A 66,463-nucleotide genomic window follows, 5' to 3' on the forward strand; every position below is an offset into this window, starting at 1 on the left:
GGTTTGTCAAAAATTTGGGTTTTTTTTTTTTTTTTGTGACTTTTCTTTAATTATATGTTGATGACTATTGAATGCATGTAGAGAAGATGTTTGTTGAAAGGTTGCTTAGAGGATAAATGGGTTGTTTTGGGGTCTGGGTTTATCTATTTGTTATGGGTTCTTGAGTTCTTGTGTTGGATTTTTGTTTCTGAGTTTGTATGGATATTGGGTTCATGATCTGCACCTTCTGTTAGATGGGATTTTTTCGTGTATTGGGTTTTTGGGGGTATGCCTTCACTAATTCTGACTTGGCTGAGAAGATGTTTGTTGACAGGTTTCTTAGAGGATCAATGGGTTGTTTTGGGGTCTGGGTTTAGAGTTCTTGTGTTGGATTTTTGTTTCTGAGTTTGTATGGATATTGGGTTCATGATCTGTTATATGTTAGATGGGATTTTTTAGTGTATTGGGTTTTTGGGGGCATGCTTTCAGTAATTCAATGGCTGAATGATGTACTTCAGACAACAGTCACATCCCTACCCATCACAATTTCAGATCACTCACCACTTTTGTGTGATACTAAGACTATCATACTTGTTTTTTTATTTAAATTTTAAAAAGGCCGTTTCATTTTGAAGCAATGTGGTTGCTAAATTAACCCTATGTAAAAATGTAGTGCAAGATGCTTGAAAAATAAAAGTAAATGATTCCCCTACATTAACTTAATACTGTGTCCATAAAAATAAAAGTTACAAAGGCTGCACTCAAAGAATGAAACAATAATGTCATAGAGAATTATAAGGATAACTCAGAGACTGTTGTCAAATAATCAAAAACTCAATCTGACCATGGGCTAAATAAATGAGTGTGCCCTTGGCATAGATGTGTGTCACTCCCAAGTCCAAACTAATTAATAGTATCATGTTAGAATTAAAAACAGAAATCTGATCTTTTAAAACTTTACAGAAATTAGTGAAGTAACCTCAATATATAAATTTAAATCGAAATAGAGTTTCTTATCATTAAACAAGCATCTTGCTTATCATATAACCTAGAGGGCAGTAGTATACTTACATTAATAAGAATCAAGATTTATTGGATAGAGATTTTGAGCAAATGTACAAGAAAACTATATACAAAACAGAATTTTTTGGAGTTGAAATTATATTCTTCAGTTTGTGAAAGAGTTTTATAAGGTCAAGATAAAGATATTTAACAAAGACAAACAAATAGCCTAAGTTTTGTTTCCTAGTGGGAGGAGTGTGAGAATTGCAAGAAAACTCTCAAAGATCCTTCCAAAACCACATTTTGTTCTCTTCTCAAACCCTATGACCATACAATTGGTATGATCTTCTCATATTAAGACAAAGGGACAAGGAGGTTAAGGAAAAAGCCAAAAGTAGATAGCACATTTATCTCTACTTGTGGAGTCTTAGGTGGAAGGCTAGGAAACACAGTTTCATTCTAATTTAATGTTTTTTGCACTGTGTAATATTATGAAAATGATTTATTTTGGCATTTCTTTTCTTTTTCTTTTTTGCACAGTTGCACATGTAATGTATGTGTGTAAATAAAACCACAAATAGCCAGGTCAATAATGAATTTATTGTTGATATATCATATATCCAAGTTATAATAATTTATAATCTTGAAAACCTTAGAAATCAATGTACTTTTTTCCTGAATAAAAAAAATTAATAAAATAAAATAAAAAATAAAAAAGGAAAAAGGAAGAAGATATTTACAACAAAATAGCCCAAAGGGGCCAGCCCATCTCATCAACACTGGATGAATGAGCACTGAAGCTGGGATTGATGAGATGGGTGAGCCTTGGAAGAACATGAAGTAGGTTAAGCTGCCAAGGCAGCCACATCCTTTCACATCGTTTAGCGAAAATTAAATTCTTCAAAAATGTTAAGATTTTAATTATAATTAATTAATTAAATTCATGACCTCTCTCCCTTTGGAATATGAATATTTGGAACTTGTCCAACAGAGAGAGAGTCAGTATTTTATGTAATTTTTCCGTGTAATGACATTGTGGCCTACAACTATGAGTGTGGTTACACATATAATCATTATAGCTAAGATCAGCTCTTGGACTAGATAATATTTACAAGTTATAACCAAGACACTTTTTGTTTCTCAAGTTAAAAAGTTTTCTTTTTATTTATGTTTGCATCAACACTTTTTTTTTTCTTTCTTTAATAATTAAAATTATTTCACTAAATACTGTTATTTGAAACTTATTTGAAGAAATAGTATTTTTTAGATCTTGTCTCTTCAAGAGACAAGTCCCAACATGGACCTTGTCTCTTGAAGAGACAATATATTTTACCTTGAAGCTAAAATAGCTATCTGTTGTGGTTACACATATATTCAACTATAATAATAATATGCTCTTATGCCTTCATAAATATACAATGCCACTACAAGTTGACCTAAAACTTATGTGTATGAATGTGTATCTTTGTATTTTTCCTTTATATGGGGTGAATTTTCTCTTATATGCCTGCTGCTTGGGTCTAGTAGTAAGTTAAAGAATTTAATTCCATATCATAGAAGACCGTTTTACGAGTCTATGTAAGTATACCAACATGTATTTAGATGGATGATGCCGAGGATAAGAAGTGGCCTGAAGCAGTTGAGAGACATTTTATTGACATCTTGTTAGAAGAGGATGCTAAAGGGAATATGCCCCAAGGCCAGTTCAAGACTGGAACTTGGACAGTAGTTGTGAATGAGTTTAACAAGCGTGCGTCTAAGACTTACACCAAGGCACAACTTACACAAAAATATCAACGACTGAAACAGAGACACCGCACTTTCTTCCAGCTCATCGCACGTACAGGAATGGGATGGGACCCCATTTCAAATACGGTGACGGCCACTGACGATGCTTGGGCTGCTGCATTTGCGGTAAGTCCTTAAATATGACTTCAATATCAAAAATATCAAACATATTAGGTTTATTGGCTTATAAGTGTATTAATAATAGTGGCTTTAAATAGTTGTTTTGTAGCATTTTCCCATGATGATACTTTTAGGAATGGAATAAAATCTGACTTATATATGGGGTTTACTGTGGGTTTAATGGGGTTTAATGTGACTTATAAATTTTGACTTATATCTTTGACTTATATTATTTTATACTCAATGTCTACAATTTCCTAAAAAACCTTTTTGGCTATCATCAATTTGGAATAAAGAGTGCTGTTATACGGTTATTATAAATTAGCCATCTACTTTGTATTGGGTTTTACAAATATAAAACATCTAACCCAATATATATGGTTGGTAATAGGTCAATCATAAATTCAAGGACTTCAGGAAAAAGGGGATGAGACACTAAGAGCTGTTGGGCACTCTTTTCAATTCAAACACAGCCACGGGTTTCCTGCAAATGTCATCTGCCCAACCAGCTCCCAATAGTGATGAAGAGAGAGAACTTGATGCAGCCTTTCTATCTGAGAGGGTACATGTCAATGTTAGCACCGATGGTTTCAATGACGTGGAGGAGCTGCCCACACCGAGTGAAGCCCAAAGCCGGAGGCAAGCTGAAAAGCGGCCAGCAGAAGCATCTCATTCAAGTGGAAAAAGGAAGAAAGGGCACTCCCTTGAATCCATGACTGAGGCAATATGGGGTTTTACTGACATGAGGAACCGTCGGGGGAAAAAGTCCATCGACACTGGAGACTCTGCTGTGGGGGCTGCCAGTGAGTCAGTTACAGCAGCTGTAACTCTTCTGAACCAGCACACCGATGTCGATCATGTCACGTATTGCAAGGTCGTACAAGAGCTTCATCATGCCAAGAGTAGAGCCGCTTTTTTTGCCATGACGGTTGATAGAAGAAGGGCCTGGATTGACTTTATTGGGGGTGGATTGTAGTAGTGGTGGTTGTGGTTGACAGTGTAGGAAGTTAACTAATGATGTGCGCCGTGTAGACAGCCTAGGAAGTTATTTAGTAGTCTTAGTTTGGTTTAATGTGAATACGCAAAGTTTGTATTATGTTAATACTATGAACAATGTTTGCATTATGTCTTCCTTTATTATGTTAACCTCCTTGGGACATGTATGGTATTTATGTAAGAAATATGTTTTGTGGTTGTCGTGCCTCCTATGAATTTCTAACTTTGGTGACATATATATATATATATATATATTTGATACATAAGCTGCTGCATTCCATTTTGGGAATTTCTTTTTTGTGTCACATATTTGCTTCAAACGTTGTTAGCTATTTTAACAATGTAGTATTTTATTGAGCATACAAGTGACATTGGCTGGAATGAGTATTTGGCTTATCCTTTCTCTTTTGTTAGTTATTTGTAGTTTTGGTGGAATTAGTTTGAAAGCAGCACTTGAATTTACTGCAAATTTTGTATACAACTTTGGCTAATAAAAGGATTGTACTTTGTATGAAATCTGCAGGTATGAGAGAGCCACGTCTGTTATAATTGATCCAGGTCTATATAGCTTTCAGGTATTCCTTTTTATAAATCTTTGTTTCATTCTTTGTTAATTATGATTTGATTTTGCTGGAAGTATCAGTTTCTTCGTTCAAAAATTTTAGATTAAGTCTCCCTTTTTCTGCTTTATGTAAGCTTTATTAATTTTGTTTCTTGCTGCTGGTTTTTTGTTTGTGTTGCAAAAATATCAACTTCTTAATTAGAGGTTAGAGTGTGTTCTTTCTCTTCGCTGTCAGACCACTGTTCACAGATGTTCACTAATTTCTTATTCTTTTCCTTTCTTCTGCTTTGCATGCATTTCTGGGTGAATAAAGTATATCAACCTGACTGTCATACGTTCTACGAATCTGTTTTGTTAATGAGTTTGCTGTCAGGATTGGGATACTCACTACTGTACTTATATCTATTCTCATTTTTTTAGATACAACTTGAGCAGCCTTTGACAAATAATCCGGAGAACAGTCAAGTGCCCAGAAGCCAATTGTTGCCTCTACAAAGAAAAAAAGTAAATAAACTTTCAGCACTTTACATTACAAAACTGAAATTAGCTTATTTATATCTTGAAGTCAAAAGTTTATAGTTTAAACAATGTAAGGACCTTCTTACTTTTGATAGACGATTATATTAATGATTTTTAAGTGAAATAGAGAGAGAGAAAAAAAGTATATGGATTTCTTCTTTGTTTATTTATTATAACTAGACATGGACACTTTCCCAAAAAGGAAAAAAATGGGTATATGATATGTTTTTAGTTTAGATTACTATACAAGCATAGCATTGTGTTATAAGACCAAAATTATGGGGACTTAGTTTAGGGGGGGAGGGGGGGTTCATGCCATAGGCAGTTGCCTAAATTGCCAAGGAAAAGAGTCAATTCTAAATTATCCTTTTAAAATTATTCTCTTATTTTTGTAATTATAAAAAAGTGCAAATAAACTATAAACAAATTTAAAAGATAAATGTATTGATAAAAAAATGTTAAAATATATTTTTGTCTTAATAATTGGTTCAAGTTTGATTTCCATCCATAAAAATTTCAAATGATTAAAAAGTGCTAATTTTAGTTCACTTCTGTTAAATTTACACTAGATTATCTCAAATATTTAACGTAATACATCAATTAGGTGTGATTACAAGGCATGACAAGTTTGGATATAGATATCCCTATCTTTACTCTTGTTTGAAGTTGGGAAAACTTGTACGGACTAAGAGTGGGACAAGTTGGAATTGAGCAAGGTGTATAGAGTTTTTCATCCTTAATAAGATGACTCCAAAATTAGCAAGAGAGTATAAGAAATTGCAACGGAGAGTGTCGAGAGAGACAAATATATTTAAAGGTGGTAATAGAATAGGTATAAAAATTATATTATAAGTATAGTGTATAAATAAAGATTAAATTTTATATACAATTAATTTAAGACTACGTATACAAACACATTTGGGGATGCAGAATGAAATACTATAAAATGAACAAAACTTGTCCTAATCTCGTCCTATTTGTAGGAAAGGAAAAACCTGCATATAGCAAAATAGGGGCATGGTGGGTCTGAGTGGATTGTCATTTTTGTCATTGTCAACATTAATCATTTGCCTACAAAATGGGTAATTATTTATAATGATTTTCAGAAACAAAACTTTAACCTTAAAAATGCTGGGAATGAAAATCAATTTATTTCTGATTAAATTCAAAGTAGATGTCACTGTGTCAGCTAAATTTTGACATCAAAAGTAATGTGATACAACTACAACGCCAAGAAATTATAACTACTCTACTAGCAATTAATATTTTCTCCTTGGATCATTATTATTATTATTATTATTTAATTATAAAGTCAGAATTTTGCAATTGGCATTGCAATTAAAGAAGGAAATACATGAGCATTAATGATATGTTATATTACCCCACTAAACGTTAATTTTAAATTTAATAAGTCTTTATCTCAAAAAATAGAAAATACTTAATAAGTCTTTGAAGTTTCTTTAGTTTTAATTAACTTTAAAGTCTAGGAAAACAGAGAAAATTAAATGGTGTTTTGATGTGCATTAAAGTCAAAAAAAAAATACTTGTACCATTTGCATGTTCCCTTTACAGGTGTAACTCCAATTCAGTTTCCCCAAACACATAAATTTCCTGAAATGTAGAGAAATGACATATAACTCATGCATTTCATTAACGTGGGGGACCTTAGCTAAGATTGCGTGCAGATTTTAAGATTAGAGAATACTTTGATTCTTGGTGGAAATTAAGATTATGTGGTTCTCTGTATCTTTCTTGAAATTTATGCATAGTTTTTTTTTTAAGTATTTTTAAAACATTATATTATTTGATAGAGTATTAACCATACCATGTTCTCAATATATATACACCTCAATTATCAATAGAATTCAATAAGAGAAAATATTGGTCTTGGCTGATCCCACTTGAATTTTCCTTTTAAATTTTAACTTCTACATGAAAAATTATGACAGTGTAATGTAAACTGTAAATGCCACCAAACCTTATCTACAACCAATAGTTTCTTCTCACATCACCAAATTGGGTCCTATATATTCTCTGCCACGCAATCTATCTGAGCAACTTCATTTATTTATTTATTTTTTTCACATACGTTCTTTGAGTTGTAGTTGGATTTGTCGTCTCTGTTTTTTTTTTATCTTCGATCTTCGAATGGGTCTTAAATAAGAACCACCAACCACGCTGTGTTCTCTGATTGCACTACTCCTTTGTCGGTGTTTGATTAGCTTTAGCTCATTTTGTTTTTCTTTTAAGTTTTCACCACTTTACATTGGGCAACCTCTCAAGATTTAAAGAATGGATATATTATCATAGATTCACCTTCTCTTCTTTGATTGGCTGAATTGAGTATTATTAACAACTATGTGCGTAGGTGAGGCTTGAATGTAAACATGCATGAATATAATCATGATTGTATCATTTTATATGTGTGTATAACACACGCTTATGATAGGAAATAAGTTATCTTTGATGCCAATAATATGGGAAACAGGTGAAAATAAGTTGATATTGAATTATTGATACCAATAATAAGGTAGAAATTTAATTTTGTTTTGTATTATGAAAGATATTGCAAAATGCAGACTTTGTTTTTATTTTTATTAATCTATGGATAGAAATTTACTTAATCTACCCCACTGGCCTGGCTAGTGGCTAGCACTCAGGACAAGCCCCATCATACGAAAACCGTATGGCTTCATAGTACACCATCCCACGTAGCTAACAGGAGGATGTGTTTTATTTCTAATTTTTTTTACCGTTTACTATAGAATAACTTTTTTTTTTTTCTTAAGAACTGATTTTGCTCAATTTTGCTTTTTAACTTGTCCTCATACTAATATTTTGGCTCCAACACTATTAGCAACATTTTGAAGGTTGACTCTTGAATAGTGACCATTTGCATTTTTAACAGTTCGGACTCAGTTTGTTCTCTACTCTTTCGTGTCTTATATGAATGAAAAGTATAATGTTAGTGCATTGGCAGTTCCAAGATTATTATTTAGGGGATTAATAAGAAACAAAAATTATACGAAATTTAAAATAAAAGAGAACTTGAATATATTGACATCAAAAAAAATAATTAGTAAAAAATAAAAGACATCACCACAAATCAAACATAAAGTTCTACAATTGCTCTCTATGATGTTTTATATACGAAAATTCTTAAATGATTTCTTTATTATCAATCCTCCAAAGCTATATATTTTTCAATTTATACAGTTACGCAATCATTCATCTATTGATCTCCAATTAAGTGTTATGACTTATTAATTTTTTTCCCAAATTTTAAATCAAATCGGTTTGTAATTTCTTTTTTCATTTTTTTTGTTTAAAAATGCTAGGATATTGTTAATAGAATCATATTCAAACTTATTTTAGTTGGGTTTAAAAAAAATCCATTAGTTGAGTTTAAAAAAAAAATCCATGATCAAGGTCTTCAAAATTTTGAAAAAGGGACGTCAACAAATATATACCAATATATATACATTGGCCAGCAGGAGGTTCATTTGAACCCCTGAGCTCCAAGTGGAGCCGTCCATGTGCTACATGGGGAAGACTACAATAATGTAAGGTGAAGGATTGTTTGGTGTGATGTGTGACTATCCGAGCAAGTGAAATGAATATAAATAATTTATTCAAAAAAAAAAAACTGTAACTACTTAATTATGATTTCTGGCTGCAAAAAATTTGAAACGGATATTAATTAAAAGTGAAAAGAATTTATTGAATAAACAAAGAACAAAAACAGCGAGAGAGAGAGAGAGAGGACATGCATGAACGCTCCTAAAAGAGACAGAAGTGCTATTATTGCATGCTTTGCATCGGTGTGGCTGCTACTTATAAAAAACATGGAAATGGACACTAGTGGTTACTGTTTGTAACTTTGTATGGACTGAAAGGTTCGTTTTGGTTAGATGGGAGAAATATGTTATGTTAACGATATTGTTATAACCTTTTTATAATAAATATATCTTCTATGATAAATATATATTAAATAGTAAATTGTTATTAATAAACAAAAAATAATTAAAATGTTATGAACGTAACACTTCTTTAAATTAATTTAATGATTAAATTTTATCATTTTCAAATGCTTGAGTTTAGGGACAATTGATTAGTGATAAATTAAATTATTAAATCAAGTTTTGGTGACAATCAATAATAATGTATCAATTTAAGAATATAAATTAAATAAAAGTGTAGTCATAGTATTAAAAAATAAATAAAATTTTATCAAAAATTAAAATAAAATAAAAATGAAATGTCCCGCCTTACTCTCAAAATCCTCGTTTGTACTTGACTTAAAAATAAAGATTTTAAAATGATAGCCATAGTTCTTTTCCCTCCCCAAGATACATGGCCTATTAAATGCTACCCAATGCCGAACACATAAAAAATCATCATATACACATTCCTTCTTTTGCGTCATTCTGTTATTAAACAATGTTCAGGAAAAAAAAAATTTATTAGAAAAAATCATTACATCTTATGCTTTTTACTAGGTTAAGGAGGAAGTCAGGTGAAGTCATACTTAATCTTGTCTATAGTAACTTGTCAATTGTATCCATAGAGTATTCCATGTATAGTAGTCAATTACTGCGGAGGCTCCTTCAACTAATTAAGCCATAACAAACTAATGAAATCCATTTACTTTTTTGAAAAGGTAATACTATTTTGTTCATATGTTGTATTTGAGTATAAGCCAATAATAATAATAATAATAATAATAATAATAATAATATCATTGAATTGAAAATATATTAAACCACAATCATTTTAAATTTTCGAAAATTTAAAAAAAACAAAACCAAAGATAATATGTAAAATTATCAATGTCATAATAATCTCTTACAAATATTTCTTTGCTATTCCTTAAATTAGGTCTTCTTGTGTTTGACAAACCATATTTGTCTTCAAGTCGTAAAGGTTTAATATTGTTTGGATTATATGGTGGGATGAATTTTTCCGCTGCAAGGTTCATGTGATTCTAGGATCTATCATAAAAAATCCCTTGAGAAGCAGGTTTCTATACATAGAGCAATATAGATATATATACATAAAGCGATATATATATATATATATGTACTTCTTTATAGTGGCTGATGTGAACTTAATGGCTGCCCACAGGTGTGCTTCAGTTATGGCCGACCCCGATTCAGATCGTGATTCAGGCATGACTGAGTCCGATTCAGATTGTGATTCAGGCATGACTGAGTCCGATTCAGATCGTGATTCAGGCATGGATGAGTCCGATTCAGATCGTGATTTAGGCATGGCTGAGTCTGATTCAGATGAGTACGATAGTGAGGTGGAGCTCGAGATTGCCACAGCCTACGTTCAACTGTGTATAGAGTACGTGCAAAAGTACTACATGAAGCGACCTAGGTGCACTAGTATCCTAAGTGGGAGGTCATATGTGATTGAAGTACTAGAAGGAAATCCGCAAGTGTGTTATGACATATTCCGCATGGACAAGGCCATTTTTAGACACTTGTGTAATGAGTTGAAGCGGCTGCACCTATTAGAGGAGGACACTGGTTGGGTTTCAGTTGAGGAGTCCGTTGGGACAGTGCTATATATCGTCGGACACAACGCTGACTACCGGGTAACTGCCAACCGCTTCCAACATTCTCTCGAGACCATTCAAAGGCGGTTCCGGCGTACCTTGCGTGCTATCCATGCTTTGGAATGTATCATCATCCGGCCCGACGTTGATGCAGCTGAGCTCCCTCAATCACTTCGAGGGAATGGGAAATATTATCCATGGTTTGAGGTATGCTTCGATTTTTCCTTTTTTAGTTCTTAGCTAAATTATCCTTGTGATGAAATTCAATTGTGAAAGATCTATAATAGGGAATAGAAACAAAATAAGATGACCTATGAAAGAGTTTTGAAATATTTCTAGTATTTTCAATTTGAGGTTGATTGACAAATATTAAATGAAGTAGACAAGTTAACATATCAAAGTTGATGTAAACAACCGTGAGTACGCAAACCATTGGAAAAATTCCAATGTCAAATGCAAGTACTACGTCCAACCGTGACTATTGGTTATATGAATTTTTAAAAATGTTCCAATATCTCTAGCTACGTACGTAGGTAGTTGGACAGTACTGTTCAGCCTGTAATAAGTGGATACATACATTTTTGTACTAGCTAACTTCACTTTGGTGAACTTCATATTGTTTACACTATATTGCACATAAGTTTAATTTTTTAATTACAGCTACCTATTTTTTTAACAGAAATGTGTGGGGGCTATCGATGGGACGCATATAAGTGCCTCTGCCCCATCCGCTAGGACTACCGTATTTAGAGATAGACGGAGTGATATCACCCAAAACGTGATGTGTGCATGCAACTTTGACATGCGGTTTACATATGTGCATTCGGGATGGGAAGGGAGTGCAAATGATTCACGAGTCATGCAGGATGCACTTGGACATGCCGAGTATGAGTTCCCTTGGCCGCCTAGAGGTAAACAAAAAAAAAAAAATGAGAAAAAAATTCCGCATTTGATTTTTGATTTGATCATTGTTGCATCTGACTTTGCATTTCCAAAGTATTTTGTAGCATAGTATAGATGTGAAAAACTATTCAAAATGGGATTGTGGAGTTGTAGGAATGCACTGTCTATGATAATTCTCAAAAAAGGTGTGAATCTTTGTGGGTTGTGGTTTTGTCATATTTTTTTAAATCTCATGACACATATTTTATTCATGAATGTCTTTTCATAGGTTTGGGTAAATTTAGATAGTTATGTTAGTTTACTTAGAAATCCAAACTGAGGACAATGAGTTTGTAACTACTTCATATTTTGTCCTTTGTGTAAAAAAAAAGAATACCTTGTATACACTGCACTTAATTAGTAGCTACGTAATTTTATTATATCGAAACTAATTCACTCAATACATGAATTGTGTGATTCACATTCAGCGCTCTATATCATGGATAAAAGGTCGTGTCAAAGTTTGTAATGTCACTCATAACATTTGCTTTCATGGAATAGTAAGTTATAGTCAATCACTGCATGGTCATTCATTATTTAAGCTGATATCAAAAAACTTTAGTGCATGGTTCGTATACATACATGTATAGATACACTTCCGTAGTAAGGAATTAGCAAGAATAGTTGTGTTAAGTGACTAATTGGCAATGGTTATCACTCGTATTGCAGGATCGTACTACCTCGTTGACTCGGGATATGCTATAGGTAGTGCATTCCTCCCCCCACACAAGTCCACACGCGACCATGCCCAAGAGTTTCGGGGTGCGAACCGGCAGCCTACTACCCCACAAGAGTTGTTCAATTATAGGCATTCCTCATTACGCATGGTGATTGAACGATGCTTTGGCATCTTGAAGGTGAGGTTCCCTGTTTTGACTTGAATGCACTCCTTCTCTATCTCTAGACAACGGCTGATTGTGACTGCTTGTTGTGCATTGCACAACTTTATTCGCATGTATAATCGGGCAGATGAACTGTTCTATGTGTGGGAAGGATCATTTGTGCGTAATGGAGACGCAAACATAGCAGGAGTTGCATGCGTAGGTAGTGGTGGCACTGAGGAAGCTTTTAATTCTCGGGCACAACGAGCAATGTCAGAGTATCGTGATGTGATAACTGCTGCTATGTGGGCAGATTACATTGTTCAATGATTGAGGTAGATGGGCATTATTTTATTAAAATGTGGATGACATGGAACTTTGTATAAGTTTAGATGAAGATTACTGTGTTTTGTTGTTGTTATAGGTTTGTATAACGGAGTAGTGAGCCTCTTTAATTTGGACTGCAGCGGCTCTTACTGTTGTTTTTGGTGAACTTAATGGCTACCCATGAAGCTGGATTGTCAACATATATTAGTCACTTTTTGAATGGCTTTCACACAATTACACTACTCTCCGTCTTTTTGAAAAGCTAGATTCTATTTTGTCCCAAATACATATATCCTTTATAGGATTTTAGTTTCCATACTTGTTACATTTGTTTATGTTGGAAGAAAATTTACAAAAAAAAAATATAACAAAAATCCTACTTAATTATGATCAATATTGTTGTCACAAAAACATTGAGTACATTATTATCAATTCAAAAGTATTTTTTGCAAAAAATTAATAAGTTATTTTGCATCATCACCAAAAGTAAGAAGAATGATTTTCAAATGAAAAGATAAAATATCAAATAATAGAAACTTAAAAACAAATATGCATTAATTCAGGGCAGTGACTCTAAGGTGTTTGGCACCGCAAGTGATGCCAATCCAGTTGCAAACAGAAGTAGAGGTAGACCAGTTGGTTGCCAAGAATTCGTGAAGGTCATCAGTGATATGGGCTTTGAGAGCAAGAAGAGCTGATTGGTCTATGGTGATGTTGGTTCTTACTGCCATAGTTAAGCTAGCCATAAAATAGTGCAACAACAAAAAGGCGAAAAAGTGAAAAAAGGCCGAATCCTCCATGAGTTTCTATCTGTACGTAGGTTGAGATGTGAGGCTATTGTAGCGAACAAGTAAGGCTGGATGATGTTTATATAAATGTGGACAACTATATTTCTTCTAGTACTACATGGAAAAGGAAGGGAATTGCTAAGAATCAACAGTCAATTTTTGTTGATTACTAGTCTTCATCGAAAAGATTTATATAAAAAATTGTTATATTATTTGTTATATAAACCCTTTTATACAGTGAATATAGATATCAATTTTTTACTATACATAATATTGTATTTTTATATGCAAACTTTATATATATATATATATAGAGAGAGAGAGAGAGAGAGAGAGAGTTTACATTCAATTGTATAAATTTTAAGAATTTATAATTTATTAATATTACTAATAATCAATTTGTAGTAACAATTCATAGATTTGTTATATGTTAAGATGTTTTAGTCATGATTTTACTTTATATAGGAAAAAAGTTAATCAAATTGCATTTAAAGAACATTGAATTTGTTTGTGAAGAAAAGAAATCAAGTTTTAACATATAATTTTATTTATAATGAGCGAGTGTTCTGCTCATATTCAAAATAAAATTTAATGAACAAATTTTGAATTTTAATATTTGATTTATGGTTCAACACATCATGCTTTTTTCTTCTTTATTTTTATTTATTTATAATCAAACATCTAGAATACGATAGAAACATACTTGGAATTATATATATTACTCCAAAAAAAAAAAAAACAAAAAACTTGTAATCTATATATACTATAAACTACATTGTAGTCTCCTGTAGATTAAATTATTCAAAATATTGCAAACTAAGTGTAGCCCCTGATGTTGTGAAATGGACTATAAATTCCAATTTAAAAGAAATAATTGAGGATCATGACATGGCCGATGAGGCACCTTCAATCAACTTTAGCTAAAGACACAAAAATACTTTTAACTAAAGTTGCTAACTTCCATGCTTTTCTACTCTCGACTTCTTCTGCATGCCAACTTTCAGTCAATAAAGCAAGTTCCAGTCCTTATTTGCAACACCTTGCTCCAAAATAAATATTACTATCATCCATATAAGAGAATTGTAACTTACAATTGTCCTATGTTCCAATAAATTATCAGTACTAGGCATACATTACATTAAGCCAATAACTTTATATTTGTAAGAATCAAGAGTTAGCCCGATACATATTCTATACACTACCAAAATGGATGACTCAAGATTGTCTAAAAATATTACACAGTGCATCAAGTTCAAAAGGAGTTAGTAGTACATAATAAGATAATATGATTACATAGTAGGAATTAACACATCATTATAACAATTTGGTTTACAACATCGTCATAGTTAGCAGTACTGCAAGCACGCTGAAAAACAAACACCAAGCAATGAACCTAAGCTTCACCATTTTCTTCGGTTGGTCTGAGGGGTGGACCTTGTCATGTATGACCCTCAATTCCTCTCGCAATACACATAGCTCTTCTTGTAGTTGCTGAAGATCATCCGCATATGACACTGGCGTCTTCAAGGGAATACACCATTGAAAAAACCGACATGTGTCCTTTGGGCAACATTGGAAAAGCCTGTACTGGTTCTCATTTCGTTTATCTGAAATCTTCACACTTGCTTTCAAGCCACAGAAACAATTGCAATTTCGGAACCGAAGGCCATCGTCAAGATCGTCATGCATTGTGTCTGCCATCTGCAAGAAGAAGCCACAAGCCTACTCACTTACACATTACAAAATGTAATCAACACTATGAAACAACCATTTGAACATGGTATCCATTCGTGCAACAAACAGTAGATGCTGAACATTAGTCTATATGCAGCAAACATTTCAAAGCAGGAGTCCTAACTATAAAAAGCTACAACTAACATGAAGATTTCATTTTGAAGCATATGACATAAACAATCAAAACAATTAACACAGAGAGAGCTATAAAGGAAAACCAACCAAACGGGCTGTAACAAACTGGCAAAGCATTCAAATGGAAAAGAATATTCTTTGCCAAAAAGGATGTGAGTGGATTCCTCCACCATCTTATGCCTAAGATGCAGATTCGAAACTATCAAAAGAGCTTTGTGAATGCTGTGGTAATCTGCTCACTTGGCTATAAGACTAAATAAAACAAGTCACTGAAGTTATCTACATGAGAACCATATATCTAACTACTTGAGAACTGAAAGGTTCTTCCTGCTATCCTTGGTTTAAATTTGAAAATTGAGATGCAAAAGTTTCATCTTGCACTGCCAGGTCACTGCCCACTGCCACTTTGGACATCTTAAGGGCTACCCATGAATGAGCACAAAGAAGATCCAAACTCACAGACTATTCCTCAAGCAAGCTTGAAACATCTAACCACTAAACTACCCTAAAGTCATTGTATTTTGCATGCATATATCAGCTTGCATAATGATACAATTGTCAGAAGGAGAGAGTTAAATTAAGACCCAATCATTTTTATCAAAGGAGTATAGTAGAGACAACACCCATGATCTCAAGAAGGAAATAAAAAAGTGATGCTCACTGGTATTTATAAGGATTGAAGATAATATCACATAATGCTATCGGCATTTCATATCAATATTAATACGCAATCACATATACATTTCCAAGCTCAATCACTTGATGAATGCACACAACTCAAAAACAAATACTGCTATATATATATATATATGCATCTCTAGACATAGCTAGAAGCTTTTACAAGATATAGCAAAAAATTGTACAAAGGAAATGCCAAGTAAATATACACAATAAGTGAGCCTACTGATTCCCACATGTTAGTCCATGGGTGACCATCCCCGTCCAAGTTGTTCCCCACACACAAGTCACACTATTTTATGAAATTGTGATAATTACAAAATTTAAAGGATTAGACAACCCCACCTCAAACAGTTTTTACCTCACAAGACCTTTGTTTTGCTCACTATAATTGAGGAACACAATATATCCATCATATCCAAATTCAATTCAACATAATTCAGTAAAATCTGTCACAAATTCATGAGTAATTAAACTACACCCAATCAACTAAAACTAACAGTACAAATTCACGAATGAAACTAATAATAAGCTACGGAGAATTTGGTATTAGCTTAAAAATCACACTCAAAATACCCTCAAATTTCAAACAGCAAGCAAGATAAGATTCAATTTGGTTGCTGTGAAGCCCTACGGAAAACCACAACAAATTATTAATATATAGAGTTGGCAGATTTGTTAGATTTTTTTAACCCTCCTGTTTAATCTTCCGACGCTTTCTCGGCAACCAAACGGAGTGTTAAGAAAAATGGAAATCGACTGGGTTGTGAATCAAAACAAATTTACAACAGCAACAGATTTTGAGGAAACCCTTCTACATTTCGATGCAGTATGGCATGTATATTTGGATTGTAAATCAACTATTCTCTCAACAGCAAACAAAGAACTAGAAAAATAGGTTTTCCCGATTGGTGAGGAAAAACAAGGGAGAAATCCCAAAAACAAAAAACACAAACAAGTGGACACATCTGAGTGAAGAAGGGAATATTCAATCTTTACACAAAAACCCATTGAGAAGCAAGGTGAAAGAGATTCGAACTTGGATCTTCGAGTGATGGGTCGGCGGCGACAAAAGCTCGATCTCGGGCTCGATCTTCGAATGTTGACGGTGGAGATGAGATACGACGACCGTGAAGCCCAGCCGTGGATCTTCTTTGGCGTCAATGGAGATGAGAGGGCGTGGGTTTGCTATTTGGGAACCCCTGAGCTCTGAGGAAAGACTGAAGAGAAAGGGGTAAAGAGGGAAAGGTATTGGATAAAGCAGGGATAAAAATGGGATTTCCAGCTCCTTTAATACGGGTCAGCTTTTTTTTATCAAACAAAACATACATACCAAACACATATTTTACATTTTTTGAACACTGAAAAACATTGTTTAAACTATGATACCAAACACATTTTTTTGTTTTATTCACACTAAAAACACGTTGTTCAACAACACTTTTTAAACCATAATTTTCACATCTTTTTAAACAACAATTTTTGAAAACTATAACCAAACGGGCCCTAAACCATCTTAACAAAGATTTAAAAATAAGAGGATGAAGGTGTTTTTTTTTTTTTTAATAAGCGGATGAAGAAACGTGATTGAAAAAGGAATTAAGTTTAGACAAAAGGCCTGGACTGACACAGAAAAGAGACAAATTGGCTAGCAAATATTTTTTATTATTATTTTTTTGCTCAAAAATATTTATTATTTAATGGAATGACGGGGAAATAAAAAAAAATATGAGGTAGCTCAATGCATTTTAAAAATTATGGGGAGAATATTTACGTGCACATGGTACACGTTATATATGTGTAACACATTTTCCCATGTTATATTTAATTAATGACAAGATGCAAGAGTAGGCCACCATTCTTCTACGAATTTTCTACCCAAGCGACCTCAAAAGTTGTACTAAGCCTCTGTTTGGATACTGCAAAGCGTTTCACCTCCTTCTCTTTCTTCTTCTTCTTCTTCTTCTTTTTTTTTTTTTTTTTGGCCGATTGTTGATTGGAAAGGTGTAAACAGTACACATCTCAGCAACTTTTCAGTCATGAGACCTACAAATGAATCCCACAGTATTATTTTCATATTTAAAAATTATTTTATTACAATATTTTTCAATTTTTTCATATTTAAAAATTATTTTATTACAATATTTTTCAATTTTTAATTTTCAACTGTATTCAAATGGACTTATAGAAAAAAAAATCAAAATACTCCAAAGAAAACTTATAAGGGGAAAAGTTGTGCCACTTCTGTTCAGCATAATTTAAAATACTCCAAAGGAAAATTTTAGTACAGATACTTTTGTGTTGTGAGTGGCAAAAAAATAAATAAATAAAGAAATTCAAATGATTATCAATAAAGCAAAATATGGTTAGCAGATTCCCCCCTATTCTTAGGCTTATCTTTGACCATGATGTCTCTTCATCTTACGGGGGCATCCAGCTTGTGACAAATAAAAAAAACTAAAAAACTTGCACGTTTTTATTTCCCTTTATAATATAATATGGGGGCAGGTCGGTGTGTCATTGTTAGGTACAAGTTAGTAGAAAAAATGGTTTTGGAGCAGTACTATGTTTGTGTGTTCGGTGTAGAGAATGCTATATTATCCCTAGCCCTAGGCCTTTTCTTTTAGGATCTTGTTCCACAAATATACGTACATTCACGCGCACACAAACAATTCAGAAAAAGAAGAAGAAGGTCGAAGAAGAAGAATGGTGGAGATAGAGAAAGTCCTTCACATGAATGGTGGAGACGGAAACACAAGCTATGCAATCAACTCGCTACATCCAGTCAGTCCTCTTTCTCTCTCTCTCTCTCAACATCGTTTTCTCATATATATCAACCTCATTTCTTCTTTTTTTAGAGAACGGTGGCATCTATGGTCAAGCCTATACTCGAAGAGTGCATTGAGCGGCTTTACATAACCCTCCTCCCTGAGTGTTTGAAGATGGCAGATTTGGGATGCTCAACTGGATCCAACACCCTTTTAGTTGTATCAGATGTCCTCGAGATCATCGGAACCAAGTCCAAAATGTTGAACCTCCCACCACCATCGTTGCAAGCATTCCTAAACGATCTTCCTGGGAACGACTTCAACACTATTTTTAGGTCATTGCCGAGCTTCTATACGAAGTTGGAGAATGAGAAGGGAAGCTCGTTTGGGCATTGTTTCATAACCACAGTGGCCGGGTCTTTCTATGGCAGGCTCTTCCCTAGCAATTCCTTGCACTTTGTTCATTCTTCTTATGCTCTTATGTGGATCTCCATGGTTAGTTATATTGGCTATAACTCCCTCTTTTTCTCTTTAGCTACTTATAACTTCTCCACTATTAGTGATACTTATTTATAAATTTCAGCTGCTTCAATTTTTATGATTCAGTTTAGTTACTAAACTACTTAACCAACGTTGTCTTTTAACATAATAGTATGACAGGACTTCTTATGAGAGATTCATAGGGTAGCATTTTTGGCTTTCAAGATTTGAGTCGTTTTTTGGTGCGTATAAAACCACGTAAAATAACTAATGTGTGTAATAAATACACTCTTTTATATGTATAACAATGAGAAATATATATAGGTACCAAAACAGTTGGTTTGCGAGACCCAGGAAGCCTTGAACAAGGGGAATATATGCATTGCAAAGACAAGCCCTCCTGCCGTGTTTGATGCATACTTAAAACACTTTGAAAAGGACTTCACAATGTTTCTCAAGTGTCGAGCAGAGGAGTTAGTCCCAGGTGGTCGTATGGTCCTCACAACTATGGGCAGCATTAAAAGCGATGATCCTCTGAGCATATGGGAAGTTGTTGGACTGAAACTCAATGACATGGTCTTGGAGGTAAGGAAGTGTCTAAACTCTAAATTCTTGCGAGAGATATGAGGTAAAAAAAATTATAATTAATGAGGAAAACACTAAAAGATATTACTGTAAAATGTTTATAAATTATTATGACAAACCACACCATATAAATAATATTCTAGTACTTTTTTTTTTCTCCTAATAAGAATTAGGGCAGATTAGCTTTTTTAAGTTTAAAGTGGGTGAGTTTATTTAAACCTTAAACTTTTAAAATATTACAATTGCGCGTGCACTTTTGGCGCTAATGATGTCGGAAATCGTTAGTAAGTCACACAGTCTTCACATGCTGAAGACAACACCTACACAACACAGAACAAGAAGACTTTAAGAGAGTACTGGTGCGGTACTGACCAAAGACCCTCCTAAAGTTAAATTAGAAATCTTCTCACAACCTTAGAGTGCCAGAATTAGGGTCAATTATGCGTACCTGAGTGCTTCTAGGGGTTTTATAATAGTGTAGAACCGACTTTTCCCTTTCTTGGGGAAGAAGAATTTTTCCTTATAAAGAAGATCCTTATTAGAGCACACATTTTATGGGATTATTTCCATATAAAGATTTCATTGACTAGGTTTGATCGTGAAGTGCAAGATATTTCCTTCCGAAGTTTCTTGAGGACTACTTAAACCATGGGCATGCCACGTGGCCTTGCTACCGTCCACTCTGTATCCGTTGACTTTCTGATCCGTTCGTCATGTTGGGTCCGTCCTCTTGTGTACAAGCCCCCCGTCTTCTTCCCTTGTCTTTATCATGAGCCAAAAGTATTGTCACTCATGACTGGTTTAGTAGAATGAGTCAGTCTATATCTATTTTACCCTCTTCAAGTGCGATGGTCACTCTACAAATATAAGTATTTATGGGATATAGGAGATAAACGCTGGAGTTCAAATCTTTAAGAGAGAGCTTCATATACATATATACTTAGATTATTCTAGAGTAGAATTTCTATCTTATATATAAAAATCAAAATTAAAAAAAAAAAAACTTTATTATTTCTAAATGAAATAAACTTTATTGTTTCGTACAATTTTCTTTAAATTTTAAAGCTTTGGGTAAGTTTCCTTTAAGACTCAAAGTTTGAAATAAATTTCATTTAAATAATTTGATTTAATGTTTGATGTTTAATGCAATTAACTGAAAAAAAATGAGGTAGAAGATTTGAATAAAATGTTTTTAGAAATTTTGAAGTTTAAATGAAGCATTTTGAAAGTTTATGTTTTAAGTAAAATACAGTAATACACCCAAAACTTTAAGTTTTGAAAAATAATTTATCCTAAAAATTAAGTAATGTTAAAAATATTATATAATTTGGCGCATAAATATGTTACAAATACAAATCGTCCTGCTAAAATGCTAATTTTAAAATATATAAAGACTAATGTAATATTGTAGAGCACTTAAAATTCATCAATAAACATAAAGACGGAAGATAGAGACAATTATGAGCCAATTGTAAGTTACGTCTATGAGCGACACTTGTTGACTTGTCTTTGACCTCCATTCGCTTATGCTGATCCAAGATGGGGTTGTTTTACTCCATTTGCGTAACATAAGTTTAGAGACAACTATTTATAAATAAAAAATTGGTGATGATGGTGAGCAGAAAAAAAAATTATTCTATATGCAACGTTACGTTACTCATTTTACTTATGCGTGAGTTATCTGATAGAGCAGAATTTTATTATACACTAATTATTTTACAGAGTTTTACTCAAATGCAAAAAAATAATGATTTTAGTTTTTTTTTTTTTTTAGTAAAACAACAAGTTTAACCTTGTCTATAGTATCTGTTGTCGTGAGATCCTGCTCTCCAGTACCATTTTATTTTATTTTTTTACAAGGAATTAGATGTAAGGCTCAGTTTCAAATAAATAAATAAATGTAAAGCTCAAGTCTGTCTTAAATGACTCACCCAACTCTAGGTTTTCGTTTGAGAGTTCATAAAAAAAATTGAATGAAATAAAATAAAATGTTTGTAAAGGAATAGAAAGAAGTGAAATAAAAAGTAGTTTGGTAAAACTAACATGTAAATCTCACCTCAGCAACATAGGACAAGCCTACATACAAGAAATGGTTTTCGTTTTCTCTATACTAAGTATAATAATTCAAAGTTTTCAACATCTATTGGCATTTTTAATTATATAATAAGAAAATGATACCCAATTACGTTTTAATTAATTTCAGGGTCTAATAGAATCAGAGAAATTGGACAACTTCAATTTGCCGTACTATGCACCTACTTCGGAGGAAGTAAAGAAGGTGATTGAGGTTGAAGGATCTTTCACTTTACATAAATTTGAAGTTTTCAAAATGGATTGGGACTCTTACATAAAGAAAGCAAACATTGGCCTCGATAGGCAAGGAAGGGCGGCGATGATAGCCACCGACATTAGGGCCGTGGGGGAACCAATTTTGTCAAGCCAGTTTGGTGAAGAGGCCATGGACGACTTGTTTCAAAGGTTCAAAGCTGTTGTACTTGATCATATGGAGGCAGAGAAATGTGAGTACATCAACTTGGTTATCTCCTTGACAAAAAAGGGTTGAATTATTATAAGGTTAGCGTGAAAGTGGAGCACAAAATAATGTCAATTTATGTGGCAGTCATATGGACATTTCTGTCATTCAGTTTGTGTGAGTGTCTTATTACTGATATTAATTTCCAGTGAAACTCAATTATTTAGACTTTTCTGTGTGACATTTAGCCATATAAACTATTGTTGGTAATTTAGGCTGCGTTTGATTTGGCGTAAAACCATTTCAGGAAATGATTTTACGCCTCACCGTGTGTTTGGTTTCGCATGGAAAATAGAATTTTTCAGAAAACAATTTCATTTGACCGTAAATATTATGCCTTTGACCCGGAAATTGGTTTACATTTCTATTTTCATTTCAAACCATTTCCAGAGACGTGCAAAGAGAGAGAGAGAGAGTGAGCTAGATCGCGCCCCACCCCAGACACGTCGATGCTGCCACCAAGATCGCACCCCAGCACCGGCGCTGCCATCTAGATCGTCACTATCCAAAACCGATCTCATCGGCATTGGCGTTACCGATCTCGTTCTCGTTCTCGACCCAAAGCTCATCGGCGCCGCTGATCTCGTCATCTCAATCTCATTGCACCAGTGACCTCATCATCTCGATCTCGTCGCCTATGACCAATCTCATCGCCCATGACCCATGACCGATCTCTCCCTTTCCCTCAATTTTTGCTCACTCTCTCTTCCTCCCTCTCTCAGTTTGACCGAATTGTGGACTTCAACGTATGGTGTTGTTTTGATTTTTGTTTTTTTAAGTTTATATATTGAAATTTTCTATTATAAAATTTGTTTGGTAGCTGAGAAAATGGGTAAGAAAATGTGAGAAACTAATAGGAAAATAACATTTTCAAAATGCAACCAAACACATGAAAATATTTTCTAGAACAATTTTCATAATGCAGCCAAACACTTGAAAATATTTTCCTTTCCCGAAAATATTTTATACCTGAAAATATTTTACACTCGGAAAATATTTTACATTTAACCAAACTTAGCCTTAGTCATATCCCCTCCTCCTTCCACTTTAGCTTCTGTTAATTGTCTATGATCTGATGGCCACTATCCATGAGTTTTGTAGAGTTGATATTTCTCATGTATGTAGACAGGGTAATAAACCAGCTTATTTGCTAGCAAAATATGCTTTAGATGTTACTGCTTGGGTTAAAGATTGATGTTAAAAATATTAACACTAATAAGATAGCTTATCATGAGTGCCCCAAATAATAACAGAGAGCCCAGTATGTCTGAAGGCCAAGAATTAATCTTACATTATAACATTACCGCCAAAGTATAGCGGCCAAATGTCACAATCATCAGTCAAATAACTCAAATTTTGTCTAATTGTCAAAACGTGCTCATTTCAATTACACTAAGCCAGAGTTTTATTTACATAACCGTATACTCAGCAGGGAATCGCAGTCCCATATCTGACCAACTCAGTAATGCATATGGCCAGTGGAAATTTTGTAAATCTCAGACTAGTGTGTCGATTAAATATACAAGTAGCCAAGGCCAGGACAACTATTTAGAGAGTCTCTTTAGTGAGGCGATATGGGATCTTAAGGCCTGTTTGGTAATGTTGTTCTAGTAACATTATTTAAGTGTTGCGAAAATATATGTGAGTGAAAAAGTGTTGTAAAAATACGTATTGTGTTATTTAAACAATAAAAACTATTGTTAAAAAAAAAAATTGCTTTTTTAAATCCCAAAATGTCATTTCACGACAGCAACTTCCTGTAGCTTCCCATTTTAAATCCCAAAATGCGCTTAAACAAATTTGGGGAAGCAGACTTACAATACAGTGCAAGTAAATTAACTCTTAAATATACAGGTTCATAAGGCATTCAAAAACTTAAGAAAAAAGTGGTAATAAATTAGATGGGAAAGATGGGGTACCTTGGCTTTTGGGAACAGGGGCAGTGATGGGGTTTCCATCAGGAATGGCTTTCTGGGGTAGAGAGGCTTTGTCTTTCCTGCAAACAAGAAGAGTGGACTCTGCACAATACATACACAAAATTTAGTGGTAGGAGGAATTTGTAACCCAATACTTAAATGTACTAGTCGTATACAAAAACCAACACACACAGACCAAATGGTGAGGTGGAGGAATTCTTGTGCTCGATCCAAGTGCAGAAGGTCTTTGCTTGTGTGGCCCATCTCACTCTAGACTAGAGCTGGTCAAGTAAGAAAGAGGGTTCTTCTCAGTTTCTCTCGGAGTATTTTTGTTTCGACATTATAATTACAGGTTCGTTTAAATACCGTTTATTTTGTTGAAAACTGAAAATAAAAAAAATAATAATAAAAAAGTTACTGTTCATTGATCTAAATATACTGTTCATGTCCCATGAATAGTGCAAGAGGCACTGGATTAAAAAAAAAAAAAATACTGAAACACCAGACACATGAGTTTTCACCCGGATCCAAACGCAACCTACATATTGTGGTGACTGACTTTTATCGCAAGTTTCAAAATGGTCTCAAAAACCTACGGGTATATACAGTGCTGGGTTGGGCTTTATTGGGCTAGTTTGGGCCTAAATAGTTTTTTAATTGTTTTAATTTTGTTTTTTTTTTTTTGGGTTCCAATTTAAGGCCAACATTAAAATTACTTATTTTTACCCATTAATAATAATGGGTAACAACCTACAATTTAAAATTTGTTGTAAAAATATTATAAATATAATATTTACTAAAGAGTTAAGAATTTAGAAGTTCGGAGGAAAAAAAATCTTATTTTTCATGAGTATAAACTTTATTTATATATAGACATATGCATAGGGGATAAGAATTTTTTAATTTTATTTATGAGTGAAATGGAGCATTTTATATTACATATATTAAATTTAAAATAAAAATTAGATATAATACACATCATACCTACACTTGTAGGTGCAATTTCTACACCTCCACCGCAACTGGGGAGAAGTTATACCCTGCATTGGGAATATGTTTCTCCTCTCTTACAATTGGTGGGTCTCATCCCTTAGTAGGACCCACCAGCTATGAGAGAGAGAGAGAACATATATCTAGTGTAGGGTATATTTTTCCGTAGTTGGGAGTGCACTAACCACATTGTGGTTGGTTCTAGAACTATTCTAGTTAGTTAAGGTGTGATGGTGTGGTTCGAGTGGCTTTACTAATTTAGTCCTTAAATGCATATCAAAAATGTCATTTGGGCTTTGTAAAAATTTTTAAGTTCAAGTCACCACATTATTAGCCTGGCCATAGGCTGGGACACTACTATCTTTTATATATACATATATACATACATATATATATATATATATATATATATGTATATATATAATCAGCTATAAATGAGCTAGGGATTTCAAAATGTGAAATCTCCTAAATTTGTTTGTTATGCATGTAGCATATCATCCTTTACCGAAGCTGATGTCTTTTTCTAAAATAAAATGCCATCAAGGCTTCAAGTTAGCATTATTTCTATAGTGCTTGATTTTAGTGTTTTTATTTGACAAATCATACTTTTTCATCTATTACTTGTTGGCAAATTTTTTTAAAGGTTAAGAACTAAATTAAAACATTTAAAAGATTAGGCACCATTTTTAAAAATGAGATACACATTAAGGCCAAAATATCTAATAAAATTAAAAGTAACCCTAATATATTGTTCTATTTTTTTTTTTTTCTAAAAATAACTTGTTTGTTTATTTAGACCCCTTAAAACAGATTGTTTAACCTAATATATTAGCCAAGTGATTACTTAGGTTAATTATGAGATCTAGGTTAAACAAGAATAGATCATATCATGCACAACAACGGAAAATAAAAAACACAACGATATGATGACCTAAAAAAACTAATAAAACCAATAGTTTCAAGGTAAAAATAACCTGGAGATATTTGACCTAACTATTCTCAAAGTAAAACAAATCCAATATAGAGAATTGAAGTTTTTACAATCAGATTGAACCCTAAAATCTATTGCTACCTCCAGTAGTAACTTATTAACACGACCACGTGTAAGCTTCGAATCCACGGACTCCTTCTATCTTGGATTTGTGCCACATAAGCACCCACGCTTATGACTTTGAGATCCCACTCAAAGGTTTCAGATCACGGTTTGTTGATCTTTGCGGCAACTAAATTCCACCAGTAGTTGATTGTAGATCTTGTTTCAGTAGATGCTTGTAGAGTTAGAAGGTACAAAACCCTTCATATCTCACAAGAGTAACTCATAAGTCTTCTAAGTGTCTTCAAAACATAGCTAAGGTTTTCCTTTTATACATAGGACTATTTAAAATTCTGCAAAAATTCTTTTTTTGCAATTTTCGATCGACCAATCTTCACCATTCGATTGGTCGAGCTTCACAGAAAGTTAATCATTTTTCCTACAGCTTGTACATTCTTGAGTCTTGACCTGTACTTTGAGTAATGTCTAACACCTATCCTAGACAAATTTTTGTTCTCAGTTTGCCAACACATACAAATTGAAATTCTAAACATTTAATTCTAAATCTTTAGAACCTAACAATTTCTCCCTTTGACAACCAGTGACAAAACACACATATAAATTAATTGTTCAACTCAAGAATTAGCCCAACTTACACATTGTTGCCCAAATACAATTCCATCACAATCCACTAACTATTAGTTGCTAGAATAGACAACAAATGAGAAAGAATTAACTTGTAAATTCCTAAAACTCTCAAAACAAACCATAAATGCATGTGTGGAAATTACAGTATAAATCCAAAATTTAAAAACTGAACTTGAATTCACAAAAACATAAGGGATAGACAGAATATCAAATGAATAAACATCAAATAAATTTTCATAGTCAATAAACCAACAATATTTATGAAACAAGAACAATAAAAGAGAACATACATCAAAAAGGAGGAAAAGGTTTTGTATTAGGATTTTGGAAGGACCATGGAGCATTCACGTCCAAAAAATGCAAAAATGCAACCCAAAAAAAAAAAAAAAAATCAATTTTAGACCACCAAAATGTTACTTTATCTACTTTACAAGTTTGCATACGCACTTCTAAAAATATCCTACATCGATCTCATTACACTATGAAACATTTACTTACCTACAACAATCAAGTTACGAATTAATTAATATCTTGAAACATTTACACACAATAATGTTTCCAAAGGCCTGGGCTGAAATGGGAAGAGACGAATTGGAAAGCAAATATTGATGGAATGATGAAAAAAAAAACAAACAAACAAATAAACAAAGGCAAGACAGGAAAATTATAAGGTACTCCCGTAGTACCATAAATTGTACTCCCCCCTCTCACATAAATGGTGGGTCCCACCATTAATTTAATTAGTAGGATCCACCATTCATGTGAGAGGAGGGAGTGCGCATTTATGATATTCCAGTAGTACACAATAATTTTTCGGTAAGACATGGGCTCAATGCAATATTTTGAATTAGGGCCGGGAGGGTTGTTTACAAAGTGTTTTGATTATGTTTCTAGGAAGAGAATTTAGTGTTTAGGAAGAAAATTTAGTGTTTTGGTTCTTTAATTTAATTCAGTTTCATTGCAATTTTCTTGTTACATTACTTTCATTATTACACGTAACATCTATTTATAGCGATTTAGATCCTCTAAATTTCCTAGGATACTCCATCAGTAGATTTCTTTAAATCTTAACCATTCTTTTATAATATAACGGTCTAGATTCTGCCATGTCAGTATTCCACTAACAATACTCTTAATTATTTTGTTTGCAACATTATTTTATTATTTTAAGAGTATTGTTAGTGGAATACTTATATGACAAAATCTATATTTTTAAATCATAAAAGAGTGGTTAGAATTTAAAGAAATCTACTAGTGGAGTACCCTAGGAAATCTAAAGGGTCTGAACATATTGAGTTGGCTAGAGTACTACACAACTTTGATGGAAATTGCTCCTGGAATGACAACCGACCGTGAGGTGTCTACATGCATGTTAACTTCAACTTCATTTGCTGCTATCTCTTTGACAGCTAGTTTTCTATTGCTTCTTTCTTTGACACCTAGATAGGAAGCCACTTGTGAATTACAGATTCTATTTATTTCAACAAATTGTGTGTGACAGATTTTGCCGCTGTTATATTATCCCTAGGATATTGTTCCACAAATATAGGCACTTACACAATATAGGCACTTCCACATTATTAGTGATGCTTATTTATAAATTTCATTGGCTTCAATTTTTATGATTCAGTTTAGTTACTAAACTACTTAATCAATGTTGTCTTTGAACATAATAGTATGATAGGACTTCTTATGAGAGATTCATAGAGTAACATGTATATGTATACGACAATGAGAAACATATAGGTACCAAAACAATTGGTTAATGAGACTGGGGAAGCCCTGAACAAAGGGAACATATGCATTGCAAAGACAAGCCCTCCTGCCGTGTTTGATGCATACTAAAAACAGTTTGAAAAAGACTTCACAATGTTTCTCAAGTGTCGAGCAGAGGAGTTGGTCCCAGGTGGTCGTATGGTCCTCACAACTTTGGGAAGCATTAAAAGCGATGATCCTCTGAGCATTGGGAAGTTGTTGGACTAAAACTCAATGACATGGTATTGGAGGTGAGGAAGTGTCTAAATTCATAAGAGAGATATGAGCTAAAAATATTTATAATTAGCTAGAAAAACACTGAAAGATATTACTATAAAAATTTTACAAACTAATATAACAAATAACTGTGATTGTAATTTGTACCACACCATATAGATAAATAATCTACTCTTTTCATAATAAAAATTAGGGTATTAACTTAAATTTTAAAGCTTAAAGTTTTGAGCATGTTTCATTTAAACCTTAAAGTTTTAAAGTGAAATATTTAAACAATTTAAAGTTTCTAAAAATATTTCATTTAAACCTTACAATTTCAGATAGTTTTATATAAATTTTAGACTTTTTGGGTAAAGTTTCTCTAAAATTTAAAGTTTGAAATAAATTTCATTTAAATAAGTAATCTAATTTTGTAATATGTAACGGGTTTAAAAAATGTGATTGAATATTTAAATCTAACTTTTTTAGAAATTTTGAGTTTTAAATAAAATATTTTAAAAGTTTAAGGTTTAAATGAAACACACCTAAATGTGCTAAAACTTTAAGTTTTTTAGTAGAAATTAATTTATCCTAAAAATTAAGTGATGTTAGAAATATTACACAAATTGCTATATAATATTACAAATTGTCCTGCTAATTTTAAAATATATAGAGATTGATGTAAAAATTGTAGCACACTTGAAATCCAATAAATAAATAAATAAATATATATATATATACACACACACGCAAACACCAATGTGATATACAGAAAATAGAGATAAATATGAGCCAATTATAAGCTATGTCTATGAGGTGAAAAAGTATTTTGTATCAAATAACATCACATCATCTATATCAAAATTCAATAAACGAGAGACATATATTCAAAAATAATTACCCACTAACACGTCTTTCATTTGTTAGTGTGGTAATTATTTTTTTGTTAGCATGTTTTACACTTATTAGATTTTGATACCGCTAAAGTGTTAACATGATATCATTTGATATCAAATACCTTCTCCTATGAGACCCACTTGTCTATCTGTCTTTGACCTCCATTTGCTTATGTTGAACCAAGATGGTGTTTGTTTACTCCATTTTCTTAACTTAAGTTGAAGAGTTACAACAAAATTTCACAACCGACAAGTTATTATTTATAAATAAATAATTGATAAAAGTGATAAGTTGAGATAAATACTTATAAAAATTTGTCAACTCGTATGTTGTAAAACTTATTCTATCTAATGTTATATTACTCATTTGTTTATGAGCTAGTTATCTGGTAGAGTAGTATTTATTACACACAAGTTATTTTAATTACATAGTTTTACACATGCAAAAAAATAACAATTTTAGTTGTTTTTTTATGTATGTAAAATTATGTAAAATAACATATATGCAACAAATTTAATCCTATTGGGTATGTATTTCTTGAGATCCTACTCTCCCATACCATTTTATTTTACTTTATTTTTCAGTTAAAAAAAAATATAAGGCTTAATGTCTGTCTTAAAAGGCTCACACACCTTATTAGCAAAGTAGGACAAGCCTACTGCCTACATACAAGAGATCCTTTAAATGGTTTTCTTTTTCTCTATACCAAGTATAAGTGAGATATTCTTGCTAATAATTCAAGTTATCAACATCTATTGGTACTTGGAATTATATATATAAGACAATCATACGCTAATTTTTAATTAATTTTAGGGTTTAATAGAAATAGAAAAATTAGACAACTTCAATTTACCGTGCTATGCACCTACGTTGGAGGAAGTAAAGAAGGTAATCGAGATTGAAGGTGATGGGAATATGTACGAAATTCCCAGACCTGTGAGTAACGAGTTCTTAGATCCACTAATCTTCTCAAGTATTACCAGTTTATCTTCAACAAGGTAACGGATGAAGTGGTATCTCATTTGTATATGCTTCAACTTTGAATGAAAAGTCGAATTTTTAGTACGAAAAATTACACTCTGACTATCAATGTGTAGAATGCCCAACTCCTGCTTCTTATCTAATTCATCCAAGAAACTATGTAACCAAATCATCTCCTTTCCAGCTTCAGTTGTTACAATATACTCAGTTTTTGTAGTAGACAAAGTGACAGTCTTTCGTAGATTTGAAGCCCAAGATATAGCTATACCACTTAGAGTGAATACAAACCCAGTAGTACTCTTTCTACTATCAATATCACTTACTAAATCAGCATCTACATAACTTTACAATTTCAAACTTGCACTTGTGAAGCAAAGACATGTATCTGTTGAGCCTCTCAAATACCTCAGAATCCACTTGACTACCTCCCAATGTTGCTTTCCTGGCCTACTCATGTATCTTCTAACAACTCCCACTGCATGTGCAATGTCTGTCCTTGTACACATCATAGCATATATCAAGCTGCCAATAGCTGAGGCATAGGGCACCTTACTCATATGGTCCATTTCTTCTTTTGTCTTTGATGACTGTTCTTTACTTAGTCTGAAATGACTACCCAAGGGTGTGCTCACTGGTTTAGTTTCATTCATGTTGCACTTGCTGAGAATCTTCTTCAAATATTCTACTTGTGAAAGCTTCAATATACCATTAGCCTTGTATTTAATGATTCTCATACCAAGGATTTGTTTTGCAGCTCCAAAACCTTCATTACAAACTGTTTTGACAATTGCTCATTTAGATTATTAATCTCCTCAATGCTAGACCCTGCAATGAGCATATCATCCACATACAACAGTAAAATGACATAAGAATTATCAAAGAACTTAACATAGAAACAGTGATCAACTTCACATTTCTTGAACCCAGTTCTATTCATAAAACTATCAAATTTCTTGTACCATTGTCTTGGAGCTTGTTTTAGGCCATACAAGCTCTTTCTTAGTTTGCAGACCAGACTCTCTTGTCCCTGAACAATAAACCCTTCTGGCCGACTCATGTAAATGTCTTCTTCCAAGTCACCATGAAGGAATGCTGTCTTCACATTTAACTGCTCAAGATGTAGATCTTCTATAACCACCATTCCCAGTTGCAATCTAATTGTTGACATCTTCCCAATTGGAGAAAATATTTCTGAGTAGTCAATGCCTTCTTCTGCTGGAACCCTTTGACAACTAATTTGACCTTGTAGCGTTTGCTACTATCATGCTAATTCTTTATTCTTTATACCCACTTGTTGTTCAAAGCCTTCTTTCCTTTTGGCAATTCAGTCAATTCCCATGTCTGATTCCCCAACAAAGAATCCATCTCATCCTTCATGGCTAACTCTTACTTGTTTGAATTTTTATCTCACAAGGCTTTATCATAACACTTTGGCTCACCACCATCAATCAATAAGAGATAATTTAAAGCGGGTGAATAACACTATGAAGGTCTAATGATCCTGGAAGATTTACGAACTTCAGCTACAGGTGTACTTTGATCTACCTGTGAATTTACATTCTCCTTATCTTCTTCACCCCTTTTCTAGATAGTATTTTTAGTCAATTCATCTAAGTTGACAAACTCATATTTCTTTTGATCTATCTCTATAACATCCGGCACTACAGTTGATCTGTCCTTATACATAACCTATTCATTAAATATCACATTTCTACTTCTGATGATTTTTCTGTTTTGTTCATCCCAAAACCAATAGCCAAATTTCTCAACACCATAGCCAATAAAAAAAACATCTTTTAGACTTTGCATCAAGTTTACTTTGAGCATCAGAATCAATATGAACATAAGAAATACGACCAAAAACTTTTAAATGGGAAAAATTTACCACTCCAAATCTCTTCAGGAATTCTAAACTCCATGGGAATTGATGGTCCTCGATTTATTAGGTAAGCTGCAATATTAACAGCATCAGCCAAAAAAGTTTTTGGTAATCCAGAATGCAACCTTATACTCCTAGCACACTCATTGAGAGTTCTATTCATGCGCTTAGCCACTCCATTCTGCTATGATATCCCAAGAATGGTCTTCTTCATCCTAATTTCATGTGTAACACAATATTCATTGAACCCTCCATCTATGTACTTGCTTCCATTATCTGACCTCAGATATTTTACTTTCAGATTTATTTCTGTCTCAACTATGGCCTACCATTTCTTAAAAGTATCAAATACATAAGATTTATTTTTCAAAAAATAAACTCATACCTTTCTGCTTGAGTCATCAATGAAAGTAATGTAGTACCTTTGCTAGATTCTAAAGTTTAGTACAATTGGCAAATCATGAACACAAACTTGTCTAGATATAAATCTTAGAGTCTATAGATAATATTAGACAATGCTCAAGATGATACAAGTCAAGATCCAAGAACAAGCAAACTGCAGAAAAGAGAATTCAAAATTTTCCTAGTTCAATCGATCGAAGAATAGGCTCAATCGATCAAAATACGAATCTGCAGAGTTTTTAGATCTACTTCTCCTAGTATATAAACGAAACCCTACGCACGTTTTTATAAGAGTTTTTTAGAGAAATTAGGGTGCATCTTGTGTCTCTTTTGTATCTAGGGTTTTATACCCAAAAAGCTCTCTCATGTCTTCTATCGATGTTATTCCTTGAAGAATCTCAATATCCGGTGTTGTAAAAGATGTTGCCTTCTCTAATCAATAAAGGTTTTGATGATCTAAATCTTCAAGGGTGGTCTTGGAGTCATAAACAGGAGAGTTTGTATTTTTTTTATCATAAGTGTGGGTACTTGTGTTGCAAATGCCTAATAGAGAAGGAGTCCGTAGATTCAGAGCTTGCACGTGGTCGTGTCAATAAGTTCTACGTACGGTAGCAATAGGATGTTAGTGGTCTAAGTCTTATTGTAAACTTCGATTCTCTATAGTGGATTTGCTTTTTACCTTGAGAATAGTTAGGTTAAATTTCCATCAGGTTTTTTACCGGTTTGGTTTTCCTAGGTCATCATATCATTGTGTGATTTACTTTTCCGCTATGATATGATTGTTTTGTTTTAACCTAGATCTAAATAATAAACCTAAGTATTCACTTGGTTAATTAATTAGATTAAACAATCTAGTTTACAGAAGTCTAAAACCTAACAACCTTGAACCTCCAAGGGATGCAACTGGAGATGGCCCCCATAAATTAGTGTGTACTAACTCCAATTTTCCAACCTTCGGTGTCTTGCCAGTTTTCAAGAACCTCACCATTTTTTGATTTCCTAAGATGCAGCTTTCACATATGTTAAAATTAATAGACTTCAATTCTGGTAGTTTCCCTTTTGACAGTAGTATCTTCATTCCTTTCTCACTCATGTGACCGAGTCTGCGGTGCCATAAACTTGTATCAGTACTTGCTTCAGCAATTGCAATTGTATCCCTTAGACTTAAGGTCATATACAGAGTATCAATTTTCCTTCCATGAGCCAATACCATGGCTCCCTTTGTAAGCTTCCAGGTACCACCAATAAATAGTATTACATGTCCTTCATCATCAAGTTGGCCTATAGAAATTAGATTCCTCCTTAGGTTAGGAATATGTCAAACCTTCTGCAATAACCAGACAGACCCATTGGGAAATATAATCTGGACGTCTCCCATACCCACAACATCCAAGGCTTCTCCATCAACCAAATACACCTTACCAAAATCACCTTCAACATAGTTCTATATGATTTCTTGGTACGGAGTGGTATGAAACAAAGCTCCTGAGTCCAAAACCCAATAATCAAGTGGACTACCTACAACAAGAAGCAACGCATCTTGTACCTCATTTGTTACAGCATTGGCAGAATCATCATCATTCTTCTTCTTAGGGCTTTTGCAGTGCCTCTTAAAGTGGCTAGCTTTGCCACAGTTCCAACACTACACCTGTTGGCTAGATCTAGATTTATTTCTATTCTGATTGGAATGGATTTTGATCTACCTTGATTTGAATTTTTGTCATTACCTCTACCTCTTGTCTCAAGGTTTAGGGCAGAATTAGACCTTGAGATTTCACCTACATCTCTTTTACAAATCTCCTCAGCCAGAACTAGATCCTATATGTCATTGTACTTCAGCTTTTCTTTTCCAGTAGAATTGCTCACTGCCATTCTCATAGCCTCCCAACTGTTCGGCAACAAAGCCAAAACGATCAGTGCACGGATCTCATCATCAAAATCAATTTCTACATGAGATAGTTGATTTGTGATGGTATTAAATTCATTCAAATGTTGTGCTACTGATGCATTCTCTGCCATCTTCAAATTGAATAGTTTCTTCATCAGATGCATCTTGTTGTTTACTGATGGCATTTCATACATAGCAGACAAAGCCTTCATCAGATTTGTCGTGGTCTTCTCCTTCATGACATTGTGTGCAACAGACCTTGACAGAGTTAATCTAATAACTCCCAGTACCTGTCTGTCAAGAAGAGTCCATTCATCATCTTTCATAGTTGCAGGGTTTCTCCCCTAAAAGCGGCAAGTGCAACTTCTTCACATAGAGATAGTTCTTGATTTGCATCCTCCAGAATCCAAAGTCTGTGCCATCAAATTTTGTTATTCCAGATGTCTTTCCTATTTCCTTTGCCATTGCTCCCACTCAAACTTAACCTTAGGCTCCAATACCAATTGATGGGAATATATACGAAATTCCCAGACCTGTGAGATGTAAAAATAGAGTAAAAATATACGCCAAAGAATAATAATCACACACAAGACAATATTTACGTGGTTTAGCAATTTGCCTATGTCCATAAAGTTGCAAGTATTTCATTATTCTCATAATCCAAATCAAACACAATTAGGCTCTACAAAGCCCAAAAGAAGAATCTTTCACTTTGCATAAATTTGAAGTTTTGGAAATGGATTGGGACTCTAATATAAAGAAAGTAAACATTGGTCTCGATAAGCAAGGAAGGGCCACGATGATAGCCACCAGCATTAGGGTCGTGATGGAACCAATTTTGTCAAGCCAGTTTGGTGAAGAAGCCATGGACGACTTGTTTTAAAGGTTCAAAGCTGTTGTACTTGATCACATGGAGGCAGAGAAATGTGAGTACATCAACTTGGTCATCTCCACAACAAAAAAGGGCTGAGTTATAAGGTTAACATGAAAGTGGAGCACATAATTAATATTGTCAATTTATGTGTCAATCATAGACGTAAGTATAATTTAGTTCAAAAAAAAAAAAAAAAAAAAAAAAAAAAAAAAAATAATTTAGTTTGTGTGTGTGAGTGTCTTATTACTTATATTAATTTCCTATGAAACTTATTTAGACTTTCGTGCAAGGTAGTCGATATCGTACCGGTATGTATATTGGTATCGAAACACCAACGTTTCGTACTGGTTTAAATACTAGCTGTATCAACCATACCGACCAATTTCGGTCAATACCGGCCGATACAAAAAAAAAAAAAAAAAACCTTTTTTTTTTTTTTTTTTTTAAGTTTTGTAAGAGCAGAATAATAACTTATTTGCATTAACTTATTAGTATTATTTGTTTTCTTAGTATGCAATAAACAATAAGCTTTCTATTATATATATATATATATATATATATATATATATTTATATATTTTTTTCTCTTTTAATTGATACTAAAGTCTAAAACCATCAATAATTTGTTTTAAATTGAGGTAATGTTTTATGGTAAACATTTATATTTATTATAATACACACACACACACACACACACACACATATAAATATATATTGTAAGGACACAATTTGTAACGACCCCAAAATGATATTGGGTTCGCATGTGAAAAGGCTCAAACAATATCATTTGTAGAGTGTGGGTTTGAAAGGTTAGGCCCTGGTCACCGGACGGCGGTTTGTTGTGGTATTCATATAGAATTAAATCGTGTTCGCTCGAGGAGTCTTTCTCGTGGAGGTGAGCTGGGAGGCTTTTGTTCTTGGCCATTTTTCCTAGCCCCTTCCTTGGTGCATCAATCTTCACATTATATAGCCCTTCTTAGTTGATCTTAACCCTCCACTTGTTGATCAAGCAGGTGCCTACTTCAGTACCCATCCCATCAGCTGTCCCTCATTGCTTTTTGTTAGTTGCGATGATCGAAGCCACCCTGTCCAGGCGTCTTGTCTCATTAACATGGTTAGGATGTTGGCGGGTGTATTTAATGCGGAGGGGACGTATTTACCCTGAACCAGTTTCGCACCGTACCCCCACGTGGGCCCCGTTCTAATTGTACCTCCTTCAGGGGGCTTTTTGGGGGCAGCCCTCAACGAGATGTTGCTCTTCCCTTTGAAGTCTTGGAGTGCCGAGGACAGGGTCATCCTCGGCTGTGCACCCGGCATTTCGGCCTTTCTTCATTCGTCCTTGGCAAATACCCTCCTCGGCACGGGCCTTGGGCCCTAGTAGAGCATGGGCCAAATCATAAGTTCCCTGGCCCCACATATATATATATATATATATATATATATATATATATATATATTTATAAATATAAAAAATAATGGTAAACCCGAAACAGTATACCGGTATTGACCGATATCAAAATATATCATTCCACTGGTCAAACCGGTATAACCTCCGGTACAAGATTGACTCCCTTGCTTTTGTGTGACATTTAGCCATATAAACTTTTGTTGGTAATTAATAGTTACAACCTAGTTATCTATATTTTAGGAGTTGAGTTTTGATCGTAGGTTTTTTATTGGAAATTTTTAAATATTTAATGCAAGTATTGATTGGCCATGCTTTGTGTTTGTCAATAAATATCAACAGGTTTGTAACCCATGCAAGACTAACAAATTTGTTTTTTCCTTTAACAATTGAAGAAGAAAATCTTGAAATTGATATATTAAAATTCATTAGTGCGATGATTAGTGGTTGCACCTCCTAATTATAGGTAATTATTGAGTACTCCCGGAGTACCATAAATGCGTACTCCCCCCTCTCACATAATTGTGTTTCACTAATTAAATTCATGGTGAGACCTACAATTCATGTGAAAGGAGGAAATATGCATTTATAATACTCTCGGAGTATTTAATAATTTTCCCCTAATTATTATTGCAAAATTTGATAATGCCTTCAATTAATTACAAAAGTGATCTTAAATTTAATTTTTTACCATATATAGTTGTATAGTATGGTTGAATTTAAATTAGTGGGTGCACCTTCTACTTATTATTGTAAAATTTGATAATGCCTTCAATTATAAAAGTGATCTTGAATTTATTTTTTTAACATATATAGTTGTGTAGTATGGTTGAATTTAATTTAAACAAATTTTTTTGGTTGCTTGTAGTGATTTTGCTATATAATTTAGTATGTAAGGACCCGATTTGAGTTCCTAGCCCAACACGTGAATAAACTTAGACCCAAGAAGCCCAAAACAATAAATTTGTAGAAGAATGAGTTGGAAAACTAGGCTTTAGTTGGGTCAAACAACAAGCTAGATAAGCTTGATAACAAAAAGATAAAAATGGACAACTGTAAAATGAAGAAAGAACATCCTCGGCGAAATCCGAGGACAATGGTTCTTGTATAATGCTCTTAGATAACGTTACAAGTTTGATTGTGGATTGCTACAGTCTCTCTTCTCTCAATTTTTCGATCTTTCAATCTTGTTTCCTCTTTCTTCTTTTATACTCCTCTTCCTTTTCATCTCCACCTTCCACCTGTATGCTAGATGGTTAGGGCTAATACTTATCCCATTAGCACTTCCCATAAGTTCTCATGTAGTAACTGTAAGGCTGAAATACACTATTTAGGTATCACTTTTACATTAATGCGGCCAGAGGATAGCTGCAGTCCATTTAATATGGAGGTAGCAGCTTCTCCTCAGATCTATTGGGGCTCATCCGTATCTCATATCTCTGCAATGCTTGTCCGCCCCAACTGAATTTCAGGGATTTTCATCCTTGTTGTCAAACCATCTTCCAGGACCTCGGCCAAGTCCGGCTGAGAAAGTTTTCATCCTCAGCATACTCTCCGAAGCTATTATAACCAAACCCCACCTTTTATTTATTAGCGCAATCTCCTCTGGCGAAGACTTCTCCTCCTCGGGCAGATCCTTGTTCTCGGCTTGGGCCACAGGTCCAATGTATGGATAAATAATGAACTTCTAGGCCCAAGGGCCCTACACAGTATATATATGATAATTTAGTCTCAACCCCCAAACAAAAATTTCTGGCTCTGCCCTAACATGTGAGTATGGGCTATACTGCAACAACCTCTTATGGTGAATTTGCTTTTTGAGGTTTTGAATTTGGAGTGTTTTCACCTTGATATATGTTTCTATAAGGTTTTCACTTTCTGAACAAATATTTGTCTCTATCAGTGTGTTTGTGTTTTAATTATGCTCTAGACTATCTCATTGGTAATTAAACGATACTTTATTTGTGATTTGAATTGGATTCTAGTTAATTACCTTGGTTAATAATTGAATCCATTAATTCCTCAAAAAAAAAAAGAAATTAATTGAATCCATTAGCTAAGAATTGGTAGTTTAGTCGCTGGGGGTCTAAATTTGCAATTTCAGGTGAGAACAACTTTTTTAAGAAAACTAGAACATGACTAAACTCACTTGTCGCAAACATAGAGAGTGATGTGCACTAAAATGTTAGTATTCAGCTTTGAAACTAAGTAAAAAAATAATCAAAATCACATATACAAGTCCCCCTTTGGTATTCAGCTTTGAACTGCACTTTTTCAAAGTTCGACTTTCTAAAATTGCATTTTGTTTAAGTGAAACTTTTTTTCAACAACACATTTTTAAAAAAACTGAAAAAAAAAAAAAAAAAAAAAAAAAAGTTATATACCAAATTGAGCAATTAATTAAGATAGCAATAACCTCGAAACAATAGGTCAAAATATATTTGTAGGGACACGATTCTTTTGCGGCCCAATAATGATGTTGGGCTCGCACATGAAAGATCCCTCACAATATGATTTGTAGAGAGTGGGCTTGAAAAGCTTGCCTTTGGTCACAGGGCGATGTTCCGGTCTTGATTTTAGAAGAATTCCTGTAGAAAAAGGAGTCGGGTTTGAACATTTAAGCCCTACAGCGTCGCATCCTATGGGGTTGGGCTCGTCGGACTTGATCCGAGGATCATTAAGGTCTTACCCCGGTTACCCAATGGTGGGTTTTTTCCATGATGTGCATGTCTTGTTAAGGTGTTTTCACCCATGGAGTCTTTCTTTCTGGAGGTAGGATCAGAGTCCCCCCTCCAGATTCACTTACTTTTTCTTTTATACTAGTCCGCGTTCATTGTCCTTCGTCCACGTGTAGGGTCAACCTTTACAAGAATGATATTTGTCCCATCAGTCCAATCCCAGAATTGTTGGGGATGGTTGATAAAGCTGAAAAATACGGCTCTGTTAGGTGCAGAGTCTTATCTGGGGAAGGTAGTAAAGATAATTTTTCCAAGATATTTTAGATATCCTTACAAATTTGTTCCTATATCTCTTTTTTACCCCTCTTCTCAATGGGGCTTTGGGTCTGCCGAGGACTAAACTGTCCTCGGCTGCATCTCCGGACCATAGCCTTTTTCGGTTTGGGCCTTTGGACTCCCCGTGAGCAAGTGGGCCTGGCCCATAAATTATTGGGCCCCACAATATTGATACTGAAATAAGTTATTTTAATAAACAAACTAAAACGGTGATAACCAAAACAGAATTGACAACTTCGATCAAAACTATTATTTAATTCGGGATTTGACCTTTGGTGACATTACTTTTTAGAAGAAAATAGAACATGACTAACATAAAGTTCACATATTGCTACCTTAGAGAGGCATTTGAACTTAAAGGTTGCTTTACAACCAATGATAGGAATACTTCAAGAAATAAGACGAAAGCAATAAGAATAACAGATTTTAATCTGAGTTTATTTGGTAAAAAAAAAAAAACCCTGCATTAGGGGTTTGCTACTTCAAAAACTGTAAATCAAGGGAAAAATATTTTGTTGTCAATGAAAAATATGCCCAATACAACGGAGAGGAGAACATTTTTGACCATTTACATACTAAACAAATCACTACAAATAAACTTTACACAAGAAAGGTTTTCTGCCTCTTTCCTTTTTTTTTTTTTTTTTTTTTTTGTTGTGTTTGGTACAATAAAAACAGTAAGTCAATAGAAAATGTTTTTTTTTTTTTTTTTGGTAACGTTACATACTCACGATTACTTATAAAAGATATACACACAAAAAAAAAAAAAAAAAAACCTTAAAAAACTTTCAATGATAACTTTTCTATCTCTCTCTCTCTCTCTAATTAAAACCAAATTTTTTTTTTAATACAAAATAGAATTTCTACTTTAATTTAATCTAAGTGTATATGTGTGTAAACTCCTTCCTGAAAACTTGAACCTCGACCTTTGCTCCTACAACTCACAAGCACTTATACTTGTGAAATGATCACCGCACTAAGGGTGCGCGGTGGTTTTTAAAACCATTCATTGATTACTGCTAATTGACTCTTGACTTATCATTCACTTAATCCATATTTGAATTTTTTGTCAAACTAGTTGCTCACTTACTATAATTTTCAAGTATATTTTAAATTTGAGATTTATTTTCACATTTGAGGCTCAAAATAACCCAAAAATATAAAATATTTTTCTATTTAGGGTTTAGCTTTGGTAAATGAAAGTTTTTTTTATTTTTTATTCTCATGTAAGTACGTGGATTTATAACAAATATTAATGATTTTCCATACAAGTCAACTAAGAAAAAAAGGTTTTTTTTTTTTTTTTTTAAACTCATTTTCAATGTCACAACTAAACACATAAATAGGAGTAGTTTTCCAAAATTAACATTTGTCATCGAAATAAATGGAGTCTTAATGAAAATTAAAGCAAATTAGCAAAAGACAATAAAAAGAGGATGAAAAGCTGTCCCTTTTTTTTTTCTTATTATCATCAAATAACAATAAATTTAAATACACAACAGATTTCATAATACTTTTCATAACTATTGAGATAGCAACTTGTGATTAGTGTACGATAATTATGTTAGTAGAATGGTCTCTTCAAAAAGGATGTTGCGGCTACCAATCACAATTTGTTACCTCAACAAATTATGCAAAAAGATATAAAAATTTGTTGCATATGTATAGCACACTTGTTACTCTAGAGAGCAATGGTGCATTCCTTTGGAAGGGAAGGGAATCTTTTATGATCTGTACAGTAGTCATAATACATGTAGTACTTCCTAACCCATATGAGCATCTTTCTTTGCCTGGGATTTAGCTGACTGAATCTTGGATTGTTCCACCAATTAGAAGGGCTATTTGCCCTGCAAAAACCTGCATTTCCTCTCCAGAAACAAGCGTCGACCTTGTAGTCTCTGAAGGAAGCTATGAATGGGGCCTTTGACCAATCAATTTTGTCTTTGCCACCTCTTGTTGCCCAACCTTCACCATTCCAAATGCTGGCTACAAGGTTCATAGGCTTCCACTGAGGATATTGAACTCCCTTGTCTGCATGGTTTCTGTAAACTCTTATGGGGATCCCATCCACCATGAACCTACAAGGGGTAAAAAATTGTAAAAAAAACCAATAATAATAATAATAACCTAAGGGGAAAAAATGGTCACTTGCAACGTGCTAGATATATTAGGCATATGAACAACAATCATACTTTCATAACTTCAGGGTTTTTCTTTTTTCCCTCTACAACTTAATTTAATTACTTGGTTTCCTAAAAAAAAATTAATTAATTACTTGGTTTGATGAAATAACTACACCTAATAAGAAATTTTAGCCAAAAAAAAAAAAAAATTTCCATTTGTTAGTTTTCTGGTGAGGTTTAAGACTAAAAATAAAATCTTTTTTTTTTGGAAGAAGAAAAAGGTAAAATCCTTTTGACATAAGTTGATTAAGTATAAATGAAGTGCAATACTTGAGGTAATATTCGATAAAGTGGCATACATAATTAGGTATATATTCCACAAGATTGAATAAGTATGGAAGTCCTTTGTTGGATCAAACCACAAGTGAATCCTCTGTTCCCGATTTCCGCTTCCATCAGAAAAAATATTTGTTTGCAGACCATATGGCTTCCCGATTACATTGCCAAGGAATTCAAAATCTACTTCGTCACGATTATTACTGTCGCCCGACTTCAGCTGCAATGCATTGCATTGCCAAAAAAAACCATTATTTATAAGCAATAATACAAGAAGAAAACAAGGGAGATGAAGAAAATATATGCTTACATAAAAGGCCACAACAGTGCCTGCAGAACGACCAGGTACTAGTTTGATTTGCATGTCGAATTGTCCAAATAAAAGCTTCACCTTCGAAGTGAAACCAGAACCTAGAAGAAACGCAAGAGTGAAATTAAGAGAAAAACATTGAAAGGATTTGCAAGTTCAATGTGTTTAATATATTTTTCAAGTACCTGAATCATGGTCAAGCGACAAGGTTCTAAATCGGCCATTGGGAGAAGTATAAACATGGTTAGGGGAATATTCTATAATGAAATCCTGGTATAGTTCCCTGAAAAAAGAGTTGCTACTGAAATTTTAATCAAGTTTAAGGTAACAAGGGCAATAAAAATGATTTGTCTGTGACAATTCTTCATGGTGATTTTGATTTTTTAATATAAATTATGCTATGAGACTGGTAAGAATATGGTGGGATAAGCTATATATATAGGTCATGCGTGGGAGGAGAGTGCAAATATGAATTTTAGAGTGGAAGGTCGAATTAAACTACCCCTAAGACACAGAATTGACTTAATTTTGTTAACCTAAATCATTGGATAAGCACAAACTTCATGTTGTAACGGCTAGAAGAACATATCTTGAGTCAACCTTGAAAATTTTGGTAACTCTTTAAAGGAGATACCAGAACATCCCTGCATGCAATTATGTTAGGACACTTCCTGCAATATAAATGGTGGACTTAATCACAAGAGTAGCACCTCAATTAAAATTATATCTCATCAACCCATAGAATTTAATGTCTAATAAATTTAAATATTCTTCATCTTAATTATATTTTTAGATACTTAAGGTTTGTTTGGGATCTGCTTATTTTGTTGAAATTGAAAATTTTTTGTTAAAAGTACTGTAGATAAAGGTAAAAGTTAACTGAAATAATATAGTGAAACCCATGAATAATAGCAAAAATAAGCTGGTTTTTTAATTTTTGCTAAACACACACTCAATGAAAATTAAGATTTTTATTAACTTTTAGTCTTGGAATTTTTTTTTTCTCCTTTCTAAAATATAACTTAGATACTTAGGTAAATGGCTTTAAACTCTTTTTTTTTTTTTTGACCTTATGGCCTTATATAGTTACCAACCCCAAATCAACCTTGCAATGTCTAACCTTAACCTCAAACACTATTGGGCATTGCCGGGAATCATTGAGAACTATTGCGCCTTACCGAATCAACCCACACATTTTAAGTTGAATTTTCTAGATTGAGTGCTGCAATGGTTTTAAGGACCTTGGAGACAAATTAAAGCGGGTTTGGTTTTTGTATAAGTGGTTGTGTGTACTTGGAGTAAGTGGGAATTTATACACTAATCCCATTTGCTTTTTCTATATTCATTGATGAACATGAACCTACTCGTTAAATTCTAATATGTATTATTGAGATTCTCTTTATAGATTCTCGTTGATGCTTATGGTCCCTAATCTCATATTACTTTCCTATAATAGATTTGTAAATTCCATGAAATAATCATTTAGTCTATAATATGTTATACAATGTGCAAGATTAAAGTGTGATGATGTAACTCAAAGAAGACATTTTATCAGAGTTTTGACAGCCTTTAGATTGAATATCGATCGATCAAACATTAGGTTTCGAAAACATTCGAGCGCATCTCAATTGATGAGAAGAGGATTTTTTATCGTTATTTAATAGTAGTTTCATCAATCAAAAATCGTGAACAGAAACTAAGTATTTTAACTAAAGTTAATTGGTTGCCTTGGTTTTCATACCTTACTTGCATAACATCTATAAAGCACATTATAAATTTGAATTCATGAGGATTAGAGAGACTACAGTCATGCACCTTACAAAGAAATATTCTAAACCTAGCTAATTTGTTCAATCCATGAGTTCAGAAAGACAACATTGATAACGAGGTTGCTCCCATACCGATGATCAAGATTGAAAACAGAGTCTATCAACCTAGTGCATCATTGAGGTGATCAAATCTTCAAAGAGGGTTCTTGGATTTGCTTAGAGGTTCTGGTTATAAGCACTGATGGTCCGTTTGTGAAGGATCCAAATACAAAGGGATCAGACCTTCTGAAAATGATGGGTCCCGTTAGTAAGTTCATTTACTAGTTGTAATGTCTAGGATAAGTGTCTTTAACTAGATTGTAAATTCTATTAATTAATATAATTGATTTCCTTGTTTGTGGTGCATTGCCCAACGAGTGCATTTTCTTTGGGAGTTATTTTCTATTGGTTTTTCACTTTGTTACCAATTTTATGTATCATCGATTGTTTCTTCCTTTACCTATTTGGTACTTGTGTGGTTGTGACTATTAAGCTTGTGATCACATAATTAGCATAATTTGTAAATAATTGATTACTCACAGCGTAATCAATTGGGATTGGGGGTCAAAAGACTCAAAACTTGTATTTTCAAGGATTATATAATTAGTGATGTGGAGGTTGGGGTGCTGTGGTTAGATGTTGTGATATAATGGGTTGATGATTGTTTATTTTTCAATGACCCTACTCGTGGGAACAATTTGTGGATGTGACACAGGACATGAGATCTTGAATTATTATAATTGTGACAATGTGCATATTACTTGCTATCCATATAATTTGAGCATTCATTTTTGTATATATATTTATCGTTCTCTCTTTGTTTTTCCTTAGTTTTTACGTTGTGATTTATTGAATTTATTGTCTTATTGTTTCCTTAGATTATTTGGCTATTTTCCAGATAGAATGATTTACTATGCAATTTTGATTTTGAGACTAAATTTGTTTGCTTTGCAGATTTCTTATTTTGGGTTGAATATTGACATTTTGAATTGAAATTTTTAGAAACTCCATAAAAGGGGTGCAAAGAGAGTACTTTAAGGGTGCTGGTGAAGACAATTCATGGATTAGAAGTGAAAATTGTATAGTCTAACTCATGATAGGAGAAGTTTAGAGATCTCATCATTTGCTTTTGAAATATCCTTTAATTTGCAAGTTCTTAATCAAACCCGGTGAACAATTAGAGCTTCTAAGATCATATACCTCAAGCCACATCGATCTAAAAGGTTGCTTTACTTCTAAGGATAGAGATACTTTAACAAATTGAACTTAACTATAAAACTTATTATATATATGATTATTAAGTTAGTAAATGAAATAAAGTAAAAGAATAGAAAATCTCTCCACATGAAGTAAGCTCGAAGTATGTTCATCACGTAGCTAAGCGAAGCCAATCAGCCAAGAAAAAAGCCGTGTAGGAAAGGCTGCAAATAGAAGTATGCCTTTGCCTTGGCCTCATTTTTGGTCAATACTTAGGAAGAGAACACTCCTTGGGAAGTTTGGTTTGGAATCTCTGGTTATCTTGGCAATAATCATAAATCAAGTGGTACTTTCTGACCCATTTGAAATACCTTCTCTGCGTAGATGTTAAGCTACTATACCTTTCCTTGTTCCACCAATTGGTAGAACTATCTGCCCTACAAAATCTTGCATTTCCTTTCCAAACACAGGCATCAATCTTGTAGTTCCCAAATGAAGCTAAGAAGGGGCCCTTGGACCAATCAATTTTGTCGCGGCCACCATTTGTTGCCCAGCTGTCACCATTCCATAGGCTGACTTTGATGCTCATAGGTTGCCACCTAGGAAACCCAACTCCCTTGTCTGCATGGTTTCTGTACACTCTTATGGGAATCCAATCCACCATGAACCTACGAGGAACCAAAAAAAAAAAAGGTTCTTCAAAATTGATACAACTTTTTTTCCCTTTTGTAACAAATTGAAGACCATTAATTCTCAAGCTTGCAATAACAAAACTAGAAGTTCATGTTGTGTTCACTTGTACTGTCCGGATGTTATTTACACCAACCTAAAATTTCCAAATACTTTTCACATATATGATAAAATTAGTATTTATTATCAATAAAAATAAATATATCTTCAATGATTAGTTTTCTACTAGTTTAAGTCTTTTAGAAAAATTAAAGTGCTTCTGTATTGGTATTGCCATCAAATTTCAATAAGGAGATGAAGCTAGCTCTAATATGAAAATACTGCAAAACCATGATTGTGAATCTTTGTAAACTGGCTTACACAATTTGGCGAAGGTTCCACAAGATCGAATACGTGTGGAAGTCCTTTGTTGGATCAAACCATAGATTAATCCTTTCTTCACGGTTGTCAAAGCCATCAGCAAAAACATTTGTTTGAAGGATATATGCTTTTCCATCCACATTGCCAAGGAACTCAAAATCTAGCTCGTCACGGTTAGGTTGATCAGATGTCAGCTGCAATACACAATGCCAAAGCATTCATGAAAAGCAATAATACAATAGAAGAACACAACATGTGAGAAGAAAAAAGTCACATACATAATAGGCCACGACAGTGCCAGCCGAATCACCTGGTACTAGTTTGATTTGCATGTCAATTTGTCCAAACAGAAACATCTGGTTCGAAGAAAAACCAGAACCTGGACAAAACTCAATAAACAAAAATGAGAAGCTAAAAAATTGAGAGGGAATTGCAAGTTCAACATGCACATGTATTTCTCAGGGTACCTGATTCTTGGTCAAGCTTCAAGCTTCTTGTTTGACCATCAGAAGAAGTGTTTACATGGCTAGGAGACCACATAACAAAGAAATCCTTATTGAAGTCCCTTGTAGAAACAACAGAAGCGACTGAGTTTTGAACCATTTCGAGCATAAGAAGCCCAATAAGGGCGATAATTTTGTGGTTATTGTTCATGGTTTCTGAGTTTGTATCAAATTAGTGTCAAAAAAGAAGCTATATATAGGTATTGCATTTAGGGGAGGGGGTGAAATTGTGAATAGAACAAAGGAAAGTTTTTGTTTAAGCAAGAATATCTTTAGAGGGAAGCAAAGGAATGTTTGGCAGTTACATATTAAATAATTAGCTTCTCGTTAGTGTTCTCATTACAATGAGACTAACATTGTAAACATTGTTGATCAAGTTATTTTGGATGACAAAGAATATCTTAGTCAGCTTAATTTTGCTTTTCGAATTATAATTGTACAAGTTTTCTTACTTCCTTTAAGTACCATGCAGAATATTTTTCTTCTCTTGTACTTACCATAATTCATATAAAATGCAATTGAGGCACTAGCTTTAACCCTACCCATCAACCAATTAAGTGTTTAATTCACACCAACTTTGTTGTTTAGCTTTTAGTTTATTTTGTTTTTATACAATTTTTTAAACCATCACTTATCAAATTTAATACAAGCATATTGTAATACTTTCAGAAAAAGGTAATCATTAAAAAGTTAAAATAAACTGATGCCAAACAGATGCTAAAAGACATAATCAAATCGTCTCAAAAATTTGCTCTCCATTAATGCTATGTTCACGTGAGGAGATTTATAATTATAGATAGTGGTTTTAATCAAAACAATGGCCCGTTTGGTAGTGTTATTCTAGTAACGTTATTTGTATTTTTTGAAAATATATGTGAATGAAAAAGGATATAAAAATACGTGTAATGTTGTTTAAACACTAAAAAATGTTGCTTAGACAATAATAATAAACTGGCCCTTAATTATTGTAAGAGCCATTATATCCCAAGCTTTGGACATACTCTTAGGCTTTATCAATAAGAACCTTTTTACCTGTCGGTTTAGCGGAAAGTTTAGAAAAGTAATAAACTGAGTAGAGTTTCGCTTTCTTTTGTGCTTTTCTTTTCAGGATAACTTGGTCACTCAAGCTTCCCTTTTGTAATCTTTCGATTGGAGGACTTTAAGTTTATTCCTTCCCTTCTTTTGTAGGGCTAGTTCCTAGTTATGAATTTGGTTACGTTCATTTCTGCCCCACCACAAACGTCGACAAGCTCAAATAATTTAACACAAAAGTAAACTCGTGGTCCTTGCCCATGACTCTTGCAAACCGTGTCGTATATATTCTGTTGTTGTTCTTTATAATTTGGAAGCTCCGGCTGGGAAGTTATTTTCTTTGGCATTCAATAATGCATCCAAATTTCAGAAAATAAATTAATTAATTAAATGATGCATAAAAATTTGGATTCTTTAGCTATAATAATAGGAAAAAGTTAACAAAATTCCTAAAAATATTAGTTTATGAAATATTTTTAAAAACTTCTTATAAAAAAAAAATCTTTTTATATTTTGTATTAAAGTAGTATCAAAATTTTCTTAAAATAATATATTAGCAAATGTCATACATGCATCAGTTAATAGAACTATAATGATATTGTTGAGTCCAAGCAAAACTGAAAGGCACTGTTTAGAATATACAGTGTCACACTGTCAGTTTAACATTTGTGACCTACCAAATATTTCCAAATGCAAAAGCAAAAGTTGGGACAATTCTATCTTTTATTTTCCGTGGTAATCAGGGAAACCATATATAAATTGAACCTTCTTTTTTCTTTTTTTTTGGTCCTGTGATAACAGAAAGCATTATGATAGCATAGCAATCGTAGTACCTAGCTAGGATTAACACTTGTAATTATTATGATCATTATGGACTACCTTCAATAACAAGATTATAATAGTATGGCAATTGTAGTACCTAGAATTAACCATTATGATTATTATGATGATTGTGTACTTTCTTCAGAAGCAAGCTGAACAGAATTAAAGCATAATGAACAAAATATAATTGGTTTTGCTAATCTTTGTAGGAGAGGGAGCTGACTGTAGCTTCAATCCAACTTCTAATCATTATCCATAGAATCTCATAAAGATAAACGGATGAAGAGGTCACTTAGATAATATAAGATCTCTAGAAACAGAGGAAGGTGTCTGATTTTCACAAAAGCATTATAGTTTTTATCATAGTTTTACATACAAAAGCATAAATTCGTAATCTACAATTAAGAAATTATCAGAAACAGGGGAATTTACCTGAATTTTACTTCATGAAATTTGATTTCTTCAAGAATTTATGGCACTTTGATTGCCTCCTAAGAGGTCATGTACCGAGCCTACTGGTATGGCAAATGTCAGTAAACTAAAATGTTTTTGATGGAATTTTCATTCGGCATACAAATCATTAAGTTAATAGAGATCTGGTAGGAATTTGAGAGAAATTAAGGTTACGGTTAGGTTTTAGGCTTAGCTTGTGATTTTATTCTTTGATTATAAATTTTGTAAATTGATCATAAAAACATGTAATTAAGAACCCTAATTATTAATTTAAACGCCCAATTTCATGAGCCTTGAAGGATTTATTAAATAATTACAATTCTAGGGTTAGGATTTTTGTACAAATTGGGGATTTTGGTATTTTAAACATTGTTGTGTGAAAATTAATGCTTAAGTATGAAATTTAGAATCCTGATTAAAGTTTATAACTCCCAATTAGGTCATATTATAGTTGGATTAAGTTTAAATAAGAAAGTGCGTCTTTAAGTATTACATTTATATTACCACCGCACGCTTTTGGTGCGATGATCACTTCACAAATATAAGTGCTTGTGGGATGTAGGGGAGAGCTTCACACATATATACACTTAGATTAAAATAGAGTAGATTCCATCTTGTATCAAAAAAAAAAAAATTATTACATTTATATTTGTATTTATTAATAATTATTATGTTAAATTTGGGTTTGGCAATCTAGTAACGTTTTTAACAAAATTAGCCGGAATAATATATAATTGGGAAATCTAATTAATTCTACGAAATGTTTTAGAGGGAGTTTCTTTTTTCCCTTGCCGATTACTAGCCTAAAATTCTTGTAGAACTAGATCTGTAGAAGAGTTGTGTTGTCTGTGTATTTGAAAGTCAGCTTTTGCGTGCCTACACAGCATCAAATCTTCACTCCGTTAGAAAGAAGTATTCTTTATGATGTTATATTGATGGAATTTTCAAGTTTCAATATGTATACTATCTTGCATTACAATTAATCTTGCGAAAAAAGCGATAATGCAAAAATAAAAAGGATCGAACAAAACCCACTATTAAACGGTCACCACTTCACCTAATTTGATCATCTGCAATGGCTTTACCAAACGTGCTTTCTGAGTAGATATTTCTTGAGAAACTTGTTGCATTGTTGGACGAGATTGTGCACTAGTGTGCAGGCAAGCAATCGCAATACTTGCAATGTGGAGCAAATCACTTGCAACTTGATTTGTAGGAAGTGAAAGGCGTTTGTCCAACAAATCGTTCAGTGGCATATTATGGGTTGTAAATGTTGTTGATGGTGATAGAGATAAGATGAGATCTCCTGGATGCTTTCCCATGATTATTTCTAAAGTCAGCACTCCAAAACTATATACATCGCATTTTGTATTAATTTCCATTGTGTATGCAAGCTCTGTCATTTAAAAAAAAAATAATAATAATAAATAAATAGTTATGGTAACACCATTTGATCACTACTTGAAATTGGTCCATACGAAAGCAAAAGGTGGGGAAATCATTTTAGGCATCAAAAATCAACTGCTCTTCATACATTAATTTATTGTTCAAATCACAGGACTCTAATTAGTTGGACTCAATCCATTTTTAATATTTCGGTAACCAAAAAAAAAAATATATATATATATATATATCCATTTTTACTATTTATACAATATTTTACAAAAGGATGAGACAAATGATTTTGATTTGATTCAACAATTTCTAGTTAAATCTCGTAAATTTTCAATCATATTAAACTTCCTTGGTTAATGACTTCAACCATCATTTGACCTGAGCTAAACTAGATTTAACAAATTGGAAGGATAAGTAGAAAATTCTTAATATCTTGTTGGTTTGATTGGGAAGAATTTCAAATCACACTAAACATAGATCTGTGATTACAAAATACCAATTTCTATGATATAAAAAAAATATTTATTACAAATTGTTATAGTTAGATCATAGATAACAAAAAGTGACTAACCTGGAGCCATGTATCCATAGGTGCCAGCAAGTGTAGTCCAGTTGGAAGAATCGGGCTTCAAAAGCCTAGCAATGCCAAAGTCAGATATATGAGCCTCATACTCTATATCTAGTAAAACATTCTTACTTGATATATCACGATGAATGATAGGAGTTGAGCAATCATGGTGCATATAAGCTAAAGCATTTGCCACACCTTTGATAACATTCACTCTCTTAATCCACTCAAATGCTTTTGCTCGTTCCTCATTGTTTAGTAACTGTAACAAACTTCCTCCTTCCAAAAACTCATAAACCAAAAGTGAGTGGCGTGGATGTGCACAAAAACCATATAATTTTACAATATTCCGATGTCTTATTTTTGTTAAGGCATGAATTTCACTTATGAAGGCTTTTTGATTGGATGTCTCACCATTAGGTAGTGAGTGAAGTTTCTTCACAGCAACGACTTGACTTGTTGGCAACTCAACTTTGTAAACACTTCCGTACCCTCCTAGTCCAATGCAATATTTGGAACTGAATTCCTCTGTGGCTTCAATGATGTTTTCGTAAACCATTTTCCCATCAAAGCTCCATATTGCAAAAAGATCATCATTTTGTGTGCTTGTTAGCTTGTTTTCTATCTTCATCACTCTTTGGCTACATTTATGTGAAACTTGAAATGTGATAAATACAACAAACAAAGTGCCCAAAAGTGGGACTAAAATTATTATCACATAATTTCTATGTAAAGGATTATGAATCATTTGTGGGCAGGCCTTCAAACCAGTGACATTACCGCACAAGCCCTTGTTATTTTGAAATGCTTCATTTGGAGCATCGCGAAAGGCTTTTATGTTGGGAATAGGACCCTCTAGGTCATTGTAGGATATATCAATAGATGTCAAGCTTGAAATATCAGGAAAAGTTGATGGGATGGAACCAGAGAGATTATTGTGAGAAATGTTCAATATTTCTAACCGTGGCAAGTCTCCAAGCTGTGGTGGTATCTTTCCTATCAAGGCGTTCATGCTCAGATCAAGATTTTCAAGAGAATTAAGTCTACCTATTTCAGAAAAAATACTTCCCTCAAGTATATTTCTACTCATATTTAAGAATAGTAAATTTGAGCAATCCCCAAGTTCTTTGGGAATCAAACCACTTAGATTGTTTCCCGCTAGGTTCAAATTTTTCATCCTAGATAGCATTCCAATTTCTGAAGGAATTTTACCTGAAATTTGGTTATCACTCAACAGAAGTGTGATCAATGACTTTAGGCGCCTTAGTTCCTTTGGAATCTTTCCCATTAGATGATTTGATGAGAGATCAAGCTCAACTAGCTGAGTTGCCCCACTAAGCTCGGGAGGTATATTGCCTGAAATTTTATTGTTGGAGACTTTCAGGCTTGTCAAATTTTGGCACTGCCCCCACTTTGATGAAAGCTCACCATAAAGATTATTATAACTCAAATCCATGTAGATCAAGCTCGGGTAAATGCTGAAATCCTCAGTTATATTTCCCACTAGTTGGTTTCCATCAAGCCTAATCCTGGTTAGAGTGGTGCAGTTTTTCAAACCTTTTGGGATAGGACCTGTAAAATGGTTATCGCTTATGGAAAAATGTACAAGTGATCCAGCATGACATATATATTGAGATAAATGGCCGGTAAATTCGTTGCTACCTAGTACCAAATTTCTCAAATTGGTAAGATTATTAATTTCAGGTGGAATGGAACCACTTAGTTTGTTCACCATCAATTTCAAATTGATGAGCTTAGTCAAGTTTCCAATAGTGGTTGGAATTGAACCAGAAAGTTTGTTGTCGTAAAGGTCAAGCTCATACAAGTTACCCAAGTTTCCTATAGAAGTAGGAATGGATCCTGTGAGACTATTTGTGTCCAATGCAAGGGAAAGTAGAGCCCTCAATAGACCTATCTCGGATGGAATTCTTCCAGAAAGCTGATTGCTAGAAAAATCAAGATAGGAGAGTCTAGAAAGTCTACCAATGCTTGAAGTAATAGTTTCGGAAAGATCATTGTGAGCCAAGTTGAGAAGGGTGAGTTTGGAAATGTTACCAATTTGGTCAGGAATATTTCCATAAAGAGAATTCCATGATAGATCAATGGCGAGAAGGTGGGGAAAGGATGAGAAACTGAGGTTGGAAAGCGTACCTATCAAACCAAAACTCGAAAGGTTTAGACCGGTGAGACTTCCTGCCTTGTCGCAGCGAATTCCAACCCATTTGCAGGGGCTGCCTTCACCCCAAGAAGATAGGAGAGTTTGGCTTTGGTTGTCAAGACTAGCTCTCCAATTAAGAAGAGCTTCTGCTTCCTTCCATTCCTTTCCTACGTCTCCAGCAGCAGCAGCAGACACCAAAGAAGTTGTGGAGTTAGCAAAAGCAAACGCAGCAAAATGGGATAAGGGAATCAATGCAATTGCAATTCTTAACAAGACTTCAAACACTGCTGATAGCTTTTTATCTAACAAGTATGCCATGACTTTGGTAGCTATATATCGAAGAGAATGTGTTTTTTTTTTTTTTTTTTTCAGGAGGAATGTGAGTTGTATAAGGGCATGAAGGTTGTGTACAAGGCGGAGAATTAATAGGAAATGAAATCTTAAGTAAGAAACAAGCACTTTTTTTTTTCTTTTTTTGGTGTAAATCCATTTAGCTAGGACTTTTCGTTTAGGAGGTTTGAAAAGTCCACTACAACTTTTTTTTGGTTTTTCGTTTTTCTTGCGTGTGATCATGATGCCTCTGGCAAGGCACACGAACCCACTACTACCACGTGCATCACAATGCAGTGACAACCCGATTGTTCAAGCAAGAAAGAGGATTAAAATGTGTTTCACTTTATTGAGACATGCTTTGCTTTCACATTCACTTATTTAAAATTTTTATTTTGTTTACTCATTTTGGGTAATTCTCTTTTATCACATAATTAAATTATATATTTTTAATCCTCCAATTTTAAGATATCCGTGTGTATATATATATATATATATATATATATTTTTTTTTTTTTTTTTTTTGGGCGATATATTGTAAGTGGGGGAGGGAGACTTATATGTTTTAGCAACGAACTTTGACCGTCACAAAATAGCATATTTCTTATAGTACATTTAAGGATACAAGCCAAGTGACAAACTACAAGTTATATGAGGGTTAATCAAATATTTTATTTTGTTAAGAATATAAAGACAAAGAGGCTGATAATAAACTCTATAATATGTATGTATTATATAGGAACAAAGATGTGTAAAATACTAGTAATATGAGTGTACTGTAAATACAATACATTAGGCCCAAAGCCAATGAGCTAGACTAGCTACGTCTACACTAACATATTTTAAGAAAAAAAAATTATTTATTTATTGGCATGTAGTCCTGAATCCAAATGACTATAAATTGTCCACCTTGGCCTTTTGTTAAAGACGAATCTATTTGAATAAACATACAATACATTTAGATTTTAGACAACACAAGCTGATGCCTAAAAACATTTTTCTTTTGTTTACTTGCTCAATAAAAACTTAGAGAAAAGCAAGTTTAGCAAGAAATATTTTTAAAAAAATTGCATACCAAACACAAGAAAACATTCTCAAGCTCATTTTGAAAGTCATTACCAAACACTAGAAAATAAGACAGTTTTTTAGAAAATGCTTTTTGGAAAATGAACCATTTTCCAGAAAACGTTACTGCTGAAAATGTTAAATTCTATGAAATATTTATATTGAGAAGTTGAATTCTATGAAGAAAAATGATATAGATGATTCAGAAAGTTAATTCCTGCCTTTTTCTCTTTAAAAAATACCCCTAATTTAATTAATTTATCCTTATTCCAAAAAATAAGAAATGAGGTTAAAATCATAAATAGATAAAAATTAAAATAAAAAAACCTACTGGTTATTAACTCCCCACTTTTCTTCCACACACACAAAAAAAAAAAAAAAAAAAAAAAAAAAAAAACCTTCCCACTACCAACGTTTGAAAGAAAAAACTACCCTCCCATAAAATAAGGAAAAACTATCCCAAGTTAAAAATAAAAAAATTAAAAAAAAAAAAAAAAAAGTCAGACTAAACTATACCAGGTTTCTTTCTAAAACCATTACATTATTTATTTTTATTTTTTTGGATTTATTACATTATCATTTTTTTTATAACTATTACACCATCAATTGGATTTGGATAAACACCAAATTGTGATGAAAGAAAAATTATAATACTAAATTCCAAAAAAAAAAAAAAAGCCTCATTGTACGCGCAAAACGCGTGTGATGAGGCTAGTATAATATAATTAGTATATTATATAATTTGGGTACAAAAACTTAAATAATAATCCTTTTTGTAAATATTTTGATAATAATAATTAAACTAAATAACCGATTATTATATAATTTTACCATTGGCATATGATATACTAAAAGTAAAAAAATTTGACACAGGATGAGTTTTTGTGTTTAGAATCTTTAGATGACTTTTTGAATATGTGTTTAGATGACTCGATGGCGCATTCAAACCCCATACGCACCATTCCCAATAATGGGAGGCCACTTTCCCCAAAGACCATTGGCCATTCATGAGGGACTTCATAACCTGTTTTAATGTATATGTTAATGGAATAGCTTTATTTCCACCACAATCTAGTCATGTCAAATAGCACTAATCTTATTCTTATCGTCAAGCCAACAAATGATTAGCGTTCACATTTGGGGATTAGGATCTTTTCCACTAATTCGGAGCAAATGTACTCTCCATTTCAAAGAAACGAGTGGATAAGATCCTAAAATTATTTTCCAAAAGGTAAAGTCATCACACAATTTTTAGGTAAACATTTCTATGTATACAATATTATTCACAACAAATTTATAACAATTGAGCTGTTAAATTGGTTATTGTTTCTCATTTAGATCCATCACTAATATTATTTTATTGTATATTATTTACAACTGGTCACTTTAATGATTGAGAAAAATTTTGTGAAAATAATTATGAGTTTATGACTCTAGATTTATTGTTTTACATACATGTCTCTAGATTTTGCAGGAAATAAAAATAAAGAGATATATTAACTTATTAAGAGTATTATAGTTTTACATAAGGTGATTTTTATTTTTATTTTTGGATGAGTTTTATTTATTTATTTTTGTTTAGATAATGAGTGGATGTCATTCATTCCCCACACTCACCAGAGCCACCACTTTGGGTGTACGAGTACCATTCATATGGGACTTCATAATCTCTTTTAACGCATATGTGTTACTGGAAATTTTTTTTTTTTTTTTTTGAGAGGTTAATGGAATATTTTATCAAATAAAAGTATGTGTTACTGGAATTTTTTTTTTTTTTTTTTTTGAGAGGTTAATGGAATATTTTATCAAATAAAAGTAAATGTTAATGGAATATAAAGTGCACCTCCATTTCCACCACAATATCATATTGTTCTAATCTAATCAACCTAACATTGGATTGGTGTGTCACTGGGCCTTGTAGCCTAATGACATCTGGAACTGTTGTAACCTTTAGCTTGGAGGTTCTATCCCTGCATTTCTCTAACAAAAAAAAAATAAGACATTGGATTGGTGTTGGTGTTGAGGTTGATGTTGATGTTGGTGATTATTATTCATTAATCCATTTCAAACGACCTTTTTAGAGAAAATCCTAGTACGTACTACTTTTTTGGATGCTAAAAGCATCCACACCTTTTGAGGAAACGAATTTTACATTACAAGAGATGAACTTGTCCTTTTAGTTCTTATCACACGATGGGAGAATGGTGACAAAGCTACGGGCAATACATGAATTCTTTTCTTGGATGGACATCTTTTGCGATAGTATACAACCTAAAAGCATCCTCCTCCCTTTGCGAAAAAGTTAACCTGAGTTGAGGTTCAAAATTCAAATGGTCCAAAATTATGCCTAACAAAAGTTGGGTTGGGTTGAAAGTTTCAATCCCTCCCAAATATTCATTTTGAGAATACTTTTTACAAGTTTAGTAAGTACATTAACACGCGTATTTCTTGTGATGGCCAAATCACATTGTACCTGCACATGTATCAAGAGTAGCAAAGAATATTGCGTGGTGTGTGTGAAAAACATCACAAGATTGCATAAGTATCTACATATTATGATGATTTGAGATATGAGAAAATTACTTTAACTCACACACGATCATAACTATTTGATGGGAGACTATCATCTTCGAGATACATCCTATAACTCTCACGTCTCCTATAAGACATGCTTGCAATCATATATAAAGCATTTTGATTCTTTTTGCTTTTATTTTTTTTTTTTTGCATATTTTTCTTTTGAGTAGATCTCCAAAAGGAGCAAAAGAGGATGGAAATTGATTCTAGTTTCCCGATGATATTATGTTGTTGCTCTGTTGAGTGGCTAACCACTTGTAGCAATTCGGCCGAATATGTCCAGCTGTTCCACAGTGATGACAGAGATGCTGCTTCTTCTATTTAGACTTTTGAGTGTTTCCCTTCTTAACTCTAGGGTTTTTAGTCTCTTTCTTATCCAACTTAGGAGGTGCTCCTAAGATAGATTTACCATTGTCTATGTTCTCATTAGCTACAACAGTTTTCACATTATTGTTCTCAGATTCACATTATTAGTAGGAGAAACAAAAACAATAGTACTAGTAGAAGCAATACTAGGAGAAGAGAAATTATACTCTAAGCCGGTTCAATCAAAACCAGTTTTTTGAATGCTAAGCATCTCGTCAAGCTTTGCACTTGAAATCCTTTCCAACTAAGCTCTGACTTGGAACAACTCTGCTTCAAGCTTCTTGGTCTTCTCAGCCAAGAAATTGTTATCAAACCACAGTGCTCCAATGGTTTGATTAGCTTCATCAAACTTTGTGGAAAGCACTTTTTGATCAAGTTCCAAATCACTTAATTTCTTGGTGGCTAGCCTATATAGTTTTTCATGTTTCTCAGAAATCTTATACAACTTTTCATACACTGTATGGATATCATCTTAATCATCCATTTTCTCAAACTTAGAATCCACCAAGTCCTCTTCATCATCCACATCTTCAACAATCCCCTCAATAGGATTTACAGTGGAAGTGAAGGCATTTAGGATTCCATCATTCTCATTATCAGAATCATCCTCAGGCTTAGTGTCACTCAAAGTAGCAGCAAGTGCCTTACTTTTTCCAATGGTCTTAAGATACATAGGGCACTCTTGTTTCATTTGACCGAAACCTTGACACCCAAAGCACTTTGGTCCTGAGGGAACAGTGTATTGACCACCATCCCTAGCATCCTTCTTTCCTTTGTCTTGATTCTTGAACTGAGACAAACTGGACTGCTTGGGGTGTTTATCAAATCTTTTGGCATTGGCATTCTTCATAAATTTTTTGAATTGCAGGGTGATATAGGATTTCATCTTAGAATCTTCATCATCTAAAGATTCATCAGTGTCACTGCTCTTGGCCTTCAATGCCATGCTCTTTCCCTTACTAGATTTCTCTATCCTTGTTAAACCCAATTCATAGGTCTGCAGATTGCCAACTAGCTCTGTCAAAGGAATTTTATTAATATCATTTGATTCCTCAATCGTGGTGATCTTGGCATGAAATCTCTCGGGTAAAGATCTGACCACCTTTCTAACAATCTTGGGTTCGAGAATGGTTTTCCCAAGATTAAAGGCTGAGTTCACTATGTTTTTGAGCTTGGTATAGACCTCATCGAATGACTCATTCTCCTCCATCTTAATCTCTTCGAAGCTTGTAGTAAGCCTCTGAAGTTTCGAATCCTTGATAGCCTTAGTTCCATCATAGGTTGTCTAAAGGATGGTCCATGCTTCCTTAGCAATTCCAGTAAAGGATATCTTCTTGAACTCCTCATTCATGACCGCACTGAATAACGTGTTCAATGTCCTGCTGTTGAAATTTGCCGCCTTGATCTTAGCATCATCCCAATCGGCCGACGCTTCTTTCAGCTTGGTCCAGCCTATCTCCACAATTTGCCACACATTTTCATCTAATGATTGCAAGAAAGCTCTTATGCATACTAGTTAGTGTCATTAAATAAAGGAGGTATAATAAGAGACTATCCTTTATCCGTGACAAACTGGGGTCAATGGATCACACAGCAAATATTAAAACCTAATCAGAGTGTGCCTACTCTGATACCACTTGATAGACCAAGAATGTATTAACCTCTTATGATGAATTAACCAATTAATTAGTCAAGTTAATTAATTAATTCAATTAACATGCAATATGCGTGGTAGCACAAACAAATCACCAACTAAGTTTATATGCAATGAAAAATAAAGTTGACACAGTGATTTGTTTACGAATAGGGAAAATCACAGAGGCAAAAACCTCACAGGGTGATTTTAAGGTCATCATTCTCGAGAATTCACTATTACGAGAGTTCACTATTATCACAACAAGCGATTACAAATAAAAGAATCCTAGTACCTTATACCAACTTACAGTTGAACCCTTACGAGAATTCACTATTACGAGAGTTCACTATTATCACAACAAGCGATTACAAATAAAAGAATCCTAGTACCTTATACCAACTTACAGTTGAACCCTTACTCCAATACCCAATTGGACTTGTTTTGTAGTGACAATCTCTCATTTCAATGCACGGCTCCCAATACGTGACTAACCAATTTAATGCACAGATCCTAGTATGCGACTTACACACCAACTTGAGAAAAATGTTGGTTGCAAAGTTCTTCAATTCATCACACAATAAAAATCACGAAACTCCTTGGTTACAAATCCCTGTGGTGTACAAACACAGCAGCTTCTTGAAGAGAAAAATGAACTAAGGCATATGTCTCTGGTTCATAATATGCTTGTAAAAAACTTTTGCCTTAAGATGCATCAGCAGTGACAGCCCTTAAAACAATCCTTATATATGTTTAGGATTGTGAGAAAAGAAAATTCAAACATCTATACATGGATTGGATGAAAATCAAAAATAAAAATCTAATTTTCTTAAACCTCGATAGATATCCTATCTATCGAGCAGATGTCGAGCATCGAGCTTAAACAGCCTTTTAAACCTCAATAAATATAGCTGTCAAGTTAGCTGTCGAGCTTTAAAATCCAGCATTTCTTCACTTGATTCTTGGACAGACTTGTATCGAAGACGGTTTTTGCGCGTAACCAACATGTCTCCTGCTGGAAGTGTGACTTTTCTAAACTCGGATTTGTTTTAGGGAGTTCAACCCGGAACTCGACATTGGGCTATATAGACCAATGGCTTGTGGTGTATTTTTAAGCCTACAAAATAGATGAAACCCAAAGTCTTAGAATCATGATAATGGTTGAAATAAATAAATAATATGCTTAGCATGATAGCTTTGATTAAATGGTGAGTTGATACGTTATTATTATGTATATTAAGTGATGTCAAATATTAGAAAATAATTAATTAGGTGTCAAATGTCCAACAATGGGATAAGTTCAATAGTACATGTTTTGTTACGGTTTATGGTTCATGTTCAACATAATAAGGTATGTCTAACAATGATCTATGTCTAAATAATATATGCCCAACGATAGTTCATTTCCAAAAAGCATGTGTCCAAGGGTGGTTCGTGTCCAAGGGTGGTTCATGTCCAAATAATATATGTGCAACGGTTGTAGATCGATTTATTAATATGTATGTTCATTAAAGAAATATTAGTGAGATCATGTTCATTAAATAGTGAGATGATATTTAAATAGTTTGCATCCAGCAGTAAAATGATAATGAATAAAATATATTTAATAATATAAATTTGAAGATAAAATATAATGACTTATCTTAATATTTTGCTGCTCCAACCGTAACATCAATGGACTTAGCATTTCAACAACTTTCAGACTTTGCAGCTCCAGCCATACAACACTAGTGGACTTTAACATTTCAGCAGCATGGTGAAGTGAATTCTTCCATGGAGACTTCATGTTTGAAAGGGAAAAATGGGTGCAACCGGAGGGGGAGAGAGCATGTCCAGCCATATGCATCGGTTGGTTAAGTTTGTCCCCTTAATCGTGCACTTAAATGATTTTCCTCATGTAATGTCCTTTTAGTTTTTCGTCAAACATGAGTGAGTTCGTGTCTTTCATAAGAATAGCTTTAAGTATTAGAAATGTATATCTTCAATGAGAATTATTTTAATATGAAGTCTTTGTGCCTTTTAAGAGAAAGGCCTTAATATTGATGTTCATATGCCTTCCATGAGAATTGGCTTTTGTAATGTGTTTTTGGAAGAGTATTTTGATATGTTTTAAGATGTGTAAAGATGGTAAGAAATATATATATATATATATATATATATGTGTGTGTGTGTGTGTGTGTGTGTGTGTATTGTGAGATATGGTGTTTGTAATGTGTATAGGAATTATATATAGATACTTTGTTGGACATGGATCTTGTATATGTGTACTTTGTGAGACATGGAGTTTAAAGATATATGAGAAGTATGTATGAGTGTTTTGTGAGGAATGTGTTTGTAAAATATATGGAAGTGTGAGATAGATAATATGAAGGTTAAATATAGTAAATACATGAGATTATTTGTGTTATGAGTTATGTTGCTTTCTAAGAAGAGAGATTTTGTATGAAAAACAAATAATGAGATGGAGATGTGTTTTTAGGCAGCAAAAATGATGAAGTTTTAGAATAATAGAGTGTAGGAAAAATGGGTAATGGATAATGGTGTGTTGTAATATGTGTGTTGTGTTGTTATCTATGAAGAGAGATTTTGCAAGAGAGATGGGGAAGTATGAAAATGTGTATGTGGCAGCAAAGTGAAGTTTCAGAATAATGGGGTGAGAGAGGGATGGATCGGTCTGTCCTTTAGTGTGTAGCTTGGTCCTCTTTATATAGAGCCAAGCTATATAACTAGATTAGAACTTAGTTGAAGGGAAAATTAGCAAATAAGGAGAAGTCCTTGACAAGGTAAGTGGTTTCATTAGAGGGATTTTGTTTTTTAACCAAAAGAAGAAAGCTAGAGATCTTAAGGCTGATGTTATAGTTGTAACAGCTGTCAATCACAACTGTCACAACTAAATGGTATCATCCAAATGACATCTTGCTTGGAGGAAAAAATATTTGGCATTAAATTCATAGTTTGGATAAAAATGGCAAGATAATCTTTATGTGGACTAAGCATATAATTTAAATATAATACTAGATATGAGATATTAATATATATTTAGCCATATGCTTGGAATTGATTTAGATGATAATAATATATTTTATATGAAATACTATAATTACATTTTTAAACTTATATTATATGATGAACATTAATTTTTAGATAAAGAGCATGGGGAGTTTTATCCTTTTAAGTGTTATGTGATATGAAAGATTTACCAAATGTTTCCTATTGCACATTGACCCGTCAAAGTTCAGGGAATTGGGGAAGACATGCCAAGCAACATGCTTTCCTTTATCAACTTTGAACCACTAGAGCTTTATTGAACATACTTCTTAGCCCTCCAAATCACGACTCCCAAAATTCCCTCGATAAGACTCATGAGCTTGGATCATGAGCTAAAAATGAGATGATGTGCTATGAGCTTGAACCATGGGCTTTGACGCATTTTTTGTGTAAATATGGGCTCTTTTGGGTTTTAGAAGAGATTTTCCCAAAATTCATGATAGTGTTGACATGGTGCGGGTCGCCAATGAAATGAAGTCATGTGGTGTGAAAAATTTGTCCTCAACAACTTGCATGACTTTAACACTTGAACTTGAAACATTATTCATTGAAGAATTAAACACATACTAGATCTACCAAATTACAAGTAAAATGAATTTTGTCATAGGTTTAGCCAATTCTATATAAACATATGTTCCTAACATAATTCACATATGTCCTAACACTGTCTATATATATGAGCAAGATGAGTGCTAGAGATCATGAAAATTTGACAACTAATTAATTTTGATTGTATCTATTGTCAAAATTTTAGTATGAAAACCAAATTCATTCTTGGTTTTTTATTTATAATGATTACATTAGTTAGTTTACATAATATACATGTTTTAAATTATACAAGAAATATTTTTTTTAAATTGCATACCAAACACCAGAGAACATTTTCAATCTCATTTTAAAGGTCGTTACCAAACACTGGAAAATGAGACACTTTTCTGGAAAATACTGTTTGGAAAATGAACCATTTTCCAGAAAATGTTAAAGCTGAAAATGTTAAATTCTATGAAATATATATATATATATATATATATATATATTGAGAACTTGAATTCTATGAAGAAAAATGATATAGATGACAATTTAAATATATATATATATATATATATTATTAAAATTAGTATACATGGCAATTAAGTCAGGTCTCCACAAATTAGGGCCACGATTTTTGAGGCCCAATTTATCTCTATATATTAAGAGGATTCAAAAAGTTGTTCTTGCCCTTTTCACTTTAAAAAATACCCCTAATTTAATTAATTTATCCTTATTCCTAAAAATAAGAAATGAGGTTAAAATCGTAAATAGATCAAAATTAAAATATTAAAATAAAATAAAATAAAATAAAATAAAAACCCTTCCCACTACCAACGTTTGAAAGAAAATAACTACCCCTCCCATAAAATAAGGAAAAACTATCCCAAGTTAAAAATAAAAAAAAAATAAAAAAAAATAAAAAAATGTCAGACTAAACTATCCCAGGTTTCTTTCTTAAACTATTACATTATTTATTTTTATTTTTTTGGATTTATTACATTATCATTTTTTTTTATAACCACAACATCATCAATTGGATTTGAATAAACACGCAAAAGCTTCTAATTGAAAAAGGAATCCTATTCTCTTCGAAAAAAAATCTTATCTATTTTTTCAAATTGTGATGAAAGAAAAATTATTATACTTAATCCCAAAAAATAAAAGCCTCATTGCACGCGTGAAACGCATGTGATGAGGCTAGTATAATATAATTAGTATATTATATAATTTGGGTACAAAAACTTAAATAATAATCCTTTTTTGTAAATATTTTGATAATAACAATTAAACTAAATAACCGATTATCATATAATTTTACCATTGGCATATGATATACTAAAAGTAAAAAAATTCGACACAGGATGAGTTTTTGTGTTTAGAATCTTTAGATGACTTTTTGAATGTGTGTTTAGATGACTCGATGGCATTCACCATTCCCAATAATGGGAGGTGGGTGTACCACTTTCCCCAAAGACCATTGGCCATTCATGAGGGACTTCATAACCTATTTTAATGTATATGTTAATGGAATAGCTTTATTTCCACCACAATCTAGTCATGTCAAATAGCACTAATCTTATTCTTATCAAGCCAACAAATGATTAGCGTTCACATTTGGGGATTAGGATCTTTTCCACTAATTCGGAGCAAATGTATTCTCCATTTCAAAGAAACGAGTTGATAAGATCCTAATACTATTTTCCAAAAGGTAAAGTCATCACACAATTTTTAGGTAAACATTTCTACATATACAATATTATTCACAACAAATTTATAACAATTGAGCTATTAAATTGATTATTGTTTTTCATTTAGATTCATCACTAATATTATTTTATTGTATATTATTTACAACTCGTCACTTTAATGATTGTGAAAAATTTTGTGAAAATAATTATGAGTTTATGACTCCAGATTTATTGTTTTACATACATGTCTCTAGATTTTGCAGGAAATAAAAATAAAGAGATATATTAACTTATTAAGAGTATTATAGTTTTACATAAGGTGATTTTTATTTTGAATGAGTTTTATTTATTTATTTTTGTTTAGATAATGAGTGGATGTCATTCATTCCCCGCAATCACCAGGGCCACCACTCCGGGTGTACAGTGTACCATTCATATGGGACTTCATAATCTCTTTTAACGCATACGTGTTAATGGAATATTTTATCAAATAAAAGTAAATGTTAATGGAATATAAAGTGCACCTCCATTTCCACCACAATATCATATAATTCTAATCTAATCAACCCAACATTGGATTGGTGTGCCACTGGGCCTTGTAGCCTAGTGGCAGCCGGTTCCGTTGTAATCTTTAGCTCAGAAGTTTTATCCCCACACTTACCTAGTAAAAAAAAAAAAAAAAACATTGGATTGGTGTTGGTGTTGATGTTGATGTTGGTGACTATTATTCATTAATCCATTTCAAACGACCTTTTTAGAGAAAATCTCAGTACGTACTACTTTTTTGGATGCTAAAAGCATCCACACCTTTTGAGGAAACGGATTTTACATTACAAGAGATGAACTTGTCCTAGCCTTTAAGTTCTTATCACACGATGGGAGAATGGTGACAAAGCTACGGGCAATACATGAATTCTTTTCTTGGAGGGACATCTTTTGCGGCTTTTGCTCAGGAAAAGAGAACCATAGTATACAACCTAAAAGCATCCTCCTCTCTTTACGAAAAAGTTAACCTGAGTTGAGGTTCAAAATTCAAATGGTCCAAAATTATGCCTAACAAAAGTCGGGGTGGGTCGAAAGTTTCAATCCCTCCCAAATATTCATTTTGTGAATACTTTTTACAAGAATTCTCTAAGATTGCAACTTGTAGAATCCTCTAGCTTAGTTGTATTTTGGGGGGCAAATTTACCATAAAAACCTTTAGCAAGGGGGCAAATATTTGATATATACCTAAGCCTTCGATCAACTGCATC

The 66,463-nt window shown here is 33.2% G+C and overlaps 3 protein-coding genes and 2 pseudogenes across 3 annotated transcripts; 2 read left to right on the top strand and 3 right to left on the bottom strand.

Moving 5' to 3' along the window:
• The first annotated feature begins 18,654 nt into the window (after positions 1-18,654).
• LOC115967492 (salicylate carboxymethyltransferase-like) lies at positions 18,655-22,534 on the top strand. The gene is made up of 4 exons (XM_031086597.1): positions 18,655-18,738; positions 18,813-19,217; positions 19,527-19,787; positions 21,991-22,534. Exons 1-4 carry the CDS (start codon positions 18,661-18,663, stop codon positions 22,348-22,350), a joined length of 1,104 nt encoding a protein of 367 aa, XP_030942457.1. The 5' UTR covers positions 18,655-18,660; the 3' UTR covers positions 22,351-22,534.
• Positions 22,535-28,228: 5,694 nt separating this feature from the next.
• Positions 28,229-35,895, top strand: LOC115966675 (annotated as a pseudogene).
• Positions 35,896-41,898: 6,003 nt separating this feature from the next.
• Positions 41,899-43,354, bottom strand: LOC115966676 (annotated as a pseudogene).
• Positions 43,355-46,085: 2,731 nt separating this feature from the next.
• On the bottom strand, positions 46,086-47,695 carry LOC115969510 (probable xyloglucan endotransglucosylase/hydrolase protein 10). The gene is made up of 4 exons (XM_031089175.1): positions 47,509-47,695; positions 47,320-47,420; positions 47,042-47,235; positions 46,086-46,659 (listed from the first exon to the last, which is right to left on the bottom strand). Exons 1-4 carry the CDS (start codon positions 47,693-47,695, stop codon positions 46,257-46,259), a joined length of 885 nt encoding a protein of 294 aa, XP_030945035.1. The 3' UTR covers positions 46,086-46,256.
• A 3,193-nt stretch (positions 47,696-50,888) lies between these two features.
• LOC115966677 (MDIS1-interacting receptor like kinase 2-like) lies at positions 50,889-54,314 on the bottom strand. Its single transcript, XM_031085857.1, has 3 exons — positions 52,158-54,314; positions 51,818-52,103; positions 50,889-51,247 (listed from the first exon to the last, which is right to left on the bottom strand). Exons 1-3 carry the CDS (start codon positions 54,288-54,290, stop codon positions 50,889-50,891), a joined length of 2,778 nt encoding a protein of 925 aa, XP_030941717.1. The 5' UTR covers positions 54,291-54,314.
• Positions 54,315-66,463: the final 12,149 nt, after the last annotated feature.

The sequence above is a fragment of the Quercus lobata genome, chromosome 11 (assembly GCF_001633185.2).
Source record: "Quercus lobata isolate SW786 chromosome 11, ValleyOak3.0 Primary Assembly, whole genome shotgun sequence".
NCBI lineage: Eukaryota > Viridiplantae > Streptophyta > Magnoliopsida > Fagales > Fagaceae > Quercus > Quercus lobata.

Coding starts and splice junctions, on each gene's coding strand:
- LOC115969510 (XM_031089175.1), bottom strand. CDS start 47,695: ATGAACAATAACCACAAAATTATCGCCCTTATTGGGCTTCTTATGCTC. Junction 47,236..47,319: donor GCACTGTCGTGGCCTATTAT/GTATGTGACTTT, acceptor TGTGTATTGCAG/CTGACATCTGATCAACCTAA. Junction 46,660..47,041: donor TGGAACCTTCGCCAAATTGT/GTAAGCCAGTTT, acceptor GGTTCCTCGTAG/GTTCATGGTGGATTGGATTC.
- LOC115966677 (XM_031085857.1), bottom strand. CDS start 54,290: ATGGCATACTTGTTAGATAAAAAGCTATCAGCAGTGTTTGAAGTCTTG. Junction 52,104..52,157: donor AAATAAGACATCGGAATATT/GTAAAATTATAT, acceptor TTGGTTTATGAG/TTTTTGGAAGGAGGAAGTTT. Junction 51,248..51,817: donor CTATGGATACATGGCTCCAG/GTTAGTCACTTT, acceptor TTTAAATGACAG/AGCTTGCATACACAATGGAA.
- LOC115967492 (XM_031086597.1), top strand. CDS start 18,661: ATGGTGGAGATAGAGAAAGTCCTTCACATGAATGGTGGAGACGGAAAC. Junction 19,218..19,526: donor CTCTTATGTGGATCTCCATG/GTTAGTTATATT, acceptor AAATATATATAG/GTACCAAAACAGTTGGTTTG. Junction 19,788..21,990: donor TCAATGACATGGTCTTGGAG/GTAAGGAAGTGT, acceptor AATTAATTTCAG/GGTCTAATAGAATCAGAGAA.